At 43.5% G+C, this 72,089-nt stretch overlaps 1 long non-coding RNA gene and 1 pseudogene across 1 annotated transcript; one reads left to right on the top strand and one right to left on the bottom strand.

Annotated features, from left to right (window-relative positions):
• Positions 1 to 21,075: 21,075 nt before the first annotated feature.
• On the bottom strand, positions 21,076 to 21,959 carry LOC150059215 (CD81 protein pseudogene; annotated as a pseudogene).
• Positions 21,960 to 24,766: 2,807 nt separating this feature from the next.
• Positions 24,767 to 51,014, top strand: LOC150059214 (uncharacterized). Its single transcript, XR_016536610.1, has 3 exons — positions 24,767 to 24,855; positions 29,768 to 29,840; positions 50,850 to 51,014. It is a non-coding gene; the product is annotated as an uncharacterized LOC150059214 (long non-coding RNA).
• Positions 51,015 to 72,089: the final 21,075 nt, after the last annotated feature.

The raw sequence follows: 72,089 nt of genomic DNA, 5'->3' as shown, positions 1-72,089 counted from the left end.
CTGATCCCAAGTACAAGGCGGTTTCTCCTACTGTTTCTCCTTATCTTCCTTTCTTCCTTTCCCTCTTCTTCCCCATTTGTCTCCTTCACTTTTTCTTTGATTTCTTCAACTTCCTGTTTTGCCTTCTCTTCTTTTAGAACTCTGGGATGGTATTGGATAGCAGGCCATTGAAGAGAGGCCTGGGTAACTTAGAGAGTTTTCATTTACAGAGTGGGCTTTCTAGTATTCTGTGCCAGGCTTTTATTATTTGTACTTCTCTGTATAGAAAATGAAAGACTTTTGGAGAATAATGTTCAAGATGCTTAAAATAAAGCTTTCTTGGTTTATCAAGTCCTTTCTATTCCTGAGCAGTTAGGTTTTGAGATGAAAAATATGCTGCAGTGCAAATTCCTGTCTTTAAAAATTACAGCCAGTGTTTAGCCTACTGCTGCTAACACAGTACCCTTTTCATGTCATCTGATATTTGGCATGTTTTATAAACAGGCTGAGAGCTCTAAGCTGGATGCTGGCTACACTCAGGCTTTATAATTATATCTTCTTGTGATATTCTACCCACTCAAGAGCTAATAAGTAGTCTGATAAAGACTATTTCTCTTTGTCTCTGACATATGTATTCAGAATGAGTATTTTCTGATTCTCTCCGGTGTGTTTAGTGTCCAGCAGTGAGCAAGATCCTGAGGGATGTGAGTCAGCGGAAGCTCGAGATCCAGTCTCTTCCCTCACGGATCATGTTATGAGGTACATTTTGTAGTTTTCAGGGAATGGCCCACCTAGTTCACATAGTTCACAATGCATTCCTGGAGTTAGTCGTGCATTATACTTTTTTTCCCCTCTAGTCTGGGGCTTAAACTCAGGACTTGGGCACTGCCCTTGGACACTTTTTGCTCAAGGCTAGCGCTCTGCCACTTGAGCCACAGTGCCACTTCCATCATTTTCTGTGTATGTGGTACAGAGGAACCAAACCCTGGTCTTAATGCACTCTACCACTAGGCTACTTCTCCAGGCCCCTGCCTTATACTTTTTAACATTATCACATAAATTAACAGATTGGGGAATGATGTCCATTTGACAATATTTGTAGTTCTCAAGTATTACTTTGCAGTAAGACTTCATATAAATTAGACTCTTAAATAGCAATACCTAATCATTCTAGTTAAGGGTCAGTAGAGAGGGAAGTCTTAGAGAGCAAACATGAGTTCAGTTCTCTGCAATGCCATGGCTTGGTGTGGATACTACTTTATACATTTGTTTCCATTGGTTGTGTCATGCCCCACACTGTGTCCTACAATGCAGAGGTGGCCTACTTAATTTCTTGTGTCCTTGGTATTTGTTATTCTACTGTATTATGGGTGATAACATATTGTACGTTATCTCTTTTTCTTTGAGCCATCTTGTTCCTTGTATGTAAAAGGGTGCTCACATGAATCAGCCTTTCCACAGAGAAACCAGTCCTTTAATCATTTTGGTAGAAAATGTTTTGTTCCTGCAGGGAGAGGTTCATGGTGTTTTCAATCCTGGGGCTTGAACTCAGGGCCTGAGCACTGTCCTTGGGCTTTCCTCAAGGCTAGAGCTCTACCACTTGAGCCACAGCACCACGTCCTGCTTTTTTCTATGTATGTGGTACCAAGGAATCAGACCCACGTCTTTATATGTGCTAGGCAAGCACTCTACCACCAGGCAAAACTCTTAGCCCTGTTTCTTGTTTTGTTGGTTTTGGGGCTCGAACTCAGTGCCTGGACACTGTTTTTGAGCTTTATTGCTCAAGTTGCTCCATTTCTGGCTTCCACCATCAAGTCACTTAGGGAATGGTTCCTAGTAGTAATAACCCTGACACTCAGTTACATAGAAAGCTGAAGTCTTTAGCATTTCTGAGGCTATTTTAATATTTGTCATTTGGTGTCAAACAGTTCAATCATTTCCTAGTTCCAGCTTTCACATGACAGTTAACGTCTCTGAACTCTTGGAATTCCCCTGCTTGTAAAATGGCAATACCACTTCCTCTCTTGACAAGGAGATCCCGGGAGGGGCGTCCCTGAAGAGGTAAGTGGTACTCAGAGGTGTCCCTATTTGTAGATGCAGTTTAAAAAAAATTATTGGAAAGGTGATGTACAGAGGAGTTACAGTGACGTAAGTCAGGAAATGAGTACATATTTTTGAACAGTGTCACCCCTCCCTCATTTTCTCCCATTTTCCTCTCTCCCCAAGTTGTAGAGTTCATTTCCAACGGAGTGTCTAGTGAGTATCACTGCTAATTGGTTCACCCTTTGTCCCGCCATTTCTGTGCTTCCCCTCTCCTCTCCCAAGTCCAATAAACACAGACAAGACAAAGGGGAGAGAAAAAGAAAACCGTGAAAAACAGGAGTAAACCAAAGGTGGGGGGGAAATAACTGCAAGCAGTACAATTAAAAAAAGAAAACTCATTTCCATTTCTTGAGTTCATTTTGGTGGGCATCATTTTATTATTATATAGCTAATGAGCCTTTCCTAAGAATACCCTCTTCTCACTCTGAATGCTTAGAGTGCTGTTTAATTTATAATGTCTGAGTATATATTTTGCCTTTTAATATCCATTAGGTTTACTTATAGATTGATAAGCACATTCCCTCTAAATGAGGAAAAACATGTAGTCTATAATTCTTGGGGTCTGGCTTATTTCGCCTAATATAATTTTTTTCCAAGTCTTACCATTTCCTTATGAATGGGACAATTCATTCTTTCTGATGGCAGCACAGAATTCCATTGCTGTATATATGCCCAGTTTTCTTGATTCATTCTTCCACTGAGGAGCAGTTAGGTTGTTGATTCTATGTCTTAGCTATGGTCAACAATGCTGCAATGGTAATCGTTTTCAGGACTCTTTAATTTGGTGGTAAAATGGGGAAGCATCGAAGCTTGATGAATATTCTTAAGCTGAGGAATATGGATGACACTCTACATTTTCTTTCTTTGGTTATTGATAGTTTGATTTATTTTCTTTTTAAGTATCGAATTATCCCTCTGTCCAGCATATTTTGATGAGAGTGTTAACCAATAGATAGCCCAGATCAGTCATTTAGTTTTGAGATTATTTGTGCTATTGCTTCTCCTAAATTAACTGCCCTGACATTCAGTGACTTGGATTCTCTCAGTACTTTCTCATGTGTTGCAAAAAGCTGATAAAAGTCCTATGAAAATTCCTGTCATTTCATTGGAATACTACTTAAATCTACATCCTAGCTCTACTGTTTGTTAGCTGTTTGATCAAGGAAAGGCATTTTACTTGTCTGAAAAGAATTATTGTCTCTGATTTGTTTTAGTTGGATAAGAAATTACCAAAAATTAAGTTATAGTGTCACTAGACTAGGTAGATGAGTGTGGTAAGTGCTTGTTCTCTAACAGTATAGAAATAAAGTCAGGAACAGTAGGGACAGTTATGGTATGGTAACAGAGTTTGTGTCTGTGTCTGTTGGATTGTAATTGGTTTATCTGAAACAGGCACTGCCCTCCTCTGGGCAGTAGCCATAGTCTGACAGGCTCATGATTGGTTTGTTTGCAACAGGCAGGACCTTCCCCTGGGAAATGGCTTATGGAAGGACTGGCAAGACCAAAGGCCCATCCTTGGGTGGTAGCTGCAGGTTGGCTGGCTGGCCTGGTTATCTCAGACCTTTTTTTCAGTAGGGTAAAAATTGGGACATTTCATTTATGGAGAACTTCAGACATGAAACATTCTCCTGTGAAAGTAGGCAGTCTACCACTGGATTCCTTAGAATTGATTATGATGAGATACATAATACAGTGTGTTTGAGGATCATCCATTGTAACAGTTTTAGCCTCTCTCAATCCAATCTTGATTCAGCAGTTCCGCTGGCAGCCACATGAATGTGCAACCACTGGCAATACTACCAGAAGAATTGTTTGACTTCAGAATTGTGAGAGAAAAACATGTAACTCTCATTTTTCAAGTTGCTAAATTTAGGTGATGGTGTGTTAACCAGCAAATAGCTAACCAAAACAGAAGATGGGAGCTCGTCTGGACCCCTTCCTTGACAAAGATAAGAACCAGGAGAGGGCCTTAGTTTTTTGGCAAGGTAAAGGAGGTTCGAAGCTGGGGGTGGCACACAGGGACTCTGAAAGTTGGAAGGGCAATGGGTAATTGGCATTGGAGTCTGGAGAAAAATCAACCTGTGGTGGCTAGTGGTTGAAAGTTTGGCAACATGTGGACTGTGGAAGACAGGAAATATTCTACAGAACTTGGGATCTTCAGGAGAAACTATTTTCAGACAGAATGTTGGAAGTGCCAGCTGGCTTCTTCTAGCTGTGTATGATAAGATACAAATAGAGAAAAGGCTAAAAAAAAGTATCAGTGCAGAAAAACTTTTCAACTCAAGTTTTATTTAAGTTGAAAAACAAAACTTTTTCATCTCCAGCTTTACCAATGTGCAAAGAGATCTTAAATTTGACTTGGGGTAGGAGCCAAGAAATCAAATCTAGAATATTGTCAGTCTGTCTGGATAAAGATCGAGTTATTGTTGTCTCTATAAGACCCTTGGTTAAGATCCCAGAAAGATCAAAGACAGAGCCTTGGAGGCAAAGGTGATAAGAATGCAGGGGGATCTCCCCTTAGTGTGCTGAGAGCCCAGTACAGAAATGCCAGTCACAAGAGATACCTGAGGCTCTTGTCTGAGGAAATGGGGTGATTTCTAAGAATCCCCCATAGTCCTGAAAAACAGACACCAGGGTTTACCTGAGGAAGAAAAAACCAAAAATGGAAAGAAACCTCAAGACTGTGATGGCACAAACAGGACCCGAAAACTATTTGGGGACAGATACTTAGCAGGTGAAGCCAAGAATGGCAGAGAACCACTGTCAAAGAGCACAACTGTGGTTGGAGCAGAGAGAACTCCTGCTCCACTGCTGGCCAGATTTCAGAATGGCCATCGACTGACAATGACGACCTGAGTTCTGTTCCCTCCCTGGTGATTTGAGTGCCCTCGAGTCCATCACACTTCTCACTGAGACGTGGGAGGACTCACCTGTCTCTTCAGTCCTAGGGTTTCGGATCTAGAGGTAATATACCTGATTTAGATGACAGTTTTGTGGACTTGAGCCTTAGATAGCTACGGTGCTTCAGACTCTCATAGTTTGGAGAAAAAGAGAAAATTTGCATGTGATGAGTGCAAGCCATTAGAGGAGAGGGAATAAACCATGTAGTAATTTGTTTTATGGGTGGCTCTAACAAACAGCACCTCCTAGTATCCTATCTTTGTGTAGTCCCTGAATTGAGCTAGGCTGGTGACTTGCTTTCCCTGATAGAGGGCAATGGAAGTAGCACAGTGCCAGTTTTGGGTCATAAGACGTTTTGGTGGCTTCTGATTTCATGGCTCACATTTATAAGCCCAGTTTCCAGGAAAAGGGAGATCGGGGAGGACTGTGGCTCAAAGTTAGCCCAGGTAACAAGTTAGCCATGCTCTCATCTCAACAAATAAGCCATGCATGGTGGTTTGTGCCTGTCTTCCTGTCTTCCCAGCCATGTGGAAGGCATAGTAGGAAGATTGTTGGTCTGAGGCCCATCCTGGGCAGAAATTTGAGACCTTACCTGAAAAATAACCAAAGCAAAAAAGGGACTGGGGTGTGGTTCGAGTAGTAGAGCTCTTGTCTAGCAAGTGTGGGGCCCTGGTTTCAAATCTCAATACTGGAAAAACAGTAACAACAAAAATATTGTACGAATAAGAATGGAACATTTTGATTTTTTAAAAAGCCTGCTTTCATCACTGAAGTGATGAAATTAACTCAGTCACAATCTGAACATAAGTCATAGTCACAGAGACCATTGGCAGAGCAAATGGAGCCATCTCATTGACCTAACAAGAATTAGCAACGATTTGGGATTTGGTGTTTGGAGGAGCATTTTAAAATCAAGAAGTAAAAATAAAAATCAAGTCAGAATAGAGCCTGGAGACTTGTTTGTGTATTTTAGTGTCAAAAGCTTGAAACTACTTTCCTTCTTTAAGGTAGGAAAATAGAACATGTAATTGTAATTTGTAAATGTTACCATCTCTCCAAGGTCATTCCCCACCAGCACCTAAAGGAAGCAGGATCACGCTGCTCTGTTTCGTCCTTGCTGTTCTGTCTTCCTGTGTTGTGTCCCTTCTCCCCACTCTTCATCAGCCCCTAAGCTCCTCCCACTCTGCAATGTGCAGGTACAGCAGAGCTGTCCTGTGCCTCCAGGCAGGCTGACAGCAGCCCTGGACTTTCCTACTTGGTGTCCACCTCTGTTCCTTGGGTGGCTGTTTACTTGTTGCTCTTCCTGGACCATGCGTTTGTACTAGAGATGGAGTAGTAATTACGGGTAGTAATACGTAGCATCTGTTGTTTCATTATGACATGGCCTAACAGCAGTGCTTTCTGAAGTTTTGGATTTTATCGAGGTGCTCTTTTAAAAATGTGCTCTGGCAAACTCTGTCCCCAGTTAATTTCATTTGCAGTTGGAGATCCGCCCTTAAGAAACATCTAGATCGCCCTGATTCCATTGGTCAGACAACACGTGTTGTACAAAATTCTCGCATGGGGTCCATTATGTCTCCTTTTGTCTCTTGCTATTCAACTCTGGGCCAATTCTCATTAACCAGTAGCTCATGGTTGTAATCCTAGCTACTCAGAGGCTGAGATCTAAGGACTGTGGTTCAAATCCAGCCCAGGCAGGAATGTCCTTGAGACATATTCCTCTAGTTAACCACCAAAAAGCCAGGAATAGAGCTGTTGCTCAAATGGTAGCGTTCCAAGCTTAAGCAAAAAATCTCAGGGACAGTGCCCAGTGTTTGAGTTAAATGCCAAGTACAAGAATAAATAAATAAATAAATAAATAAAGGACTAGGAGTGGTCATGAGGTGAAACTCAAAGGAAGAGAAAACACTTGTATTTTTTTTCAAAGGCCAATCTTGGAAGTCAGAGACGTAGACTAAAATAATAATTCACTGATATTGACTTATGCTGATTGACTCTCAAAGCATCCTCTGAATAGCTCTTTGAAGCTAGGGGAACTCATGCCATTGGAAATGGAATGTGATGAGCTTAATTCACGAGGTTGATGAGCTTATCTGTCTGCTCCCCTTTCCTCATCTGTTTTATTTTGGGCAATACATTCAGAATCATTTAGAACAAGAGCTGTTTGTTATAAATGTTCATATAGCCTGGGCAAGAGGCCCAGACACTCTGAATTAACAGAGAGGTGAACAGTTATTTATTTACTTCTGCCTTCTGATTAAGCCTCTGCTCAGAGCTTTTCCTCTATTTTGTCCTGTAGTTCTCATCAACACCATTGAGAGGGGCTTTTCATGTGAGGAGTAGGGCAGAGCCATGAATAAAACATAGGTATATTTCATTCTAGGGCCTAGATTCTACCAGCTCCTTTGGGCACCCTAGTATTTTGCAGGAGCAGAAGATGCCAGGAACATAGCCTACATAGTTTGCCATTACTGGAACGAATACTCTAGATAACTTACAAAGTACAAAGATTTACTTCGCCTCACAGTGGGGGGTAGCCTACTGTTTTTAGGCTTCTGGCAGAGGTGCATGGAGGAGGAGGCGGCCAATCTGTGTGTCTCTTTGCTGCTAGCCTGGAATTGAACTGGTTCCTGAAAGTTGAAGAAAAGGAAGACAGTGGTTCCAGCCTCGCCAGTGCCAGGAAGAGCAAGCTCTAGGGCCCATCTCTTAGAGACTCCACACCCCACCCTCCCCTCCAATAGGCCTTGTTGGGGACCCAGCTTTGACATGTGTGCCTTTGAGGGCATTTAAGATCCTGCTTACAGGCTGGGCACTGGTGGATCACACCTGTAAGAGGTTTAAGAGGCTGATCTCTTGAGATCTTATGGCTCAAGACTAGCCAAAAAAAAAAAAATCAGACATTCCATTTCCTATTAAGCAGCAAAGAGCTGGGCTGGAGGTATGACTCAAGTGGTAGAGTGTCAGTTGTGAGCAAGTACAAGGCCAAACCCCAGTACTTCCATTAAAAAAAAGAAGAAGAAAGAATGAGTGAAAGTAAAAGATCCGAACTACAACTATAACATATAAGATCAGAACTAATGGCTCAGCATGATTTTCCTTCTATGATCTCGCCATGAGGAAAAGAAAAATGAAACAATAATGACTAATTCTGATAAAAGAGGGAGGAAACATCAAAAGAAGGACTCCTGTTTACTTGTTTATATGATTTGGTAATTCTTAATTCTTCCAGTAATCATAGCTTTGAAGAAAAAAAAAAAAACAACTTTCCAAAAGACCTAAAGTTCTCTGTGGCATAGGAACAGACGATCTGGGCCTGCCGGACTTTATCAGCTGCTCTTTCCCCTAAATTTAGGATGCTGCTGCAATAGTTTCAACTTCTTGATTCCCTTAACCCCGGGGTCAACCTCTGGGAGGCATTTTAACATAGCAGAGATGGTGGCTGAGGACAGCTGTGATTATAGGTATGGCTTCCAGCGGGCTCTAGGATAATCAGGTTTTCTGTAGACTTTGCACAATGAATGTCCAAATTAGAGATGGCCAGAAGCATCAGCAGTGGCAGATGCAGGTGTGGCTGCGGGGTCACTCTGTAGGGACCTGACTTTATTCACTTGCATCTGTGACTTACCAGATGGTAGGGCAAGATCTCAACCCAGGCAGACCTCGATTATTTTTCTCTGTACTGGTAGTCCCATTGCTGTTAGAAGTAGAAATAGGGTGAGGCAGTTATAAGAGAATTTACAGGTGGGCTGTTCCCAAGCTGGGATTTATTTACCTAGTTTTTTCTATAGTCCTAGTTTGTGGGGTTTCCAACATTTCTGAGCTGATGTGATGGAATGTCGCTCAGGTGTACATCAGCACAGGGCAGAATCAAGCTATTCTTCGTTTGTGATCTATGGGAACTTCAGGTGAACCTGGCCTTTCCAGAGCTGACCCCGCTCCTCCTGTTGTGCTAGTTGCTATTTCTATTGATGGAAGTGTGGATTGCATTTCATTGGGTGGGTGATTTAGGGTAACAGACACACATGTTCATACATAATTAGGTATTTATTTTACTATGTATATTGTGCCAACAATGCATTTGAAAATGGGAAGTTCGAATATGAACTCAGTAAAAAAATGCATAGATAATTTAAAAAATACCTGTGTTAGAAAGACATGATAAAAGTTATCACGTGCTATTAAATGTCTACAGCTTAGGATGTGTGCCCATAGTGGCTGAAATGAAATTCAAGGGGCCAGATGGTGTTTCAGAATTCGGAATATTCCAGGCACCATTTGACACCCACAGAGGGGACAGAAGGGGTAAGGAGCTGTGTGGGGAGGGGAGAGCAGCCACTCAAACCAAGTATGCCATTATTTCTACAGTTAAACTTATGAATAGTCACCACAAGTGGGATAAAGTCTATAAAGAGATCCACATTAATTCAGGTCAAGATTTACAGGCAAGTGAGTTCCAAAAAAAGAAAATAATAATAATAGTTGTTTGTTGGTTTTAACCTGTAACAAAATAGGCTAAGAAAACAAAAAGCAAATTCCAGAGCCTTAGACCCAAGTCATAGGGTCTAAGTTACAGACCATAGTTATAGGGTACAAAATGCTTTCCCCTCTCATCTTATTTGTGAGGTAGGTGCCTCCGTATGATGATATATCTGAGGATCAGAAGAACTAAGTGACAGAGCCAGCAGTACATGGTCCATAACCAACAGGGATCAAGATTTGAATTCAGATCTTTTTCTCTTCAGATTTTTGAGTCTTTTCACACCACTCACTTCCACCAGATAAGGAAATAGGCCTTTAGAGACATGGTTAAGGTCATATTACTTGTATACATCAGATACTCTTAGATGGTACCCTTGATAAAGTATTGGCAGAGCCCATCACTCCATTCCATCCACGAAAGAGGCCTTTCCTGCTGACAGACTGCTGATGAGCAAGTCCTACCAGGTAGATGTGAACTTTGCATGCTTTATGTCCCAGGTGAGCTTTATGTCACGCTCATTTCACTGCTGTGTTTTGAGGGTGCACTCTAGTCATGGGAGAGTATAATGAGCTGGATGTGTTCAAGGGACCACAGTGGATATATGTGGTGAGAATGTAAAATGGTGAAATCATGAAAAGCCTCTGATTAGGTGTGGTTCTTTAGGCATTGGAGAACCACAGGGTACTCTGAAAAGCAACATGGATCTATTTCCCTGTGCTGTGACTCATGTGGCTTGTAAATCAGAGGCTGCTTCCTATAGGCAGTGTCAATCAAGCATGGATAGGGTGTCACCAGCAGAGATGGTTGTTTACCCAGGACAAAGCAACTCTGATGCAGGCAAAAGCACAGGCACATTCAGGATTCACAATCCATGAATGAAATGAAACTGCTTTCCTGCAGTGAATGCCTACTGACCATGTGTATGTGCACATATGCAAGGAAAGTCCCAACGGAGAGATGATATGGAGGCCCATCCTGGAAAGCAGAGAAGGCTATTCATCCATCCCTGAGTTCAGGCTCCACCGAGGGTTGAAGGGAAGGTCTGTGGGGGCTAATCCCAGGACCCCTTCCTTGGCTTGGCTATTACTCCTTTGTTTTCACACTTTTCTCTTTTTTCCTTCTGAGTTAGAAATCAGAAGTCATGAGATGAAATTTGGGGAGCCAGCTGAGGCCTGCTACTCATGGTAGCACAATGGGTTTGTAAAGCTTGGGAGAATTGCCAGACAGCTGGGCAAGATTCAGTGGATGGGACTAGATCCCACCGAGCCTTTGTGGGGGCTGGGATTGTCCATTAGACAGCTCCCATCAACCCCTGTGTCCTGGAGTCCAGAACTGACTCTAAAATCACATCCCGTGATGCTCCCTTCTCCCCCTCCCCATGGGCCAAGAGCTTTCCCTTCTTGCTGCCTTTAAAGACAAGCAGATGGACTTTTCTTGTTTGAAGATGTGTGTGTGTGTGTGTGTGTGTGTGTGTGTGTGTGTGTGTGTGTGTTGATCACAAGTAGTCACAGTGGGGACATAAAAGCGAAGACAAAAATTACCCACATGGGGAGGCTATCAGGTTTGGGAAGGCTTACACCATCGGTGTTGCACAGGTGCTGAGAGGGTGGCCTGGGGAAAGCACTAGGCCGCCTGTGGCTGAGTCCTTGTTCAGCCACTGATGAGCCAGGGACTTTGGTCCTGTTCACCTTGATCTCAGATGAGTTTACACAGACTCAGTGACTAGGCTACCACTCAGGGTGTCACAAGGCCTCCACAAATGACTCTGTAGTTGCTGAGACTGGATCGGAGAGGCCTTGGCTCTGGGTCTCTATTTGTACTCGTATAGGTGTCAGCCTTTTTTCCACGGCAATTGATTCAGGCTGCAGGTAGGGTGTGTGAAACCGCTGGTGCCAGCGGTGTCTCCAGCCGCCCTGCCTGTCTAGCATGAGTGATCTGCACTCCGTGGATGTGGGATCAAATCCCCAGCTCTCCCCTGGGGGTCCTGGATGCGCATAGGCAAAATGTCCTGTGAGTGAAGCGCTTTGCTTGATTTCATTCTCTCTGCAATCTCTAGGAATGGACATGAGGCTTTAGCACTACTATTTTTCTTTTTAAATTTTTATTATGGGGCTTGAACTCAGGGCCTGGGTGTTAGCCCTGAGCTCTTTTGCTCAATGGTAGCACTCTACTGCTTTGAGCCACAATGCCAACTCCAGTTTTCTGGTGGTTATCTGGAGATAGGAATCTCACAGAGTTTCTTGTCTGAGCTGGCTTTGAACAATGATCCTCAGATCTCAGCCTCCTGAGTAGCTAGGATTCCAGATGTGAGCCACTCACATCTGGAGTCCAACTCCTACTTTTAAAGTCGGGAGGCAAACTTTCCCATCTATGTTCTCCACCTTGAAATGTGCTTTGTACCAGAGCTGAATTTTTGTGGAATCCTCTGCTATCTCTGCCACTCTGACTAAAGAGTTTTCTCCTAAAGCAATCTGAACAGAACTTTGGAATTTTCTGGAAGAGTTAAGACCCTGTCCCCTCCCAAGGGACACAAGTGAGTCAAGCACATGTCAGCACTTGCTGGTGCTTAGTGTCTAGGTCCTTGGTATAGCTACCATTCCCAGGTTCTCATGGATGAAACTTCTTATCATGAATCTCATTTAGGAAGTGTGATGAGGTTACAGTGGGAGTCTCCATAACAGTTCCACGGAGATTCTCCTGTGATGGTGCGACTGTTTATGCAGAGCTGCAGAGACGGTACAGAGCATGCATATTCTTACATTATATCTCAATCACTCTTTAAAAGCAGGAGAGGGACAGACAGAGACAGATCAACAGACAGAGACAAAAAGACAAAAAATAGAAATAGAGGCAAAGACAAAGAGACAGAAACACAAATAGGAAAGTAGAGGCACAGAGAAGGACAAAGATACAGAAAGAAACAAAAGTAGATAAAAGAACAGAGAGAGAGAGAGAAGAGAGAGAAAGACAGTTAGAGAAAGCAGAGACAAAGAGATAAAAAAGTAGAGATAGAGGAACAGAGAGAAAGAGATGAAAGGAGACAAAGAGAAATAGAGAATCAGAGACAGAGACAGAAAAACATGGAAAAGATAGGAACAGAGAGACAGAGCTCGAGACAAAACAGGCAACACACGTATTCCTCTGGGGAAATGTGTTTCCCTTTGAGAGTTAAATCAGGAGAACCCACACAAGAAGACTGGGGGCAAGCCAGGCAGGATCTGGGATGAAAAAGCAAAGGATCTGGAGTCCTCCCCCGCTACAAAACACAAAACTGTAGTAAGTTGGGTATAGTCCCAAGGCGCTGAGAAGAGATCTTTGGGCTCTTAGTCCAAACTCACTCATTTGTACTTTATGGTCTAGTGAAAGATGATGCGAGCATCAGACTAGAGAAAAGAATGGCTGGAGGAGTGGGTCAGGCAGAGCCTTTCAGACACCACCGGCCCCGGGCAGTCTCTGTGGTGCTGAGCGCACCCCTGCCTCTTAGCACACTTCATCTGGGTACAGGAGAGCCACAGAGTCAGGAAACCTGAGTGCTAGGAAGGATGCCTTGAATGCTGATGATGGAATCACAGCCTGTCCTGGAGACTAATGGAATGCCTCCTGACATATCACAGGTCCTGGCTGATCCAAAGCCTCACAGTCCTCAAATGCCAACCCTGATCTGATCCCCCAAGGCTAAGCCCTGCCCTTCCTGACATGAAGGAGGAGTTGATGACTCAGAGAACGGTCTCTGGAAGTTAATGACATGTGATCTAGTTTTTCAGGACTGCCCACCACCATGTCTACCCACAGAACACAATAAAGCTTGAGGTCTTGGTACCCCATGGCTGCTCTCCTTGAGCCTGCTTCTTCTCTCTTCTGTCCTTGCCTTATGCTCTACTTTTAGTCTACTCTACACCAATTACCACCAATTACGTCTGCTCTGTGCCATCCTTGAATTCTTTCTCTGCTGAGGCCAAGAACTTTCTGGACCTGGGATCCGAGACTCCAATCTGATTTCAATCTTGCAAACAACTCCACATCCTGTGGAGTGTACTTTGGATGTCCAGGTACTTGGTGTGCAGAATAAGAGTGCTCAGAAGAGTGTAAATAGGAAGCTAGGCCTAGTGAACAGTTGTATTTCTCACCCTAAACCAATGAACAAGTTTGCTCTCCGACTTCCTTCTCTTCTTAAACCAAGTCAGAAGCAGGCCTTCCAGAAAATTCTGCACGTGGCACATGGACTATGGGCCTCTAAGTTCTCCTCAGAGAACTCCTGCTCACAGTCCTCTGTGCCAGCTCACTGCACTGGCCCCACTAGAGAACTATTAAGAACCAAGGAGATCCTTGCTCTTAAGTCAGGAAATGAATCTTAATGAAAATACAAAGCCTGAGAGAACAAAGTCATTACTAGGTGTAAAAAATGAAAGGGTTAGAGTGGGTTATTGTGGCACATACCTGTAATCCTAACCCATAGAGGGCTTCGAGGCTAGAGGCTCTCAATTTCTAGGCCAGCCTAGCGCATGTGAGTGCGATCTTGTCTCAAAGACAACAGAAAGGGTTAAGATCATCAGAAGTTGATGATCAGACTGAAGGAGAAGCAGCAAAAGCTCAAGTAGCACTTAATCTCTTTTCTTCTCAGAGACTGCTGTGTCCATCCGTCATTTTCATGCTAATATCCAGAGTAGACTCATTTAGATATCTTGGGTGCTGGTTTTTTTTTTTTTTTCTTTTTTTGCTGAATTTTACTTTCCTCTTTGGCAGAAATGACTTCACTTAGAAATGTCAGTGAATCAATAACACACATAAAGGGTGTTTCAGGTGCTCAGCATGGGGCTGGGAGGGAAATTGACTCTGGTTTCTACCAGAGCTGCTGTGTCCAGCTGGGCAGCAAGTGGACTGGTGAGATGTTAGTTCCTGTGATTGCCTCTCCCTGTCACCCCACACAGTGTGGCCTGGGTGTGGGGAGGGAGCACATCCAGAGAGCCAGGCTATGGTGTAGTGTGGTTGTAAAAGCTGTGCATTAGCAAGTTCCCACCATGACCCAGAAGTGAAACGTTTGGCTGAGTTCAGAAGGAGAGGACTAGAAATTCAAATCTGCTTTGTGTATGGTTCCATGTGTGTGTGTTGGGGGGGGGGACTGGCAATACATGTGTAGAATGGAAGGTAAATTAGCAGAAACTGCCCCTACCTCCTTTGGGGAGCATCTAGACCTGCAATTCCCAGTGCTGGGACTTCCCTTCCTCCCTGCCACCATCAGCCATCGCCTTGGATGTGAATGAGTAGAAACAGAACTTACCAAAACTTCATGAACTGAGCATTAATGTCATAGCCCTGGCTGCCATGCCAGAGTGCCCCAGACTCTGTGGCCACCCGTCTCCCTGGTTCTAGAACATAAGTCTGGGATGGATGGCTTGGCAGGGCTGATTTTCCCGGAGGCCTCTCTCTCTCTTCCTGGGCCTTCAGCATCCTTGGTATCTGTGTGTTCCAATCTTCCCTTCTCAAACAGCTGCCAGGCAGCTTGGCTGGGGGCCCCTCAGGGCCCTCGTTATAACCCAGTCACCTCCAGGGAGGTTCTGTGTCTCCTTTCCCAGGAAGTTGGAGTTAGGGCTCTAGGTGATGAATCTGAGGAAAAGCACAATTCAGGCTCCTACCTCGATTTGGGGGGCCCGTGTGCTAAAGGAGTAGCACATGGCTACCTGGAGGTGGACGGACCCTGCCTAACCCACCCCTACACAGAGCTGTGTCTGAGGCCCACCAAGAAAGTTGGCAACCAGTCCTTCAGCTCAGGCCTTAGGTCTAGGGGAGACTTGTGTGCAGATGTGGCAGCACAGGAGTTGGAATGACCTTTGCACAAGTCATATCAAGGCAGAAGGAGATTCTCCCTGAAGACTCAGATCCAGGGGAGCAAATGGAAAGCTTCTGGAAATATCTGCCCCCCCCCAAGGATGCCCTTCTAAGAGGACGCCCACCATCATGGCTGCACTCACGCTGTATCACCTTTGTGGGCTGGAGAGCTAAACTGAGTGATGATCTAAGCTTCGCCATTGACTTGTGTTTCACACTGAGGTTTTTGTTCTCGTTGTTGCTGTTTTGTTCTGTTTTTTTTTTTTTTTTTTTTGCCAGTCCTGGGCTTGAGCTCAGGGCCTGAGCACTGTCCTTGGACTTTCTCAAGGCTAGAGCTCTACCACTTGAGCCTCAGCACCACTTCTGGCTTTTTGCTATGTATGTGGGGTACCGAGGAATCGAACCCGGGTCTTCATGCATGCTAGGCAAGCACTTTAACCACTAGGCCAAACTCCCGGCCCCCTGTTTTGTTCTGTTTTATACCAGTCCTCCGGCTTGAATTCATTGGCCTTAGCATTTTTTGTTCACTAAGCACTAACTTGCTCAATCTGTACCATCTTTGAGAGATGGACTGGTGTTCATTGACGCTCAGAGTCTAGAGGTAAGCAGATGGTAGCGTCAGCTCCAGGACTCGGACCTAGTCCATGACCTGTGCACAATGCTGTGGTCTAGGGCAGAAAGGCCTGGGAGGGAGGGTTGAGTGGCTGGAATTTCAGCAGCCAGATAGGCTTCCCTCACCTCCACATGCTCCCTTCTGTGGGAAAAGGGTCCCAGATGGAGAGGGATTCCAGTAAAGGTGACACCGCTTCATTACCTCATCAGGCCAAGACTGCATTTAAGGTAGTTCACCCAAGTGTCTGTGTACAGACAGTGTTACGGTGGTGGTAGAGGAGGGAGGGATGTTAACAGGTGCTGCTTCTCTGGTTCTACGTTCATTTTCCTCCATCAAAGAAATTGGATTTCTCGAGAGGTTGAGAAAGAGAACACTGGTAATAAAGTTTAAGTAGATGGATTACATTTGATACCCAGCCTTTTCAGCATTAAGCAATTGATTATATTCTGCCTGCTTGACTGTCATGGATGGCTGAAGGACTCGAGAATTTCAGCTCCATTCCCAGTGGACAGATGGACTTGTTTTTTCAACAAACCCAAGAAATTAATTAACCTCTTTCTCCAGGGTCTGTGTCAAGGGGTTCAATTTTGATGTTTTTTTTTGAGTTCCCAAAGTCAACTATTGATGCCAGTCACCTTAGTTGTCAGTGCAGAGAGCTCAGAAACATAGGGCTATGGGTAGACTCCAGTCTCCAGTCTGCAGTGCTCTGTGTAAGCTTAGAAAATGGAGAAAGATCAAGCAAATGTATCTAGTAACTAGACTGACAATGCTTCAGAGGGTCACGGTATTTAGTTACTTTCTGATTCTGTAACTCACACATTTAATAGAAAAAACAAGCATTCATGTTTTAAGACCTTTCCTGTTGTATCTTCTTAATATTTAAAAAATTAGTGGTTATTATAAAAGTAATGGGCAGAAGGGTTGCATTTACAGAAGTCAAGTGTAGAGTACATTTCTTTTTGGACAATGTCACTCCTTTCCTCACTCTCTCCCAGTTTTTCCCTTCCACTCCCATCCAGAAGGTGTATAGTTTACTTTCACACAGTGTCCAGTGAATACCACTCTGCATTTGTTCACCCTTTGTCTTCTAGTATCTTTATTTGATCTAAAGAGTGACACAGCATTTCATATTTTAAGAGTAAACAAATTTTTCAGCTAAGATATGATTTGCACATGCTCATCAAAAAATCAAGACCATCAGATCAAAAAAAAAGAGAAGAAATAAAAAGATGTTTGCCAGGTGCTGGTGACTCAAGCCAGGTGCTGGTGGCTCACACCTGTGATCCTAGCTACTCAGGAGCTGAGATCTGAGGATCTTGGTTTGAAGCTGCCCTGGTGAAGGAAAATCCCTGTGAAACTATTATCTCCAATTAACCACTCAAAAACCAGAAGTTGTGCTGAGGCTCAAAGTGGTAGACAGATAGCCTTGAGTGAAAGGCTTAGGGACAGAGCCCAGGCCCTGAGTTCAAGCCCCACCACCAACAAAAGCAAATTAAATATATATATGTATATGTATAACGTATATGTATGTTACGAAGGGCCTTAAAGGACTAGTCAGTCTGTTTCCCCTTCCAACCAAAAACTGCTCCAGATAGATGTTTACTCTTAAAATATTACAATCTTCACATTCAGTTTAGAAAATATATTATTAACTGTATTGTTACAATGAGATTAGTTCATTAAACACAAAAGCATCAAACCACACCAATACCAGACAGTTGAGAAGGTCAATACAATAGTATTTGAAATAATCTATGTCCTGTTAGTATAAGAGTGCAGATCTGTTCATCTGAAGCCTCAGTTCCCATTTTTCCCTAGAAATCCGTGTTCCCAGCAGCACACAGCACGTGCCTGGCGTGAGTGGATAAAGCAGTGACTAGCCCGTCAGACCTCAGGTAAGTCACTCTTTTATCTGCTTCAGTTTTCTGTTGTCACAATCGGATACAGCGTGGCCTGTGGGCACCTTTGGGGCTGTAAGAAGAGACTCAGATCAGAGTCATGTTGACTCATACATCTCAGTGCTTGCAAGGTGATTGACTCAAAACAAGCGTGGCTTTCTAGAACCCAGAAAAACCTAGGTCTGTGGAGCCCTTTTTGATCCTTATCTTTTCTGTGTCACTGAGCCCATTCAATCAGGTATTCTTATAAGGGTCACCAATGGCCACCTATCTCTGTGTCTGTCACCTGTCGGTGCTTGTCTATTTAGCTTGTTTCTTTACTATAGACACAGGTCTATCTCTTTGTCAGACTAATTGCTGCCACCACAACCCCATATCCTCCCACATCCCACCACAGGGCTAATTCCCTCCCAGCTTTCAGGCTTCACAGTGGGGAGTCTTTCAGAAGGCAGTGGGGATCCCTCCCAGGATCTGCAGTGGACTTAACCTTTATCCCACCTCCTCTGCTCATGGACTTTTATAAATAGTACACATCTCTCTTCCCTTCCCCCCCACCACAATTCATCAGATCTGTATGAAAATAGCCACACGCCTCTGTGTCGTTCATACCCTGTGTTTAACAGGCAAGCAACTGAGAAACCACACCCCCAAAGCCATACAACTAGTTAACTGTATGCCCAGGAGAAGCCCCCTGGCTCTCTTGCCTCCTGGCTCAGTGTTCCAGAAAGCAATGCCTTCCATAAGAAAGACCACTAAAACAATCATGGTCTCTTGACTTAGAAATTTCCGCTCGCATTTTCTACCAATTTAGAATTTAGAGTATAATTGAAAAGTGTCAGGAATTTCATATGTCCTAGAGCTGATGAAAATTTGTAACTTTCTTGATGGTTCTTGCTGTCATTACTCTAAAAGCAATATCTGCTTTCCCCATCATTCTTTCTTCTGAGGAGAAGGTGACTGCAAGAGGGTAAGGTCCAAGGCTGACAAGAGCTGTTAGAATGTTCCAAGCCAAACTCAGGGAAGAACTTGCTACCCTTTATCACTTACATTGTTAGATCTACTTTCAAACGTATCACACTGTATACTGAGCATCTAGTGAGAACCGATGGGATGTTGAGTTCATGGCACATAGTAGTTGGTCAGTAAGTAGCAGTTATTTTTATTATTTTGTATATAAACTAACGAGAATGATAGAAGCATAGTTATACTGTATATTGGACATCTGCTGTGTTCCATTCCCCTTGCTTTATACATGATGATCTATAAAAGCCATAAAACTTTATGTGATAAAGATAACTACTGCTTATTGATCACCTATTATGTGTCATAAACTGAACATTCATCGCTGCCAGCTCTCACAAATCCCCTCCCTTCTTCACAGCCCTGCTCAGGACCCAAACTGACATTGTAGTTCCCTCTCTACTACACCATCATCCAAAACAGGATCACTTGTCTAACTTCATACAAGGTCAAATTGAAGCGTACAGAGTCAGCGATTTGTCTGAGAGCACCCAGCCAGGGAGAGTTAAAATCTACTCCCCCTTTACTTCCAGCCTCACTAACTGCTATGACCTTGGTAGATTCCTCCACTCAGGGAAAACTGTGAGCAAGGGGTAGACATGTCTCTGTAGGAAATCCCAATCGGATTGTCTGCCATGGTGCTCAGCCCTTCTGAGAAGGCCATGGGTCAAGTTTGAGATGTCAGAAACACGGGAGACTTCATGGGAGAATTATTTCTCCAAGTGCAGACACCCTTTTGAAAGTGTCATGAGAGTGTTTATGAAACAGCAGAGTAGGAGAGAGCAATGAATGCAGCCCTGTAACAGAGAAAGGTATATAATTAGTAAGAACTGCAGACAAAACCAGGAACAAAGCTGATTTAAATAATTTTTGTGTGTTTTGTTCTGTTTTCCTGAAAGCTTCTTTTGTATCTGTCTATGCGTTGCTATAAATACAGGCCGATCTCCAATTCTTCTCTCCAGCCCTGGACAGATTTTACTCTCTTGTGTGAAATTGACAGCTGGGGGCAGGGCACTGCATTTGTCTGCTGTAGCCCTCTTACAGAATCTAGTGGAGTACGGGTCACCGTTCTCTCCTGTATCCTCTGGTTTCCTTCTGGATATACCCATTGACCAAAACCAATGAAAAGCCAGAGGATCCTGGATGACATCATGCGTTAGGGGCAGCCTGGAAGGTGTAGAGAGGACGGAGAGAAAATCTGGAGGCTTGGAGCTGGTTGGGTAGATAGAGGTGACCACGTGTCCACACTGGGGGATCTGAAGAAGAACTCAACTTGGTTTGAATTTGGTTCATTGAACCCAGATTTGAAGATGTGCAAGTCGCTCGAATGTCCTCCCGTTGTTCCAAGGCTGGGACCCAGGTCAGTATTGTCCACATGGAGTGTGCTGTGGGCGTGGCCTCCTGGGCCCGTTTCTTCTGTCTGCCTAAGCCTTGCCTTGGGAGCTTCCTTTCCACTGGGTGTGGTGCAGGCCTGGACACTGGTGTTGCATAACCAAATACCCAAAGGTTCCCAGGCTCAGCTGGGATTGAGGAGCGTGGGGCTGGACCCTGGCCTTCCGCTCTGAAATTCCTCTCTCAGGGCTTGCCTTCTCTTCAGTTCTCAAGTTTTCTTTCACTGTGGAAATAGCCACAGGAAGAAAGCAACACTTCAGTGAGCTTCTGATGGCTCTTTTATCGTTTATTGTTCGTGGCCATCTCTAGGTTGTCAGAGTTACAATATCTTATTTTCATAGTTAAAATGACTGAAGCAAATGTTGATATTACTTCAATAATATACATTGCACAGCTACTGTGTATGAGATGCTGTTGCAGAAGCTGGGAAAACAGAGGGACAAAACAGAAGAAAAATCTCTGTGCTCATTGAAATCAGGACCTAGGCTAGTAGATGGATAATTAGAGATATTATAAACTCCTGGATGATTAATACTTGTTCGTTATTTTTATTTTTTTTAATTTTTTTGGCATGCCTGGTTTTTCCTTTATTAAATGACTGTATAAGATGTAATTACAGCTGAGGGTGACATGTTAGAAAGGACACTACACTGAAGGCATAGAAGAGTGCTCACAGATCCAGCTCGTGGGGGGTGAAGGAGAGGGATAGGGTTAAAAAGACAGGAGCTGCCCACAAGATGGGCAGATTGGCTGGGCACAGCCCCCAGCTCAGCCACAGGAGCCTCTGGGCAAGCACCCCTGAGAGGCCTTGCTCAGCGGGCAGAGCCCCCAGGGGCCCCAAGGCCCTGGTTAGCTCTGCCCTCACAGCTGGCTCCAGGTGACATCATCCCCAAGTGAACAGGAGAATTCAGAACCAAACAAAACCTCGGAAGTGAGAAGGCTAAGTGTAGCAGAGGAACACCGGAAACGCTATGTACCCAGGTGGTGAGGGTGCAGCAGCAGCCTCGGGTCACTCGAGTGGCACTGCAGGGGTCCCTGCCCCGGGACCTGCAGGGTCTCAGTACACAGAGCTATTCCAGATGCCACAGCACAGCACCATGCTCAGAATCATCTCAAAGATCACGATGACAGCAAGCACAATGGCTGCAATGCCAATGAGGTACAGCTTTCCCGAGAAGAGCTCATCAATCTTCTGGTGGCAGTCGCTCTCCATGAGGTTGCTGAGGAGGGTGTTGCCTGAGGGGCACAGGTTGTTCTTCAGCACTGAGGTGGTCAGCGTGGTCAGCCTGTTGGAGCCACAGCAGTTGAGCGTCTCATGGAAGGTCTTCACCACAGCCTTGGCGTTGCTGGCATCATCATCCACCACCTCCTGCTGAAGGGCCTGGTCGTAGAACGCTTCACATCCTTGGCAATCTGGTCCTTGTTAACAAAGCCCCAGATACCAGCAGCCACCTCACAGGCAAAGAGGATCACGAGGCAAGTGAAGAATGTCCCCAGCAGGCACTGGGACTCCTGGATGGCGCCATAGCAGCCCAGGAAGCTCCCACAGCAATGAGGATGTAGATGCCCACACAGAAGGTGCTGGGTGCTGGTCGGTCTCCCAGTGCCTGGTAGAGCAGGCTGTGGTCTGCGGGTCACGGCGCAGCCACAGGGCCACGCCCAGGATCACGCCTCCGGCCAACCAGAAGACGAAAGTGAAGACGAAGAGCAGGTATTTGATGCACTTGGTTCAGCCCTCCACCCCCATGGCGGCGATGGCACGCGGAGCGGGGAAGGGCGGGCCGGGGGTCCGGGCCGGGGGCTGCGGGCACGCAAGCGCGCGAGGCCTGGCGTGGAGACGAGGGTCGCTCCGCGGACGCTGCACGCTCGCTCTGCGGCCTTGTTCATTATTTTTAATATGCTCTTTCTTTCACTCTCAAAATCTTGCAGCTTTGATGATAAATTTTATTTTTATTCCGTAGACCATCAAGCAATAAACACTATAGATGATGATAAAGGCGATCAAGAAAAACTACAGTCACCTAAAAATACTATGGCATGCAGACGTAGGCCTCTTCGTGTTTTCTGCAACAAAATTCTGCTTGGATTGGGGAAGGACTACAAAGAAAAGGCTTAGTAGCAGGTGATAGCTGAGTTGAGATGTGAATTGCAAGCGCTTGCCACTGGCTCTGCAGAGACCTGAGCATGTGTTGTTCCAGACAAAAGTGGGAATCTACCTGTGTGCCCAGGCGAGAACAGGCAGTCCTGTGGCCAGTGCTTATTGAGTGCTTGGAAATGGCTGGAGATGAGGTCTCAGAAGAGAGCAGGATGGGTCTGCAGGGATTTGTTGGCCTTTGTTAGGTTTGACTTGGATCCAAACCTGGAAATAAAGCTTCGAAGGGCTTGGGCTGGGGACTGTCATGATCTTATTCAACCACAGGCCATTCTGCTGCTTTTCCTCCTTCTAGGAGACATTTGGCAATGTCTGGAGACATTCTTGATTGTCCCAACTGGGGCAGTGCTATTCTACTCAAGTGAGTAGAAGCTAGAGGTGCCACTAAGTGTTCTACATTGCGTAGCAGCAGTCTCAACTTCTCCTTAAAGGATCACTGCAGTATTGGCTGAATTACATACAAAGAATGGCTAAACAAGAATGGTAGTTTATCAAAACTTCAATAGCAATCTTCCATAAGATCCGGCGAAACCCCTTGTGAGTAGACAGTCAAAATCACTGAACATGAGGGCTCAGATATTTTCATGTTCATCTTCACACAGCGTTATTCACAGCAACCTGAATGTTCATCAACAGATAAATACATTAACTAAATGTCTGTGCACACACGATGACATATTATCCAGTCTTTAAAAGGTAGAGAAGTGTGGCCTAGTGGTAGAGTGCTTGCCTAGCATGCACAAAGCCCTGGGTTCAATTCCCCGGTACCGTGTACTTAGAAAAAAAAACCCTAAGTGATACTGTGGCTTTGGGAAAGTTCAAGGGCAGTGGTTAGGTCCTGAGTGCAAGTCCCTAGACTGGCCCAAAAAAGTAGAAAAGTTGGTTGGTAATGTGGCTTAGTGGTAGAATGCATGCTTAGCATGCATGAAGCTCTGAGTTTGATTCCTTAGTACCATATATACAGAAAAAACTGGAAGTGGCACTGTTGCTCAAGTGGTAGAGTGCTAGCCTTGAGCCAAAAGAAGCTCAGGGACTGTGCCCAGGCTCTGAGTTCAAGTTCCAGGACTGGCAAAAAAAAGTGGTGAAGTTTGGGACATGCTATGAATATGGACACACTTGGGTGAGTCAAGTTGAATGAATTTAAGCTAGTCATGAGAGGACAAATACTCTGCAATTTCACAGGTATCGGTCTGTAAATGGAGCAGACAATAGAACTGTGGTTGTCACGGGCTGGAGAAAGGAGGTGATGGAGAATGTTTAGTGGGCACAGACTTCCAGCTTCAGGAGAAGAAAAGGGGTTCCGGTATTGATTGCAGGATGATGTGAATAGACTTAACACTACTGATCTGTGCACTTAAAATAGATGCCAGACTTTATGGACATGAATAAACTAGAAATAAGAGAAATTTAACTGAAGAAAATGAGTGATCAACGAAAGGAAAAACACCATTCTGGGCCGGGAGTTTGGCCTAGTGGTAGAGTGCTTGCCTAGCATGCACCAAGACCCGGGTTCAATTCCTTGGTTCCACATGCATAGAAAAAAAAGCTGGAAGTGGTGCCGAGGCTCAAGTGGTAGAGCTCTAACCTTGAGAAGGTCCAAGGACAGTGCTCAGGCCCTGAGCTAAAGCCCAAGACTGGCAAAAAAAAAAAAAACAAAAAAAAAACACCGTTCTGACTTGGTGGCAGTGTAGGGACTGTTGGGTGGAAGTAATGGGAGCCAGAATTCTGGTTTGCTGTGGTCCAGACTAGAGATGACAGCAAAGTGGGATGTGGCAGATGGCCAGGGATAAGGGAAATAGACTGGATAGGTGTCTTTTGATTGGGAGGCAGAAGACTTGCTGATAGTTTGGATGTGGGAATTAGATGATGGGCTCAGCTGATTCCATCCTAGCATGCATGGCTGACATCACAGCTCTCACTCCCACTCGCTTTCCAAGCATCACACCATGGAAGAGAAACCTCACTGGGGATATAGCATTTGTTCTCACTTCCGTCCATTTCCTGCTGACAACCACTTCATAATATTGACTTTCAAAATGCCATTTATTTCTCAAAGCCTTCGACTTCAAAACACTGATTTTAGTTCACAGCATTGCACACAGAGCTGGTATTTCTGCTAGCAGCTCACAGTTACACATCATTTGCATCTGTGTGTGTATGCTCGCCGGACTTACATTGTGTCATTTGCTTGGGTTGTTGTGTACAGCCAGTGGGCCAGGATTACTGGCATTTGTTTGTGTAGCAGCTGCAGAAAGCCCTTGCAACACCTGGAGGGAGGCAGCCAGCAGGAGATGACCTTCAGGAACCTTTGTTTTACCTCTGTTGCTTCCTGTTTAGGTTGCTAGGACACCACAGAAACAGCAGAAAAGTGCCTTCTATAATCATCTGAGGCCCTGCTCAGTGGGAATAGCCACGAATGGCATTCACACTTCTAGAGACAGGGCCTCCCGAAGATGTCAGAAGGGGACCAGAGGCATGGCAACATGGTGTGGTAGGGTTTTTGATTTCCATAACTGGTCCACGGGATTAACCAGATTAACTGTTTCTGTGATGCTGGTGAATTCTTCATCCTCTGTCTTAAACCTCTTGGGGGTGAGGGTTGATCTTTACAATGCAGAAGACTTGTGTTATCTCTGAAATGCACATCTACTCAGCATATAAAGGTGCCAAAAACCTCTGTGTGTGTGTGTGTGTGTGTGTGTGTGTGTGTATGTGTGTGTGTGTGTGTGTGTGTGTGTGTGTGTGTCTGTCTGTCTGTCTGTCTGTCTGTCTGTCTATGTTGGAGGAGGTGAGGAATGGAGAAACCTAATAATCTCTTCACATGTTATTTATAAGGACTTTCCTCTTCCCTTTTCTTTGGGCTAAGTTACATGAAATTGATGTTGTTCCTATAAAGCAGGTGTTTTCAGACTCTTTTCCTTGGGCTAATAGTAACACTAGCATCACTGGGGAACTTGATAGGACTGCAATGACCCAGAAATGCAGACTCAACTTTGGAAGAAAGGGCCCAGCAACTCAAGATTAAAACAGCCTCGAGGGATTCTGCTGGACAATCACGTTTGAAGCCCAGGGGAAGGCCCTGGATCCAATCTGCCAACCCAGTGACTTTTGGCAGTTTACTTCTCTTCTGAGCAGTTGCCTTAGGTGGAAACACAAGCTTGGCATATGTCACAGATGCTGAGTTGATCTTCCAGCAAAAACTCACATTTTTCTGACCTCTGATCTATTAGTAAGTAGTTGGAGCTGAGAAGAAATTTTAAGTTTCCATTGAACTGTTAAGACGATTGTTTTAGTGTGTTTTTTTTTTAATCTCCACATAAAATCTGAATCACAGTGCTTTCGATTCAGAATCTTACTTCTCAGAAAAAAGGACTCTGACATGCATCTTTCCTGTTGCTTGAGGAGCCTGACTGACTTTCTGCTTGTTGGGAGACTTTGCAAATATAAAAGGTAGGAAGACAGAAGGGGCCCCTAAGTCCCCATAAGGTCCAGAAACAGGCAGGGGCCAAGCATCTCAGCACCAGCAGGCAAGTGTCCCATCACCATCAGAGATGCCCCCCAGTGCTACTGGGACAGTCTTTGTGGAAGGATGAGGCCCTTTAGTAAAGTGCACAGAGGAGCAGGCCTCAGCTCAGCCTCCTTGCCTCTCACTCACTTTCTCAAGCTAGAGAGAAGGAGGTTGTTCACAGGTAAACTTGTGGAATACTCGTGGGTCTGTTCTCAGTTGAGATTTGGCATGCCCAAGTCGTGTGCCTTCACTAAAGGGCTAACAATGACTAGAGACAGAGCACAGGCTCCAGGCAGGTCTGTAGCTGTCTCAGTATCAGAAAGTTCTTGGAAAGAATGGCAGTTGTGATGTTCTTTGTTTTTTTTTCTTCGAGTTACAGGCTATGACTCAGATCAGGGCTGTGCCAGAATGTAGGCCTGTCATAGTTCTGTGTTCAGGAAACGGAGTTGACCTAATGTGGGTCAGTTTTAAGGGGAAGGGAGAAGGGTGGCCACAGGAGCTGAATAGGAAAAGAAGGAGACCCAGAAGGACACAGAAAAGAGGGTGTGTGGTGTGTGTGGTATGTGGTGTGTGTGTGTGTGTGTGTGTGTGTGTGTGTGTGTGTGTGTGTGTGTGTGTGTTCAGGACTTCTGCTGCTGTTGCTAGGAAAATGTATTCCAATACACACAAAGCCAAAACCCAGCCAGACTTGTAAGCTCTTTGGAACTCTGCATCAGGATAGTAACTTTTAGTGTTGGCTTATTTGACACCCTTCCCTCTTGCCTCACTCTACAAAAGTGGGCTTTCCCTGAGCTCGTAGAGGGAGGAGGAACAGGGTCTGGGTCCCTCTGATCTTCTGAGAACTCACAATCTTTGTACTGTTTCTTAGTGCTAGCAAAAATTTATGAACCAAGGAATCAGAAGACCCGATTCTGAATCCCTCCTCTGCTCTCCAGCTGTATATCTAAATGTGGAGAAGACCCATAGCCATCTTTGCTTTAGTGTCCTTTCTCTCGAGCAGACCTTGTATTCCCTGTCCACTTCCCATTGTGAAAATCCGGGACAGACAATGGATGTCTGAAAGCCAGATGACTCATTCAGCCTCCTGGTGTCCATTCTATGAATGGGCAGAGTAGAAGCTCGGCCTTTTCTCACTTCAGGGACAGTGCCAGATTTGAAATCAGCTCCAGAGTTTGAAGATGGGATGTCGGCATTCGAGTCTGGATTGGGCTTTCTACTATGACCTGGGATATAGTTGGACAGAGACAATCTTGATCTCCACCATACCTGTCCCTATGTAGAGTGGCTGACATTTTTTTAAAGCTGTCAGATCAGTTACTTGGTAATTCCAGTTGTTTCTTGCTCCCTGCTAGCTTGTCTGCTGAATAATTCTGAGATGTTCACTCACTCTTGCGGTGGAAGAAGTCTTGAGCTAAGTGTTGTGATTTGGACTGTGATTCATATAACAAATCCCCGAAGTGACACATAGTTTCCCTTCCCCTTTTCTCAAAATGACTCAAGTGAACAAGAAGAACAAAAAAAATCGGTCTGAGAGTTGAAAGCCCTTTTACTCAGTTTGCTCTAGAAAAGAAAAGGCGGGAAGAAAGGGGGCTGCCACACACCTGCAGGATTTGCCCACATTTCCACCATCATAGTAGAAGACAGAGTTTACAATTGGTAACAGCCCTAAATGAAGGCTGCTATAGTGAAAGCTGTATAATCTCCTCTGTAAAACGGGGACTTCTGAGATCTTTTTCCTTTGATTTAGTTGTTAAATTCTGTAAGTGAAAACAAAAAATTCAAATTTTACCAAAGTATTTCTGAGATACTAGGTATTCTATCTTATACCCAGGATAAACCTTGAAGAACTTTGTGTTAGTCTGACTTTTTCTTACTTGAACAAATACATGAGAGAAACTGTTCAAAGGTGGACAGATGTATTTTAAGCTCACAGTTGTAGAGGTTTCAATCCACTGTGGTAAAGAGAACATGGGAAGCATGGAAACCAGGGGATAGGAAGAACAAGGGGAAGAGGGAGAGATGGTGGGGGGGGGGCATAACTGTCATTAGCTCATGCTATTTATATTGAAGGCAAGACTTCCTCCTGCTTCTTAATCATCTCTGGAAAAGTCCTCATAAACACACCCAGACATGTATTTTACTAATTTCCTAGACACTTGTCAAAGTGATAAAGTTGACAATTATGAGCAACCATTACAAGCTTTCTGTATTATAGCTCTCTGTACTGATGATCTGATGTACCATTGTCTTTACCAGGCAGACCATAGCCATAGAAACATTTATGGAGGAGGTATGTCACTTGTACGATATGGATATAGTTCTAACTTTTTCCTGTTCATACTGAAGTTGAGGATAGCAAGAAACGCATATACATAAGAAAACCAGAACATGAAAATTTGTTTAAATGCCAAGAAAGAGGTAAAAATTGCATGTCATAGGACTTTTCACCAAGAATAATATATAACTTGTAAGAATGGGGAAGAAGATTGAGAAAATGAGCCTTTGAGGATGGAACGTACCTCTGTTTCATTTAGAGTATACAGGAAGTGATTCCAGATGGTGGGGTCATGTGAGCAAAAGCAGGAGGCCAGAAAAGACACAGCTTATTTTAGGGGAGAAGTAGCCCTATCCCAATGAAGCATAGGCAGAATGAAGAGAAAGGTTGATAGGATATATTAGCAGGAAGGTTCTAGCGAGGGGAAATCACATAATATGTTCAGGAAGAAACATCCTAATTTTTAGCACCCCAATTTAAAGGAAGAAGTGGGGTTCACAGGAACCTTCCGTGCCAATTACCTGTATATGGTGTCAAGTGAGATGGTACCTATAAACTGTAGGCTTTCACTTTCTAATGGCTTTAGCAAATGACAGATGTTGCTGTTATTATTATTAAATGTAGTAATTCCATGGGACTCTGTTATTATCAAATGGTAGCAGTTTCTGTTATTATTAAATGGTAGCAGCTCCATGGGAGACAACCTTGTCAAAAGGCTCAGAATGAGGATGTCAGTGAGTAGATGCAGGTTCAGCATGAGCTCAGCCCCTGTCAAGCTGTGGGTCCTTAGGTGAGTTAGCCTTTAACTTGGCTTCCTTCTCTGTGAAGTAGAGTTCATTGGACTCACCTCAGAAGGTCTTTGTGAGGATTCAGTGAGTGAGTAGATGCAAAGAACTAGGGAAGGTGACATTCCAAGTGTTCCCATGGAACTATTTTTATAGCCTAATGGCAAATCCCCAGACTCCAAAGATAGATCTCTGGCTCTCGTTCTGGACCTTCCAATTATTAGCTTGAGATCTTAAGCTACTTAACCTTTTGGTGTTTTAATGTCCAAGCTATAAAATGAAAGTGATAGTGGTCCCCCACTTCGTAAACTCTTAAGTGTGAGTCTTCTGGCTGTGTCACAAAGGATACTAAGTGTTATTGCTCTTATTTTTCACTGGTCAGCCTCTGATGTTGATCCCTAGAACCAGCCACAGGTCCAGTCCTGACCCTGATAGACCTTTCAAGCCTCTGGCTGCACTTATATATGGACGTGGGACCTCTTCCCATCTCCAGAGATGATCCTGCCAGCACCCCATCACAGTGCTCACTCTGGTGTGGTGGTATTGTTTCCTAGGGGGAGAAATACTCTGCCTCTTCGTAGCTAGAGAGTAGGAAGTGGGAAGGGAAAGCACGAAAGGGCCCTAAAGTTTTCTTCTGTTCCCTGAAAGCTGCTTTAGCAGATTCCCCCTCCATGCAAATGCAGCTCATACATAAACAGATCATACAGTAACTTGTGGAGAGTCAAGGTCATTGTGTATGGGATTAGGGGACCGCTCACTTGCTTTTTAAAGAATTACCTGCGATTTCTTACATTTGTCTTCTCCCTTTCTCATCTGACAAGTTTCCTTTTTACAGTTATTTGGATGTCCTTTGACTTAGACTGGATGCTCTGGCTGGCCTGAACTTGTCTAGAAGTGCCTCAAGCAAGGTAAGTATAATTATCCTTTACAATAAAAGACTTTGAATGTACTATCTTCATAAGGCAATGATACGAACCTAAGGTCACAGATATGATAACTATAACTCTGAGTTGATCACCAACCATGTTTATGTGATTGAAACATAATGCCATTCTTTAAAAATACATAAAATGTTATGTGTCCATCAAAAAAGTTTAATTAATTCTAAAAACAATAGATGTATAAACCAGATTTCCCAGGCCCCTACAAAGAGAATTCTTAATCTCTCAGTTACATTCTACAAGCACAGCATGTATATGAGGTATAATTTCCAAGGCAATCTAGGTTCTACATAGATTGTTTATACAAATGTTTGTTATATACCCTGGTTTGGGGCTTCCAAAAATGATATGAATCACAGATCATATGATTGCTAATCCTATTCCATTAGGACTGCTTGACTCCCTGGAAGAAAACGCTCTGTGTAAGAGGGTAAGAATTTGAAACATGTTGTGTGCTGTTGGGTCAGGTAGCTCTTATGGTGCTTTTTTTGCACCATTATGCAAAAGCAGGTTACCTTTCTCTGAGTAGACTATGTCAGCTTTACCTTTCCTGCTTGTAGACTCTTCGTTTCTTTCTTTGCTCTAGTAATATGCGCATTTGTCTTTTGGTCTTCTCCACAACACATGAATCCTTTGGGGACTTGCTGAGATCATAATTAATTGTATTTGTGTTCATCTTCCTGTCTGTGTGATTTAAAAAAAAATCACATGAATCTCAAACAGTAAAGGTTGATAAAAAGTATCTACTTTAACTGTGTGCCATTAGACACCAGAGCCCACAGCTGAGTAATTCAGATAGATGAATGAATAGATGAAGTTCTAGAAAAGATGTTAAAGGTATTTATAAAATGGATAGATGTGTTAGTATATGAATGGTTGAGTTGATATGTAGATTGGTGGATAGACCGGAAGATGAATGGATGAATAGATAAATATAGGATGGACTGCAGTTAAATTTATGGATAGATGGATGTTTTAGAAAATAGATGTATGATCCATGAGTGGATGAATGTCTGTATGGGTGGGTGGATAGATGAGTGAATGGATTCAAAGATAAGTGGATGGGTAGGTGAAAGTAAGGATGAATGAGAGGATGACTGACTGGATTGATTTGGAGTTGATTCTTTGAAAGACAGATGGAGAGATCTGTGGGAAGATGAATGAGTGGGAAGATGGATTGATGTCTTGGTGAATGGGGAGATGGATCAGATGGAAGTTAGACTGATGAAAGAAAGGGTAATGGATAGATCAGTAGCTGTATGCATTGTGAAGGGAAAACACTGCGTTCATGGTGAGGCTTTTGAGCAATTTTTTTCATATATTTTTATTGTAAATAATAGAAGGGTTACATGATATTTGCCAGATAGAAGGTGCATTAATTCCCATACATTGATACCCTTTCACATGTCTTGGTCCCCATTTCCCTCCCCCACCCCACCCCTCATCTTGTTTCCCCCCCTTCCCTACCCAATTTCAAATAACCAAATACAAATATATCTGATATATCAGGTAACAAAGTGAGATACTGTAACAATATGAGATAACCAAGGGACAGCAAAAGAGATGAGAGATAGCATAGTACATTAAGGACAACAATCATTGATTATATGGCTTTTGTTTACATCATATTTTAAATGACAAGTTTAACAAACAAGTGTTCAAGGAGGGAATCTCTAATTACAATCACTGGGACTTAGTATTTAGAACTTAGTCAAAATTAGGCTAAGAGTTTGTATGTCATAGAAACATATTAATTTATGAAATAAAACATTATGTCCATAGAGTCATAGGTTTTTATGCCTATATAGTTATGTTTGTATTTCCATTACCGTGTCCATAGCTTTGGGTATGCAGTTATTGAGTCCTCTGAGCAATTTTTTAAAATATTTTTTATTGTAATTAATAAAAGGGCTACATGATATTTGTCAGATAGAAGGTGCATTAATTCACATACATTGATACCCTTTCACATGTCACCCTCCCCCCCACCCCCCCTCTTGGTTTTCCCCCCTTCTGAGCAATTTTTTTTAAATCACATCTTCCACTCTGTTATCCCAACTTGAGTTAGTCTCAGGAAGACTGAATGATGAAGAGCATAGTTTCTGAATTTAGACTGCTCGAATGAAGTGACTTTCCCTCTCAGACTCAGTTTCTTTACTGATGAGGCATTATTGTGATCATTGTCATTATAATTCCTTATTCATGAGGAATTCTTGTGATAATTCCAAAAGCCGATGTTGCCATAGAATGCCTATCACCAGATATCAGGCCTTTGAAATTGATTTGTATTCAGGAAAGATTTCAGTCTTTACATGAGGAAATAGATCACAAAGCATTTCCATCTTCCATCATAGGGTCATGGAATGTGATCAGAATTAAGGGAGAATCTCAGCTATTAAAACTAGAGCTCAAAGAAAGGATGGGGTCTGGGAACATAGAATAAGGGAAAGTAGAATGCTAGCAAACTAGAATGTGAAGTGGTAGGAGGGTGAGTCTAGAGCTGTATGAATCCCAACAGGTCCTGGATATTAGAGGCAGAGCCAAGTCTGCAAGTGGAGCGTTGGGAGCAGGTCAGACCAGGGCCTGTTGTTCTAAGCATTTCTCAGGACATATACAAAGCCTAGATGCAGCCTGAAGCCCAAGCCTGGTGCTTCCCAGCATTTTGGCCCCTTGGGTGCATTCCACTAAGGATGGACTGGCATTAGAATTAAGGAACAGTGTTGAATTCCTTATGGTGCAATCTTAGTGAGTCAGTTGGGACATCTACTGTTTGCAATGCTCGAGCTGAATGTGACAACCAGGTCTGACTGGTGGAAAACCCGCCGAGGTAAACAGCATTTCTATCCCGAATTCACAGGCAAGATGTGGTTGTTGCTGCATGTTCACAACTGAGTTGAAAATGAGCAATTTCCCAGGCCTCACTTTTTGTAATTCCACCCTGCCAGTGCATTGTGATATGTGAACCCTTAGTAGCAGAGTTGGTCAGCTAAAGTGACTTCATTCATCTTGAGAGAAAGCTATTCCTTGTCTCTTCTCCTGAAAAGAAATGTCTTAAAAGGGCCAAATAAATTAAAAAAAATGTGCTAGGGGGCAAAAATACTCTGGTCTTAGTTATTCTGTGAACCAGCATGAATTAGTACGAGTGGTAAGAGTCTTATCACTTACCAGTCTCCAGTTATGAGCCAGGCTGCATGGGGAATCTAGGCTGATTGACTGTCTGGCCTGTGGACGACTTCAATGCAGCCACTCCATACCCTACTGTCTGCCTCTTCCCTAGAGGTATAATTGCACTGCTGCTAAATCACTCCTGCTATCTTCCTACTCTTTGAGGTTCTTTTACTGCATGGCCTTAGACTTTGTACCCCAAATTCCAAGGAATACTCATCCACTGGCAATTGTCTTTCCTCCAATGGAGAACATGGTGTGCTTGTGGGAACTGAGAGCATCTTCTTTTACCCATAATAGCTTCTAAGCTTGACCTTTTGAAGGAGCTCATTATTTCAGTGAAAATGATTTTCTCCATTAGCACCCATATTGAGCATTTAGCACAAGCTCTGCCCTGTATAGGATGAGGAGTTTGGGGCCTGGAAGTTGTTGCTGAACTCTTCAGCTCAAGGCTGAGTTACAGCACCACTTCTGGGTTTTCTGGTGATTAATTGGAGATAAGCGTCTCACAGACTTTAGTGCCCAGGCTGGCTTTGAACCTCAATCCTCAGATCTCAACCTACTGAGTAGCTACAGTTACAGGTGTGAGCCACCGCGCCTGGCTAAGGATGGGGAGTTTTAAACATCTGTCTGGCTCAGGGCTGTGACCCCAGAAGCTGGAAAACAGTGGACACAGGATAAGCATCCATTGAGTAACTTTGTGAGTTATCTCCTCTATTTCTCATGAGGACCTGGGAGGTGGGTACTTTTTTTTCCCCTCATAAATGGGAGAACTAAGACTCAGATCTCTGCTACTTTTGAAGCTATTATAACTTGTAGGGCTCTGTCTGAGGCTCAAAGGAAGGGAAATGATACAGGAATACGACATCATTACCTCCAAGTGGAAGCCCCACTGGGGATATTTCTTTAACTCAGTATTGCTTATTAACAAGCAGTTCTCCACTGCTGCTTTGTTTCTCCAAAGGGATTACTGCAGCCTTTATTCAGCACTAGCATTTTTGTGAGGGAGGAATTTATATACAGGGCCCAGAAGCGATGGTGGAAGGAAATGGGTGATGAGTCCGTGCTGGCCAGTGAGATTTTCCTGAGCCTGTTATCTTACTTCCTCTTCAATAACCTCTTTGTCGCTCTGTCTCCCCGGTGGAGAGGGGTCAGGCAAAGTGACAATGCAGGCAATGCGGTAAAGCCTAGTCTGCTCATCTTACCTCCTTCCACCTGTCTTGAAGCCCAGTCACATGATCCATTCCCCTGATCTCCCTCTCCCCTTGTCACTCCCATGACAGCTTTACTTCTCCAGTGTCCAGCAGGGCATCATCTACATAGCACATGCTTCAGAACTGCCAGAATACTTGCTGGACTTTTCCCCCAGAGTAAATTGTGGAGTACCTGAAACCCTCTCGTCTCCTTCTCCTGCCTTTCCCTGGAGACCTCACTGTGCAACGGGAACAGGTGGCATGCAGAATGCAGATGGTTGTGGGCCCTGTTGACAGTCTGGTACAGATGGTGACTAATTTGGCAATTATTTATTTTGATCTTAGCATTTTGAGTTTTCTGTAGCCCATTGATTGATTTGGGTAGCTCCTAGCAGCATATGAGTATATTTCATGCTTCATTGGTGAGTTTCACAAAGGCTCGTTAAATCAATTCAGTTGTGGGTGGGTGGAAGCCAGGAGGGGAGTCCGGTTGAGTTTATGTGTCAGACAGAGCCACCTTGATCATGGGTGGCAGTTTCTGAGTGCTGAGGCGAGACTGGCCAGGACCCTACATGCTTTCTTCCTCCAGGGAAGAATTGCTGCTCAGCAAATGTGCATCTCGATACACCAAACTGACTTGCTGGGATATCCAGGAGCTGAGAAGAGGCTCTATTATTCCAAGAGGCAGACCAGTGATGGTAGTGCTGAGTGCAGTCGAGCTAGTGCAGAGGGAAAGTTTTTCTGGATGAGATGGTATTGGCTCTGGTCTTGAAGGTTGATCTGGACAGATGTGCAGAGAAGGCAGAAGGGAAAAGCAATTCCGAAAGCAGGTGCTTCATCAACAGAGGCAGCGCTGGGGAAGTGTTATGTTAAAGAGCAAGAAGCTTCTGGCTAACGAGCAAGGTGCCTGGAAGGGAAAATTGATGTAAGCAGTGAAACCTTTGACATAGATACTGGAAAGCCCAACTTCCAGCCTATAGGGGACTTGGGTAAGAGCAAAGAGTCCTGGCTTTGGAATCTGACCTTATGGATTTGAACATACACCAAAGTACATTCAGTCCACACTGTCTAACAAAGGACTCGTGTGAACCAGTCACTTAGAAAACGTTCAATGCATCGTGAAGGCTACATTGTTATTTCTCTTATTAGATTGCGAACCTCCCAGAAAGCATAGGGTGACTTGAAATCTATAGACCTGGAAGACAGATGAAAGGAGAAGCAACTTTGGAAATACTTAGGATCCTTTGGCCTTTCTTGTGTGGCTTATTTTATTAATGATGAGCTGTTGATATGAACACACACTTTCTTTTTGGTGTTTACAGGGAAGGATATCATTTATCTAGAGACACAGTCAACCACTGTGTGTGTAGAGACAAGTATCAAATTTGACTTATTAAAAATATTAGCAATTTTATGGAGGAATTCCAACCACATGTAAAAAGATATGGGCTGGCTGGGAGCATGGCCTAGAAGTAGGGTCCTTGCCTAGCATGCACAAAGCCCTGGGTTCGATTCCTTGGTACCACATATACAGAAAAATCTGGAAGTAGTGCTTTGGCTCAAGTGGTAGAGCACTAGCCTTGAGAATACCCAAGGACAGTGCCCAGGTTCTGAGTTCAAGCCCTAGGACTGGCAAAAAATGTGGGCTAGGGATGTAGCGCAGTGGTAAAGAAATTGTCTGATATGTACTAGCTTCTGGATCCAACTGGGCAGTGTGTGTGTGTGTGTGTGTGTGTGTGTGTGTGTGTGTGTGTATGTACATACATGTGTGTGCACACACACATACACCTACATATACACATATACATACATATTTGGTGCCAGTACTAGAGCTTGAACTCAAAGTCTTGTGCTTTCTTTTGTTTTTTATTTTTTGTTTTTTTTTTCACTCATGGCTGGCTTTCATCACTTGAGCCACTCCTCCAATATTGTGTAAGTTAATTGGAAATGGAGTCTAGAAGATTTTTTCTTCCCTGGCTGGCTTTGATCCACAATCCTCAGATCTCAGCTTCCTGAGTAGTTAGGATTACAGGCATGAGCCATTGGTGCCCAACTAGGTTTATATTTTCATATAAACATGTGAACTGGGTTCATATTCATACCAAATAACCATTTTAGGAGCATTAACGGGGTAAATATGATCAAAGTCTCTTATAGGCATGTATGGAAATACAATGAATAACCTTTTCATGGTTAAGTGACTAAATGCAAAACTATGCAATTATGGCCCTGAATGCAACAGAATTATAAACACTACAGAGCAAGATACCTTTTGTGATGTTCTGAGCAACTAGGATTCTAGAAATTCTGGAGGCAGCTGGGAGATCCTGGGGTGGACAGATTGCCAAGTGGTCACTTAAATGCAAGAATTCGCTCAGAAGCAAAGGAGCTTTGCTTGGCCCTCTGGTCATAGTCTTGCTTTCTCCCTCTGAAGACAGTGTACAGTTTCGCTCCTACCATTTGACAGTCAACATAACCCTGTAGAGTGAAAAGCACGATTCCTATTTATAGATAAGACCACAGAACCAGAGAAACCAAGCAACTTACCCAAATAACTTACCCAAGGTGACTCAAGTAACAGGGAAGCAGGAACATCATCCCCTAAAGCCCTTTCTGCCTTTCATGGTCCAGGCTCTCTAACACTGTACTTGTTGACAAGGAATGATTTTTAATCAACCTAATGCAGATGCATGAGGCTGTAAAGTACCAGTCGTGTGACATGAGTCATTGATCATGTCCCTTGCATGGGGAGGGAAGATGGAGGTAGCAGTTGTTTCTCTCCTGCTGTGTGGGGTACAAAGACTTTCTCCAGAAATCTGTCTCCATCCATGTCTGCCTTTCTGTACCCTCCTAGCCCCCACCCAGGGCTATTGCTTCTGGGGCATCCTTCTCCAAGCAGCCCTGAGCTGGGGGGCATTGGCTCCTCCTTTCACAGCCAGTTTCCCAGCTTTCTGTGCGCATGTCTCCTGAAGCCTCAAAATTGATGTACTGTACTCTATTTCGACTTGCTCATTGCCCCTTCTGGATTAGACCATTATTTTGTCTCTTAAAGGTACCATCTTTTCATTTCTAGAGTTTAAATCTTAAGCACTAGCCAGGTACTGGCAGCTATGCCTGTAATCCTTCCAACTCAGAGGCTGAGGTCTGAGGATCCCAGTGGGAAGCCGGCCCAAACAGGAAAGTCCATGAGATTCTTATCTCCAGTTACTATCAAAAACCCCAGAAGTGAAGCTGTGGCTTAAGTGGTAGAGTGCTAGTCTTGAGGAAAAAGAAACTGCTCAGGGACCATGCCAGACCCTGAGTTCAAGCGGCAGCGTGCGTGTGCACGCATGCACACACACATACATCCCCACACCCCTTAATCACCTTTGACTTCATATTTCTCAAAATCCTTCACACTAATTCACCTCCTTCCTTTTTTGCAGCTCCAATCCTGGTAAATCACTTTTTTAAAACCTTTTTTCTTTTTCTTCAAAGTCATATTTTTGAATAGAATTGGAGATTTAATACCTTATATTGTAAACCCTCTATCCTTGAATATCGTTAAATTAGTTGTATCTCTCTTTGATTTCTATGGATAGCCTAGGAGAGGACGATTTGTGTTTATCAACATTTTGAATTCTTCTTGAATGTGTGCTCTCGAATGACAGTGTGTGTGTGTGTGTGTGTGTGTGTGTGTGTGTGTGTGTGTAGCACTCATCATCCCTCCCCTCCTCTCACGTCACACATTGAAAGGTTATAATCCAGTGGTTTGCCACATCTACAAACATTGTGTCTCACCATCCAGGGTCACATCTGGGAAAAATGTAGTCCCAGAATAAAATGGAAACAAGTGAGAGATGATGAGGCAGGAGCCCTCCATGAAGAAAGGGCTGGAGGCCGAGTGTCCGGCATCTTTGCACTCTTGAGCTTGCACCTCTGTGGTCCTTTCGTCTTTTTAGGTCAGAGCCTGTGGCATAGTGTGAGGCAGGCAAGTCGGGATTATACATCTGCTTGACAGAACAGATCTGGCTGAGAGGTGCTAGGACTTGTCTGAAGCCACATAACTGGTTTCTGGTTCCCACCACTCCTTCTGGCCTCCAGCCCCCAGCTCTTCCCAGTGGCCACGCCTTTCAGAGTGAAGATAGGGCATTGAATTCTATCTTTGGTGGTGTAGGCATGTAAATTAGAAAAGGCTTTGGATATATACTAAGCTCTTGTCTTTTAAAGTGTTCTTTTTTTTTTTTTTTTTTTTTTTTTGCCAGTCCTGGGCTTGAGCTCAGGGCCTGAGCGCTGTCCTTGGACTTTCTCAAGGCTAGAGCTCTACCACTTGAGCCTCAGCACCATTTCCGGCTTTTGTCTATGTATGTGGTACCAAGGAATCAAACCCGGGTCTTCGTGCATGCTAGGCAAGCACTTTAACCACTAGGCCAAACTCCTGGCCCTAAAGTGTTCTTGAAGTATTGACTGGACTTACACTTGACCACCTGTTTTCTAGTCCCACTACTTAGCAGTGATGTGGTTTTGAGGATATTGGACATTTCTGAAGTTCAGCTTTGTCATCTGTGCTACATGCTTAGTGCTATGAAAACTGTAAAGTAGTACAGGGATAGAGATATAGAGATCATTATATCCCCCCTTTGGTAGTCCTAGGTTTCTGCCGGTGTGTGTATATGGGGAGGGAGGGGTGTGGGGAGGTCACAAGACTGTTCTTAGACATGGCTGTCTCAAATACTGAAAATATTTATTCACTCACACATTTATTCCTTCAACAGATGTATAATCAAGTACAAATTATATTCAAAAGAGAAAGCAAAAGCGATCGGTAGATAGACAACTTCAGACTTTTGAGAAGTACTATGATTTCAGATTGAGTGACTTATCACACAAGTGACCATACCCTCCCTCCCCACCCTCCCCAATGGTTGCTTAACCCCTGCAGCTTCTCACTTGGAATTATGCCTTCGGAATTCTGCAGAGTGATTCCTTACGGGCTTAGTGACTCACAGCAGACGTAGTTGGAATGGAGATGAAGATCGCTGTGCTGTTCTCCAGCCAGAGCCAGCACACAGCGGCAGGTTATTCTGCCGACTCTGTAGAATTGGGAGGCAGCGGTATAGTGGAGCTTGGGCAGGATGAAGTGGTCTGGTCTATGCCAAACCAATTTCTTTCCGCAGTTGCTCACATCCATGCCTTTTGCATTCCAGCACATGCTTAGGGTCCGACCTCGAGTTCTTACTTTGTCCGTCTAGGTTCTGTGAGTGCTACTTCACAGAACTTCTGAGTTGACTTCTAGGCCAGCCCTTCTGAGCAGGACAGGCCCAGGCACAGGGTATGAAAGGTCTTCTTTAATTCTGAAGTTATTTGCTATGTTAAAAATTTATGTAGAAGCCAGGAGATGCCACTCAGTGGCAGAACATGTGCCAAGCAAGCTTAGGGCCCTGAGTTTCAGCCCTTGCCCAGGATTAAAAAAATAAAGGTGGTGCCAGAATGAAAAGGTAAGACCATTTATGTACTCACTGCTTTGCTGTGCAGGTACAGGCAGCTCTTTTGTAGCCTTCAGTTTTAGCAATGAAACCCTGGGCCATGGCACTCTCAGCACTGTGGGCTCCTCTTCCAGACACCACCAGTCCATGCCTGACAGGTGGGTTGCAGGGGCTCACTTACCATGTCTGCCCCAGTGCTGCTGTGCGACTTCCTGCATGTCTGCACCCTCAGACAAAAGGCTCATTTGTCATTTTATTTCCCTTCAGTCAATATCCACCATGGACCAAATATAAGAGGGAGATAAAAGCTAAAGCTATGGTTCTGCTTCTCACATCCCTGAATATAATTCTCTCTCTGTCTCTCTGTCTCTGTCTCTGTCTCTGTCTCTCTCTCTCTCTCTGTCTCTCTCTCTCTCTCTCCACTCTCTCTCTCTCTCTCCACTCTCTCTCTCTCATACTACAATAGCCTCCTAAATGTACATTTGTTGAAAACAAATATATCTCCTATATGCAGTTGGACACTCAACCATTTTTTTTGAGTTTGTAAAAAGCATTTATTCCTTATTCTTTGAGGACAGGAGACTATAGCCCAGACAAAGTCAAGACATGAAATCCTTCTTAACTAGCCTGCCATGTCAACAGCATCCAAAGGTTCATGTCCCAGTCTTTCCAGCACTAAGGAAGAGGTGTGATCTCAGTCTCTGAACACTCTCCAGAGTTGTTGTTTTAACCCTTCCTGTCCAGCTCTCAGCATTCTGAATGCTGGCCGGGACACTCAACTATTTTACATTAATTCATCTTTACAACAATATCGTGAGATAAGTGCCATTCATTATAAGCTGTTATTTTACACTAGAAAATATGAGGCACAGAGAGGTTAAATAATTTTTCCATGACCACATAGCCCACAAGTGGGTAGAAATAAAATTTAAATCCAGGAAATCTGGTCTCAAGGTACCTGCTCTTAGAGAAAGGAAGGGAAAAGAAGGGAGGAAGGTGGAGAGTTATTGTTGATGGAATCTTGGCTGATTTCTAAATACTTTTCTAGATCATGTCAATTAGGCTTCAAAAAACAATGCTATATCAATTTTTGGATTGCAAAACTGTGAGCCAAAGAGATAAAGTAACTTATCTAAGGATAATGATTATTAAAGAACTGTCTATGTATTCTGTGCCTGCAAGTAGCTAATGAAAGCCCCCCCCCACCAGAATTAGACCCTAGTTACCTTCTAGAAACACCACAGGTGCTACATAAAAAGCCTGAGGGTGCATGTCAGTGCTCATGAGGAAAAGGCAGAATGATTATGAATTTGAGGCCAGCCTGAGCTACATAGTGAAACCTTGACTCAAAAATTAAATAAACAAGCCAACAAAAGAAAGAAGGATAAAAGAATACTAAGTTGCAGTCTCCATATTTTTGTTGTAATAGAAGAGTAGCTTTTCCCCTGGAGAAAATATTCTTTGAATTTCAGGTTAATGATGTGTGTCAACCCAGGCATATGATAGAATCAGCTCTTGGTCATCAAGTAACCGAGTTTCCCAAACCTCACTTTTCTTGTTTGTAAGGTGGGGCCACTCCTACCCACAATTACTACCTTATAGGTAATTTCAAACTTCTGACACTGTGTTCCTGGGAAGGATCTGGAGACTGGAATTCTGTGAAGGAAACATTACAGCATGATGCTTGAAGAGCAAAGCTTGGGGAACCAAGGACAAAAACCTGGCAGAATTTGATGCTTCAGCCTATCAGGGTGATTTCTCTAGGTATGTCCTTAACTTGGGTTTCAAAGTCATGGCAGCTTCCTGTAAACAGCTGATTGAAATGGAGTCCCTCCCTCCATTCAGCCATCTTGAACTCCCTTAAGAACCACTTTATCCATATATCCCAACCACTTTATTCATATATCCCAAACAATGGATCATAGGTCTCTCTCCCTGTCCTGTTTCCTCCCTCCCCCCATCCCTTCTGAATCCTGGGCCTAGGTGCTGTCCCTGAGCTGGTTTTGCTTAAGGCTGGCACTCTACCTCTTGAGCCACAGCACCACTCCAACTTTTTCTGGGTAGCTTATCGGAGATAAGAGTCTCATAAACTTTCTTGCCTGGCTGGCTTTGAACCATGATCCTCAGATCTCAGCCTCCTGAGTAGCTAAGATTACAACTGTGAACCACTAGAGTCTGGCAATAGGACTCTCTTCTAACTCTTAGTGACAGGTGCTACAATTCCTGGATTTGTCTGGAACTTAACTATGCAGAGAGATGGAACATTTATGGTATCTTCAATTTTATTGATCCCTTAGTGTCTGCCACATCTGTGGTTCACCCATTTTAAGCCTGTCTTAGATGAATAAATCCACACATTTAGTATTTCATTTTTAACTTCTGCCAGTGTCCTCTGAATGCTGCATTGTTTCAGTCTCTTTGACAAACCATTCTACAAAGTACTGAAATTCCTATCCAGGAATCTTATTTGTTTTGACAACCTTAAATTTACACAACAAAACAACATATAATTATATTTGGAGATCCTTAGTTTCTTAAATTTAGCATAATATAAGTGAATCTCATGCAAGAGTGACTTTTCAATAAGCTGGGTCTAAAAAAGAAAGAAAATCATTCTGTAAATATCTGGTCATTCATGGTGATGGTAAATTGAGGTCATGGCAAATGGATGGGGTCCTTTTAGTCTAGCTCTGCCAACCATATTTTAAGAGTTATATATATTGTTGTCATTTGGACTTTAATTTTCCCCTGGACTCCTGTTAAAGACTTGGCCCTCAGCCTGGCACTGTTGGGCGACCCATTACTGATGGGACTTTTACAAGGCAAAGCTTAATGGGAGGCCTTTAGGTTGTTGGGGTGGGGATAGGGTCTGTCCTTGTGAGATCCCAGCCTCTTTTTTCTATTTTTTCACTTACTGCTGAATGAATAGTTTTGCTGCATCACACACTTCTGCCGTGGTAGTTGGCCTTTCTTCACAGGTCCAAAAGTAAGAGTCAATCAGTCATGCTTTAGAAACTCTGCAATTATGAACCCAAATGTTTTACATGTTCTACATCACTCATGCAAAGCAGATTTCTTTATATCCCTACCTTATAGTGGAGTTCATGGAGAATAGTTGCCCAAGGCCATATATCCAATAAGAGGAAAGCTGGGTGTCAAACCAGGCAACCAGATTCCAGAGCCATCTACAGCCATGGCTAGCACACCCCTCTCTCTGGTGTTGGGTGTCCTATCTGCATGACAGGACAGCATGACTGAACTTCCAGGTTTCCATGAGTTGAAGATAAAGAATATTACCAAATGTACCTGACACTTAGTTATTAGGTGATATTTTGTAAAAACAAAGCAAAAATGAGGCCAGGAGCTTAACCTAGTAGTAGAGTGCTTGCTTAGCATGCACGAAAATCTGGTTTGATTCCTTGGTACCACATACATAGAAAAAGCCAGACGTTGTGCTGTGGCTCAAGTGATAGAGCTCTAGTCTTGAGAAAAGACCAACGACAGTGTTCAGGCCCTGAGCTCAAGCCCAGGAATGGGGAAAAAAAAAACCAAAACAACAACAACAACAACAACAGCAACAAAATCCTTTATTTCAAGGATTTTTCTCCCAGTATTTCTCACTAAGAGATTTATTAAGATCATTGTCCCTGCCTCATGTGAATCATTTGGATGGGCTCTTTGTCCACGTGATGTGTGTGTGTGTGTGTATGTGTGTGTGTGTGCATTTCTTTGAACCTCAAAGGAGACCACCAAAGCTGTGCACATTTCACTAATGGAAAATGGATCAGGAGATACTCAGGACCTCTGCTGGCCTGCCAGCTGTGGAACTTGCTGTTCTAACCAGGTGTAGCTCTCTGAATAATTCGCTCATTTTCATCTTGGTGATATCTGCAGCTAGCATCTGGCAGCCAAAACTAGATTGAGGAGACAAACATCCAGAGGGAAAAGTGACTTCCCAAGGACACAGGGCTGTGATCAGGTATTGTAATCCACTTCTCAGTTTATTACTCTCTTCAAAAAAACAATGAGATGATCAGAACATATCCCCTGCCCCCCCCCAAAAAAAATCCTGCAATGTAGCCGAATGCGGTGGCTCATGCCTGTAATCCTAGCTACTCAGGAGGCTGAGATTGGAGGATCAAGGTTCAAAGCCCACCCAGGCACAAAAGGACCTGAGATTCTTATTTCCAATTAACCTCTAGAACACAGGAAGTGAGGCTTGGCTCAAGGGTAGAGCCGTAGCCTTCTGATGAAGAGCTCAAGGACACCGCCCAGGCCCAGAGTTCAAGCCCCATGACCCACAAACAAAACAAAACGTGTAAGAAAAGACCATGCTCCCACCACCCAGTTTAACAAATATCAGTAGGACAGATTCATGGCCCTCTTGATGTCACCAAAATCTCCTAGAGGTAACGATTACCTTGATCTTGGTGTTTTCTTTCTTTCCATTGTTTGAGTTAGTGATGCATGCCTGCCCACTTTAATGGGTACACAGAATTATTTTGAATACTTTAAAAGCTCAATAAATTATACCATCTCATATGCACATTTGTATGCCCTCTCTAGCAACATTTTCCCAGCTCAATTAAGTTTATAAGTTCATCCAGGCTGATGTATATGGCTCCCTTCTGTCTATTTCTACTATTGTCTATTTCTACTATCCCATGGAGCTAGATGCAAGTGCAGTCATCCCATTTTCCTACTAATGGAACTTTAGATTGCTTTGGATTCTTTTTGCAATAACTAAGAATGGTATTGTGAACATTCTCACTCCTGTATCCCTGTTCACCTATGCTGACATTTCAAGGAGTAGTGTTTGGAACAAGTCCTTGGATTGAAGGTCACAGACCATCTTCAAGATAGTCATTTCAGCATCACTCTCCCAACCCAAGTGTGTGAGAGCCCTGAACTTCCACACTTTACCCACATTAGCAGGCATGGCACACTGTGTCCCCAATTTCCACTTTTATGATTTCACCAGTGAAATAAATCTTTTCAAATACTGATTACTCATGTTTACATTCTTGTGTAAACATGAAATACATGAGAATACATTTCCCATGAGTATTTGCTTCTTAAAGATTGTCAAAGTTATTAATGTATTCCACATTTTAGATTATTAAATATATATATATATTCCTTCTAAGCATCTTAGCCTATTATTTTTCCATTTAAATTTTTTAGTGGAAATGGTTTTGTTTAAATTCTATCAGATTTATGTATTCTAGCCTGTGGTTTATGCCTTATTTATAAAAATCTTTTCCTCCCCCAAGGTTACACAGATAACTTTTCTTCTGAAGATATAAAGCTTTCTTTATACATTTATATCTTAATTATATATGGAATATATATATTTTAACACATTCTTGTGTTTGTAGCAATTGAATTTGTGATATGAATGAGCTACTGAGCTAGTACCAATAAATTATTAAAGAGTTCTCATAGCTCTGAGATCTGAAATATCATCTGCTTGGTATGAAATTTCTTTAAATTCTTGAGTGCCTTTCTGTACTCTGCTCTGTCAGGCTATTTGGGCCAATAGCCAGCTCTTTTAATTATACCACCTTTTTTTTTATATCATAAGAGTGATGTAGAGAGGGTGACAGTTACATAAGTCAGGTAATGAGTACATTTCTCTTTCATTTTCTCCCAGGTTTTCCCCCCTCTCCCCACTTCTCCCAAGTTGTAGAGTTCATTTCCAACCTGGTGGCTAATGAGGATCTAGTGAATTAGTTCATCCTTTTTCCCACCATTTCTGTGCTTTCCCCTTCCCAAGTAAGATTAAACTTATATACAAGATAAAGCTTCAGAAATAGGAAACAGTGACATAAAGGAATAAACAAAAGAAAAAAGAGGGAGAGCAAAAAAAACCTGCCAACAGTACATTTAAAAAAAAAAAAACAACAAAAGGGCCGGGAGTTTGGCCTAGTAGTAGAGTGCTTACCTAGCATGCATGAAGACCTGGGTTCGATTCCTTAGTACCCCACGTACTTAGCAAAACGCCAGAAGTGAGTGGTAGAGTGCTGGCCTTGAGAAAGACCAAGGACAGTGCTCAAGCCCTGAGCCCAAGCCCAGGACTGGCAAAAACAAAACAAAACAAAACAAAACAAACCCACAAAAGCCTCTCATTCCATATCTTGGAGTTCATTTATTTTTATGTTGGTCGTGGGACTTGAACTCGGCCTGGACATTTTCCCTGAGCTCTTCAGCTCAAGGCTACTGCCCTACCCCTTGAGCCACAGTACCACTTCCTTGGAGTTTATTTTGATAATTGTTATATAGGTCACATGCACATGGATGTTCAGCCCTTCTGATCCTCTCCTAAGAATATTCTTCTTTGTTCTCACGGTGTGACTGTTCAGAGTCCTGCTTAATTAATCATGTCCAAGAGTAATTATTGGGTTTTTACTATCCATTGGGTTTACTTATAGATTTAGAGGCCCATTCTAATGATTACAAATGAGGGAAAACAGTGCATGTCCTTTTGCTTGGTTGATAAGATTGTTTTGTGTTTGCTTCAGCAGCACATGGTTGTAATTGTTTTATTTAAATGTTGAAATAATGGTAGCGGCTTTAGCTCAGTGGCAGAGTGCTTGTTGAGCATGTATGAGGTTCTATGTTCTGCCAGCAGCAGCAAATCAGCAAAATTGAAAATAAGCTTAACTAGATCCTGGAGCATCTTTTTCAGCACTTTGACCGGAATTACACTGAATCTATGGACCAAGAGCATTAAACTTTCTGAATCACAAACAGTATATCTACATTATTTAAGTCACTTTCAATAGTTTTCATTAAGGTTTCATAATTTTTCCATAGACGTTTTATACATCTTTTGAAAAATTCTTTGTTATTTTTATGGTTACCTTTGTACTCATAACCATCATAATCATGATAAATATTTATACATCAAATATACTGTGCTAGGCAGAATCCTAAAAGCTTTACTCACATTAACTTACATAATATCTTATAACTACTATGAAATAGACAGGAGGTATGGTTCAAGCGGTAGAGTGCCAGCTGAGCAAGCAAGCTGAATGAATGCAAGGTCCTGAATTCCAACTACAGTACTGCCAAAAAAAGAACTGTAAATATTATTAATATTATCATCATCACGATTTTTATACTTTAACCAATGAGACAATCTAGGTACAGAGAGGTTAGATAATGCATTTTAGACCCTACAGCAAATAAGAAACAAAGCTGAAATTTTAGTTTTTAAATAAATATATATATTTAAATCTTTAAGTAGTTGTACACTCTGCATGTCAGTTTGAGTATAACGCATCCTGATGAATCAAGGTTGAACTCTGTGCTCAAATATTACATGTTTTTGTTCTTTCAAAAATTACATTCATAATTTTTCTTGGATATGAATTTGATTATTGTGTGATACGGTTATATCTAGAAACCTTACAGAATTCTTTTTTTTTTTTGCCAGTCCTGGGCTTGAGCTCAGGGCCTGACCATTGTCCTTGGACTTTCTCAAGGCTCGAGCTCTACCATTTGAGCCTCAGCACTACTTCCAGCTTTTTTTTTCTATGTATGTGGTACCGAGGAATCGAACCAGGGTCTTTGGGCATGCAAGGCAAGCACTCTACCACTAGGCCAAACTCCTGGCAGAATTCTTTTATTATGATTAATAAATACCTGTAAATTTTCTTTGATTTTACTTTGTTGATAAATTTATTATCTATGAACAGTGACAGCCTTTTCTCCATTTTTAATCCAATTTTTTTCCTAATTTTTCTTTACTTTATTGTGCTTATCAACCCCCTGGAACAACTTCCCAATAGCAGTGGTGAGAATCTTTGTCTTGCTCCTGAAATTTGAAGAAATACAACTAATATTTTATAATAAGGTCATCAACACTTCCCATTCAGTTTAGGGTATTTCTTTAAGATATACTCTTCCACACTTTACAAGATTTTTTCCAATCGTAGGTAAGTATGAAATCTTGCTAAATGCTTTTCAGGATGAAGAAAATATATTTTCTTTGTTTATTCTTACTCTATTGGTATGATGAATTGTATTCTATGTTCGTGTTTCTCCATGTTTCATTACTAGGATAAATTTGGCCATGTTGTAGAAGTCTCTTGATGGACTCCTGAATGTGGTTTACACATTCATTGTATGTAGGGTTTTTCCTATCAGTGTGTGAGATTGGCCTGTGTTTCTTTGTCAGGTTTTGACATCAGATTATAATGTCTTCCTTTGCATTTTGTGGAGCATTTTATACATAGCTAGAATTCCTCAGATTTTTCTAGAACACTGTAAAATTATCAATATTTCATCTAATGTGTCCATTTCTTTCATGATTATAGGTTTGGTTATGTTTCTTTTATATTTTTTTGCCAGTGCCCAGCTCAGTCAAACAGCATAGATGCTAAAATGACAAAAATCTGTTAACTAGGTAAAGAGAGGATGAGATTATTGAATTCTCCATATAATTCTCCACCTATGCAGTGACTTGGTATATCGCTTTCTTTGGGGGAATTGTCCATGTCCTTCATACTCATTTGACTCAATCCTCAAGGTCACAGAGAATGCCCTCCTGTGGGTTGCTATGGCTGTGGGGATGGCACTGACATCATTTACTTGTTTTTCTTGTGGTGAAACGTTTCCAAAATAGTCATCCTATTAAAAAACAAAACAAAACAAAACTCGGAATAAGTCTTTTCCTGACATTTATTTCAGGTTTTCTAGATTTCTCTGAACTATTCCCCTATGCTCTGTTTCTGCATTCCCTGTCCTCATAGGACACATTTGGATGTTTTAATCCCCCCGTGAACCTTGTGTCTTGATTACAAACATCATTCCCTCCCTCCTTCCTCAATGCTGAATCTTATGATTTTAAGAGCCACTAATCAGGGATGAACAGCATGTGATAAAGGCTTCTCAGGGTGCCCAGTGCAAGAGAAAATAATTACTTACCAGGTCACTCTGTCCCCAAATCATACTTTGAAAGTCTGTTTTGTTATGAACTGCCATAATTCGTTGTTTTTTTTTTTAAAAGCAGTCATCTTGAAACGAAAAGAGTAATGAGTCCTTGAAATGTTATGAATAATCCCGGAGTGGCTGCTCTGGACTGCAAATCACTTCTTATGTGTCTAATGGTATAAGCCAGGAGGAATTAATTGGAGAAGGAAATGATCGGCTCACTGCTGTCTGGAGAACCTTAATGAAGGCCGCACCCCTTGGTGAGATTGGAGGCTGGTCTCAGGTGTGGGTGGCCTTTGCATGATCTCTGACCCCACCCCAGTGACATTCACATTCCTTCATTCAGAAGCTCAGTGAGAGGAGGGCGTCACAGATTATGGAGATTGCTCTTACCTCTTGTATGGCACTAGGTTTTAATTCATATAGAAAATCAAGGAAAAAATTGTGTCAGAAACTATGTTTACTCAGACTTGAGCATCTGGCAGATGCCTCTCAGAAATGAGATGAGTCTGTTACACCAATGAAACTTACGGATATTATTTATTATAATGATAAAATGTGCAGTTTCAAAAGAACATTAGAGCTTTGAAACTCTCATCTAGCCCAATAAGCCTGGATTGCTTCCCACAGTTGTGACTGTTTTCTGATGAGATGCATGATAAAGAACAAATGTGATTTTATTTATTTGTTTTGTGATGGGACTGGGGGTTGAACTCACAGTATGGATGCTGTCCATTAGCTTTTTCTACTCAAAGCTGGTACTTGAGAGACACCTCTGCTTCTGACTTTTGGGGGCCAATTAGAGATAAGAATCTCCTAGACTTGTCTGCTCAGGCTAGCTTTGAACCACGATCCTCAGATCTCAATATGCAGTGTAAGTGCCAGACTCTGGTGCCCAGCAAATATGATTGTTTTTGTGTTGTATATTGAACTGGGTTAACATTTGGAGGATCTGTGGAAATCGGTGAACCCATATTTTCTAAATAATGCATGACAACACAAAATCTATAGATAAGTGAATGCTTCTAAAATATAAGATAAATCAATAGACCACAATACAATAGCCTCTAAAATGTCATTGGTATTTCAGAGTCCATATTATCATAAGTCTTTGAGAAACTACTACCTTGTTCAGTTAAATGCAGTATCTAAGTAGAATACCCACAACTATATGGAAAAACTATTAACATTTATGCCCTGTCAAATCAGCTATCCAACGCAGATAGGCTTGTTTGTACATATCACACCAGTGGACCAGAAGGGTATGTGAGAATCTATGCTTTCTATTAAACCTGACATGAAAGGAACTTATAAAGCAATGCTTCACTAAGCTATTTTGTGTTAGTAAAGATGTACTTTTATAAAATATTACAGATGTTAATATTGCCTATTATTGCTTTAAATTAATTAGTAGTATCTAGAATTTTCAGTTTTTACTTCTGACATGAATAAATTTCCATAATATAACACATATTGACTAAAGGATTTTAAGAACTTAGATCATTTTTTTTTGCCAGTTCTGGGGCTTGAACTCAGGGCCTGAGCATTGTTCTTGGGCTTTTTCCTCAAGGCTAGCACTCTGCCACTTGAGCCATGGCACTATTTCTGGCCTTTTCTATGTATGTGGTACCGAGGAATCGAACCCTGATCTTTGTGCACGCTAGGCAAGCACTCTACCGCTAGGCCAAACTCCCAGCCCTGAACCGAGATCATTTTTAAGAATGTAAAATATGTCCCTTTTAATCATGTCCTGTTAGTCATCCTTTGACATATTTTTAAGTATTAGGTAAATTTTAACATTTTTATTTTTATCTAATGTTTATATTGAAGTGGGGTGGAACTCGAGTTTGAACTCGGGGCCTCACCCTTGGTAGGCAGGTGCTCTACTAGAAGCCACACCTTTTTTTGGTGGGTTGGGGGACTTGAACTCTGGGCCTGGACGCTGTCCCTGAGCTCTTCAGCCCAAGGCTACTGCCTTACCCCTGGAGCCACAGCCCTACTTCTCGTTTTCTATGACTAATTGGAGATAAGAGTCTCAGGTCCTCCTGTGCCTGGTCTGGCTTTTAACCTTGATCCTCAGCTCTCCGCCTTCTGAGCAGCTAGGATGTGAGGTGAGAGCCACCTCACCGGCTTCAAGAAAAGGTTGAAAAACTCTTTACATAGGAGCAAGCAGATCCGAGGTCCTAGTGAGCGTCTCTGATTCTCCTTCTTAGGCACAACAGTTCAGAACCCTCGGGGTTGTAGTCATGATGGAGGAGTGAGCAGGTGTGAAGAACGCTGCAGGAGGACCCGTGCAAGGTCCGCCCTTCTTGACCACAGTCTCAGTGGCCATCATCACAAGGATACAGGCCCAGCCCTTCCTGTTGCCTTCCACTGCCAGAATGCCTTACCCAAACTTAATGGGTTAAAACACCAGTGTCTTTTGGGGCCATCCTGGAACTCATGATCCTGAGCGGGGACAGCAGACTGGATCCTGCCAGCATCTCCTGAGAGAATCTTCTTGCCTCTTCCTTTAGCCACACCTTTGCTGCTTCCTGGCCTTCCTTGGCGTGTGCTGCACGCTCTATCACTGTCCCAGTCACCACTGACGTCACTGCTGGACTCCGGTCTGTGCTCAACCTTCCCACTGAACTCAAGGTGGGTCGTGCACTTGCCAGCATAAGCACTCCACCTCTTGGGCTCCACCTCCCAGACCTTTTGCTTTCAGTTATTTTTTTCAGAGGAGCTCTCTCTCTGTCTCTGTCTGTCTCTGTCTCTCTGTCTCTCTGTCTCTCTGTCTCTCTGTCTCTCTGTCTCTCTCTCTCTCTCTCTCTCTCTCTCTCTCTCTCTCTCTCTCTCTCTCTCGGAAGAGATTGGTGTAAGGTGGTTACATAAACCAGGCCAAAGAATGCCAACATCCACCAAAAAGAGGCAAAAATGACTTCTCCACACAGCCTTCGGTTCCAGACTTCCAGACCTTCTGGTCTCTGGAACTGAGAGACAGACAGAGAGACAGAGAGACAGAGACAGAGAGACAGAGACAGAGACAGAGACAGACAGAGACAGACAGAGAGACAGAGAGAGAGACAGAGAGAGACAGAGACAGAGAGAGAGACAGAGAGAGACAGAGACAGAGACACAGAGAGCGACAGAGACACAGAGAGAGAGACAGAGACACACACAGAGAGAGAGAGAGAGAGAGAGAGAGAGAGAGAGAGAGAGAGAGAGAGAGAGAGAGAGAGGGAGAGGGAGAGGGAGAGAGAGAGAAGAGAACACTCACAATGTTCAGCCATCTCAGTTGGTAATAGTTTGTTAGAGCACTCTTAGGAAACAAACGGGCCTTTGACAGACTGAGACGGGCACACTGGCTGCATATTAATAATTGCATGATGACAACAATGACAATCAGTATTTATTGAACATGGCTTCTTTGCCAAGCACAGGCACTAAGCCCTTCAATGAATTATTTGAATCAATGGTACAATAAATTCATTAGGAAGGAATTCTTTGTCATGTACAATTTGTAGGCCAGGGAGTTGAGACTTGGTGCCTGGTCTGTCAACTATTGAGTAGAGGAGCTGAGCTGATCCAGGGTCTCTCTATTTTTTTTTTGTGCATAATCAATAACCTCTAAAATTGTTTCAAATTTAGCCTGTTCCATGGGGAGGAACATTGAGGAAGAGTGAGATCCTATCTTAAACTAGAGTAAAGCAGAGGTCCACCAGTGGCTGACAGAAGGCAGACATTGCTGAGGCCACTGAAGCAGCTGTCTAGGAGAATCCACCAGCCATCTGTTTATTCTCTGTTTTGCCAGGGCAAGGGCTGGATCAGCAAGTGAATGAGGAAGAGATGAGTGCCTGCCTCGGCTCAGAAATACCCCTGGCCACTCTGCTCTCCTGATGGTTCTCAAGTAAGAAGTACTGCTTCAAGTGGCAAGGGAGGCGGGAAGCATGCATTTCCCAGTGGGGTGATGACTTCCCCTGCGGCTGGGCCAGTGGGTCTTCTCCCAGTCTCCTCTGGGAGAGCACTGACTGTCAAGCCATTGCCATTCACACTGTGTCGGGTACTTACAGGCAATTTTCCTTCCCTTCCTAGAGGCCTAGATTCCCTTTCATAGTATCCTGCTCAGCTCTGAACTCAGCTGCACGACCTGACAAGTTCAAAGGCAGGGAAAAGCTGAGCAGAATCTCTGCTGTAGGAAGCTCAATTTAACTTGCTTGGCGGCAACCTGCTATGGAGACACGGCATGAGATTACAGAACTTTCTCTCATGTTATCCATGTAGTCCAAGCATTTGCGTGAGGATTGTTGTGTTAGGTATCGCAAAAACAGGCAGAAGCCAGGATGCTGCAATGATGGTTAAAGCCAGGATGCTTTATTTTTCCCTCTTAGTTATTAAAGGATTATTTAAGGATCCTTGGTCTTTTCCCACAGACCATGAATGAGGGTACTTCTTTTTTTTTTTTTTTTTTGCCAGTCCTGGGCTTGGGCTCAGGGCCTGAGCACTGCTCCTGGATTTTCTCAAGGCTAGGGCTCTACCACTTGAGCCTCAGCACCACTTTTGGCTTTTTGGCTACATATGTGGTACCAAGGAATCGAACCCGGATCTTCGTGCATGCTAGGCAAGCACTCTACCACTAGGCCAAACTCCTGGCCCCAAGATGATGAGGGTACTTCTAAGTAACAAAAAGGAGAGCAAAAGGGATAATATGTATTGGACATCTTCTATAGAGCAGGTATTCTATATGTACTACAAAACAGGAGTGAATAGTAGTGAAGTCACTTTATTTGCCAAGCGGGGCCTATAAAATGGCAGAACAGGAACTCTCACCTTTGTCACCAAGGGTTTGTCAGCCAGGCCTTGAATTCCTAATAAGCTGCTTACGTGGCAAGGGGCTACATGGCCTGAAATCTAGTTTCTTTCAGAGCTGTGAATTGTTCTTTGCCTGAGACTCATGGCTTGGTCTTAAAACTGGGAGACCTCAGATAGGATTCTCCTATTGGCTAATGGTAGTTCTCAGAGTATTTCAACCTGAATTCTAATCACAGAGGCAGTGCTAACACCTGTGGCAGTTGGGCATAAAAAGCTGGAAATGAATACTGCTTGAACTATTCCCTGGGTGATCAAGACTTCTCTTCCTTTTAAATATCATCTAATCTAAGCACAAGCCAATATAACTTTTCCCAGTCGAAAAGTTCACCAAGATTGATTTCTTGATACATAAGTTTTTTGTAGGGGGTTGGGGGAGGGGAGGCAATGCTTCATATCTAGGCCACAACATAAATCTAATACTGGCACAAGCTCCCACATTATATATGGAAAGGAACAGAAAGTGAGAGAAAGAAGCACACCACAGTTAACCATTCTTGATCCATTTGCGGTTTGCCTGATCATCACCTCAGACTTGGTCAGGCAGGGCCTTAACATAATAAGAAATTCCTTGCTGCCTGCCCATGGTGGGGTAGCTTTGATTCTTGTCAAAGGTGTTTATCCACTAGGCCTGTTTGTCCTAGACTCCAAGGTGACTGCAAAGGAGAATAACTCAGAATGAAGAAGACATACAAAATGCAGGTAGGGGTGCCAAGTTGGTAATCCTGCTTTTACTTAACTATTGGACAATGAAAGACCCAAGTGAAAAATTGATGGGTTTTTTTTTTTTTTTGGCAAAAGCATCCTCTAAGTTCTTGCTATAGACAGAAAACGAATGGGAACCAAGGCTGTTTGACTCTTTCATTGTACTTAATTCATATAACCATTAGACACACCAGTTGCTTTTTACTGGGTGACAGCTAGAATCTTTGGTAGGTTGTGTGATACATTTTAGCTCTTACTAATAGACAGCAAAAGCTGACTGACTGCCTTTTCCTACCCATATCTCTAAGAGGCACAGCCACAGCCATGCTTATCTTAAGCTAGTTAAGACACAATTCTGACTTGGAAGGCTGTGCTCTTCTCTTCTCTAATAGCAGCTGGATTCTGGGACCCTCTTCCCAGAGACGGTTCTGTGCCAGGGAGTGGCTGGGAGCCAAGAAGCCTAGAGTCTGATCTTTTGTCTGTTGTCTCTGGTAAACAGGAGCAGTGTAGAACCCTGGTTTTCTTCAGTAAGAGCCCAGAGCCATCACAATGATGAAAGGCTGGAGAAGGGCTGGCCTCGCCATTCCTTTATCTCTGTTAATGACAGCCCCCTCCTGGGATGCTGTCACAATGTGACTGGTGACACAGCAAGTTTGTGGCAAAGCTCCTGGTTCTTACATGAACTAACACAAATGGGGAAAAAAAAGGCCCTGCAAAACAGGGAATCCATGTGACTCGGGTACCCTTTCCTAGACCAGGGAGTTAGGATGGAGAAATAAGAACAGATGCTGGATTAAGTGGCCCAGCTTTTGGCTTGACTATGTCCCTACATACATCAGCTGTGTCCTTGGTATTTCCTTCTAGCCACAAAATGGGGATGGAAATACCTGGCTTATTTTCTCGCACTTTTCCCCCTTTGGTCATGGGGCTTAAACTCAGGGCCTAGGTTCTGTTCCTGAGCTCTTTTTGCTCAAGGATAGCACTCTACCACTTGAGCCACAGTGCTACTTCTGGCTTTCTGGTAGTTAATTGGAGATAAGAGTTTCACAGACTTTTCTGCCTCGGCTGGCTTTAAACTGCAATTCTTAAATCTCAGCCTCTTGAGTTGCTAAGATTACAGCCATTGGCACCCAGCCACACGGCATTATTATTATTATTAATTATTAGTGCAGTAGTAGTAGTCTTAACAATGGTAACCCAGGAGTGCCATTCATTTGGTAAGTACTATGTGTCAAACACTGTATACAGCACTCTGTAACACCCCATGTGAAGCAGAGACCAGTAATCCTTACAGTACTAGGTAAGAAGCTGACTCTCAGAGATGGGGAGATGGAAGACTCAGGCCACACAGCCCATAAAAGCCTGATCTGCCTCTGGCTCTGAATTTCTTGGCTTTGAAGATGGCTGGGTAGTACACTACTGTCTGTCAAGTGGAATTTAACTTCAGGAGAAATTCCCATTCCTGGTCTTACTCTGATGCTTCATCAGCCTCGGCAAAGCCCTTTGAAGTGTGGACGGGATGGAGATGGGGGGATGATGGGGTTAGATTGAAGTTTAGACTCAGAATCCTGAGGTCAGATCCCAGTGCTGATAATGATAAGGAGCTCAACACCTTTCAGCGAGATGTCTAAGGTTGGGTGGGGATGATGAAGACAGACCCATCAAATACTCCTGAGAAGTGATGGGTACAGAGTACTTCCCACAGCTGACTCTAAACAAATGGCAGCCATTTTTAGTGGTAAGCGGCTGGACATGGCAAGCTCCAAGTGGAAGAACAGGAAAGAGGTTAGAAAGGAGGTGTCTCATTTTTTTCTTGTCCTTCAGGCTCACTCATTCCCTAACGAATGAGGGACATCTCAAGACCCAGGCCGGTGACATATCATTAGGTACCATTTCATTAGGCTAGCACAGTCCTAAGCCAAGTCCTTTGGCACCTGCTGAAGGAGACAAGGCCTAACAGCATGGCGCGATCATCCTGGGAGCTTTCCATAACCAAGCAGAGCTGGGCGCAGGGGAGGAAATGGGGAGCCAACCCTTTGTTCTTAGGTGTCAGCTCGTTCCACTGGAGAAGGGATTCTCAAGATCCTGTAGGCATCACACTTACAGGAAAGCTGGCTAGGAGACACTTTCTGGCTCTTCCTATGTCCCCAGCATGTCTGCACCTGCAAGTCCAGGGAAGGACACTTCCCGTGAGTTCCACAGGGGCTGCTCTGCCCTCTAATCTCTGTTGACTCTGGCGAGAGTAGAGGCACACAGAGCCACAGTGGTGGCTTGGCAGGAGGACATCAAAGCTGCTTATCTGAAGATCTTACCTTGGGGACATTTGAGTGAGGGAAATAGGAAGGACAGCTTTGAAATCCTCGGGATCCTTCTGGTGAATTAATTCACATGATTAGAGAAAGTGCTTGTATGTTTCCTCTACATCACCTATCGAATTCTTACGGCCTCTGCTACTAGCCCTTTCTGTTACCTCACCCACTGTGGAGTGGCTTAAGGTGAAAACAGGGTGTGTGACTCCCTTCCCAAGAAAGCAGTTCCATCTGGAGGTGGGGTGGGTGGGGGTCCAGGCTTTGGGGAGGAGGTAGCTCTTTGCCCTTGCTGTCGTGCCACCTGTTTGGTCTGTCATGTGTCATCCTCCTAGGACCAGGTAGGGAGTCTGCAGAGCTGGCCTGAGTCATCCTCTGGGACACAGCAGAGGCCACAGTCCTTGCTGACAATCTAGGGTCACTTGACACTCGACTCCAGTAGACATCTTGAGGAATGGATTCCTCTCTCCCCGCCCATGAGCGTGGTTGGCAGGTTGGAGTCTGTGCTTGCTCCGTGAACAGCCAGGCACTGCTGAGGTCTGGGCAGAGGAAGCCTGGCCATTTGGCAGTGCCCAGCTCCCTCTGGGCAGCACTCTTCTAGCATCTGACAGTCATTTGGCAGCTCAGCATTAATTCAATGCTGTTTGCATTTTTCATTCTTTGTGACCTGGGGTCCTGGGGTCACCACAGGCTTAACACCTGAGTGTAACGTGATGTCTGGATCTCTCCTGTAGAGATAACTCAGAAGGTCATCTGTCCGCCAGCATTATCCCCGTCCCCCACCCCTCAGGTCCGTTAGCCAAGCTGTGTGTGAAGACTGGTGTTTTTCCATACCCCTCTTTGGCTGCCTCATTGTGGTTATTAAACCAACCACTTTAGCCGCTCATCTCCTAAGAGAACTATATAACATTAGGGATGAGAAATGGTTTCCATCCATGTGCTGCAGAGTCAAGGAAGAGAACGTAACAGTTATGTCTCCTTTCTCCCCCTCCCCCGCCAACCACCGTTTGTAGCAGGAGTACTAGGCACAGAACCATGGTTAGGAGAACAGAGAGCTTTGAATAGGGCAGCAATCTATTCTGCAGAATTACAGATAAGCTGCTTCCATTTTTCTTCAGCTCTGTAGATTAATTCCAGAATTCAAGGTCAGTGTTTGCCCAGGCTAGATAGTACAGAAAGAGATCTGAGAGCTCATGGAGCCAGTGGTGGCAAATAAGTTAATTTTGTGTCAATTGCAGTTGATCAGCAGAAGCTTCATGAAGCTGTGTTCAAAGCCAACATGAGTCCTGAAGAAGACTCATCTTGGTTGAGAAGACCTGGTCTCGTCTTATATTCATGTTGGGGAATAGCTTTCTGAGCGTCACATATTATTGCTGTACCAGCTCAGTTCTCTACATTTATACAATGGAAAATTAAGTCCTGGTAAAGTGAAAAAGCCTTCCTCAGTTCACATGGCCTATCTGTAGGTGATTAAGAACAGGAGGCAAGTTATCCAGCATTATTTCAGAGTCTAGAATTCCAAACATTTCCCCTCTAAATAGGAATGGTGGCTAGAAACAAATAAACTGAGTTCACACGCTCAGTCCCTCACTTACCAGCTGTTGACTTTGAACCTGTCAGTGGGCGTCTCTGTGTTTTGGTTTCCTCATTTGTAAAATGGAACAAACACACCCATGTCCTTGTTGGCGAGAGGCGTTCACACGGATCACGGCTTACCTCACTCAGGATACATGTTCAATGCCTTCTAAGTAAGTGTGTGCATTATTAAGATGGAGATCTGGGGGTCAGCCTGCACACCACAGTCATGATTCAGGGTGTCATTTAGTTCTCATTTCTTAGGCTCTTCCAGTTCTAAAATTGTTTTGTTTGTTTGTTTGTTTTCTGGTGGCAGCAAATCAATGCCAAAGTTTTGCACATGTTAAGCTAGTGTTCTACTACTGACTTACATCTCTAGCCTTTTGCTCTAAAATTGCAAATAAATAACTTAAAGGATTTTTCCTGAATAACTTCTATGATCTGGTATTTCAGAAATGAGTTATGGAGACTTTTCTGGAGCTAAACCAAAGTCCTTCCAGGTGCCCAGGCTGTTTTCAGCCTGTGGAGCTCTAGGGCTAAGCACCTCAGGGGCGGAACCCTCACTATGTCACACTTTTGTGGTAATGGATTTCCTTTAGTCTCTCAAGGGCACAACTGGTTGGAGTCACCACAATGACCCAGCACGCTACACAGGACCTTGCTTTTGGAAGATGATGCCATCCCTGGGACTGGAATGGCAGCCAATGCTTGCCCATGGCTAAGAGATGTTGAACTTACAGGATGTTTGACAGGGTTATTGGTCTGTGACCGAGATTCTGGACCAGTTGTCACTTCCTTCGCAGCCTTTTGACTTTTTCATGCATGAGATGGAGAAGCAGCTACGTGACCCTCTGTCCTTGAGGCAGTGGCTAAGTAGACTACTAGGGAAGGCTGCCACCTCTGGTGGACTGCGTAGAATCCTAACGAATGGGTGTGAACAGCTGTGACTCTTCTGAAAGCCATTCCAGGTTAACCAGAGAATTCTACCCCTAGAAGGAAAGGGGTGAGGAGAGGGGCAGGCCCCAAGAACTGGACTCAAGTGCGCTTTATAAATAGGAACATGGAAAGTCATGGAAGAAGCCAAGCAAGGCAAAGGAGAATAGGCATGTCTCCCTGAGACTATTCTAAGAGGCAAACAGCTAGGCAGACAGAAGCCAAATTTCTCAGAGACTCTTCTCAGTGGAAGAGAATATAACCATTTCCCCTGATTAGGATCAAGAATCTGTTTATAGCTCAAAGAGATGTACCAGCAAGCTTTGGTGGTTACTGTGATCCATTTCTTCATTTGGCAACACACTGATGCCTTATGTGCACCTGACTTCTGGGCTACATATAGGGCACAGTCATAATTAAGGCATTGTCTCCATCTCCAAGATAAACTAGAGAGGCGATTGTAAGTGTTGCCGTGTTGTGGTATGCACCTCGTTCTATTTGTCATGTTTCTCATGATGTTCATCAATTGTCTGCCTAGATCTCTGTCTTCCACTCATCTCCCTTCTTTTGGTTGTTCTGTTCTCATCCCAGCCCATCTGGAATAAGAATTGCCTGTCTTCCCTTCCTTGGTCTTTGTGACAGTCCACCACATGACAATTCTCTGGGATTCCTCCACTGGAGCTCAGGCACAGAAGGGGCCATTTCTCCCTGGCAGATGAGACTATGCTAGGAAGACAAGTACTAGAGAGATGAGTTCCCTGTTTCCCAAAGGCAGGGACTTGAGGGGATAAAAGTGACACTTAGGGAGAGTCAGAGATGAGGCATATACAAACTCTCAGCTTCAGAGAGAAAATGAAAAAGAAGAGAGAAGTGCAACATCAAGAGCTCTTTTCCTTGGTTTATAAACACTAGCAAGTGACTTCCCTTTTTGGTTTCAACTAAACTGAAATTCAGTGTCTGTTGCTTACCATCAAGGGCCTTGCTTGACTCCAGTACTTCCCCCCTACAGGTAGAAAGGGAAGGGAGCTGGATTTAAATACTATATATACACATATATCAATGTAATATGCTATATATTCTCCATATACATAATATATATACATTGTATATATGCATAGAAATGCAATATATACACATTGTGTATATACATATATAAATATAATGCATACATGCACACATACACACAATATTATATATCAGTCTAGGCACTTTTCAAAATTACTCGTCTTCATTCTCAAAATACCCTAAGAGGTAGCAATGCTACATAACGTGGTGAAATTCACAGAGCCAATAAATGAAGTATAAGAATACACTGAGATAGACAAATCGAAGAAGGTGCTATGCCAGACTTCTGGTAGGGCATAGACTCAATGTTTACAAGCTATGTAAGTATTTTTGAAAGTAAAGGGGAAGGAAGGAAAGAAGATACAGATTAAAGCTGAAAGCTAAAGAATGAAAAGGAGTTGTCAGGGGAAGCTGGGAGGAATGGATTACAGGCAGAAAGGATGCACTCTGGGGTGAGAGGGCTTTGGGGTTTTGGCTGGGAGCAAGAGGACACATCAGGAGACTTCAACAGCAGTGCAGTGGCTGGCAGGAGAGTCAGGGAATGAAGCAGAGAGTGAGTGGCTTGGGGGAAATGTCAGCAGGACTTGTTCCTGAGTCAGACTTGGTGAGAAAGAGGATATAAGGCTGTCATGCCCACACTGGACTCACACAGTGGGTCACAGAAAAAGACACATGTCAGAGGGACATGTGCTGGAGCTTGCCTCTCAGAGGGAATGGGGAAGAAGAAAAGGGAAGATGCTTGGCATTTGCTTGTTGTTTAAGGGCTGAGCTCCTTTAGTGCAGTGAGAAAGAAGATCAAAACAAATGCAGTAAAGTTTGTCCTCGGATTCCTCAGGGAGTCAGATAATCCTATTCTAGTAGTGATTGCTGTGACACAGCAACATGAGGATTTAGAGTGTGATACTTTGCACACTTCAGAGGCACTGGGTGTCTTTTTTTTTAAGGGGAGAAGAAGAAAATGAAGGAGGTAAGTATTTGAGTCTGAAAGCTAGACCTGAGTCATTCATCCAGCATCCTACACTGAGAAATCCATCAAAGCAGTTGCTTTTCCCTTTTGAGAGCAACTTCTCCAATTTAAACACCCACTTCAGGCACTGTTTTATTGTTTCAGGTACTGAGAGAAAACATTTAACTCATCTCTCCCTCTCTCCAGTCCAAGGCTTCTCTTGCAGGCTCAATTGGTGAATACTATGCATTTTAGTGGTTACGTTGTGAATTGAGCATTGTAAGGTGTGGCATTGTGTCCTTGCAGGCTCCAGGGACCCTGTCGACAGAGGTGCCATGTGCCAGGTGTGGCTGGAGGGGTGTGTGTGTGTATATGCATAACCTATGTGACACACATTGTCTTGCATATGTGGACTCCCAGCTTACTTCTTCAGGACTGCATGAGTCCCTCCTCTCACTGGCTGTTTATATTACTGTCTATAAAAACAGAGGGAGGGCCGGGAGTTTGGCCTAGTGGTAGAGTGCTTGCCTAGCATGCACCAAGACCCGGGTTCGATTCCTGGTACCACATACATAGAAAAGCTGAAAGTGGTGCTGAGGCTCAAGTGGTAGAGCTCTAGCCTTGAGAAAGCCCAAGGACAGTTCAGGATCTGAGCTCAAGCCCAGGACTGGCAAAAAAAACAAAACAAAACAAAACAACAACAAAAAAGAACAGAGGGAAAAAGGAGACTGATGATATTTCCAAAATATGTTTGCAGCAATGCCGAATTTGGTGGGCTATTACAAGGTCTTATGTAAGGAGAAAACTGTGGTTCTCAGGATCAAAAAGCCCTGGGTTAGAAAAAGGCAAGGTAGTTTAATTTCTAGAAGAATCCACACAAGTTGCTTTTAAGTCTTGCCAAGTATATTTAGAGAAATCAGGCCTTGAGCACAGGCTCTTTGGCAAGGAGCACTAGCTAATCAAAATATGATAATACGGCCCCATTTTTCATATTAATAATTTTGAGTTCTTTTTAGTGGCTGCAAGATTTACAATTTACAGGATGAATTTTTTCCCCAATACTAGATTTCTAGTTATGAACTCAATATAAGTGTCACATAAGCCAAATGAACTCACGAAGATGGGATAAAAATGACCAAAGCTGAGGACAGACTGTCACACAAAGGGATCTGACAGAGAGAAGGGAGACTTTGCAAGCTAGGTGTTTTCCCCACTTCTTAAACTGGTTTCTCCCAAATGGTAAGAGGCATCCTGAAACTCGGATTTTTCTTTGCCCATAACAGGGATGATTTGCTCTCTGAGAGTTTCATCTACCAGGAGCCAGGGGAGAAAAGTCCAGAGTGGTGTGGAGACAAAGGAGTGGAGAAAAGGGAGCTGAAGTGACTGGCAGATGAGGGGACAAGTAAGTTACCGTGCCTCCTATGGGAGATTCAGGACCCTGAGCAAGCAGAATCCTCTTCCTGTGTGAATGGGAAGTGAAAGAATGGATTGCAAATGGCATCCCTATGTTTTGTGCTGAGATCATTATGGACAACATTTCACGTTTGTGAGGGCAGCACTGGGGATGGGACAGGGATCTGCCACATCCTCTTGAGCACAGAAATGAACATCGTGAATTTCTCCTGTTGAGTGAAGGTGATATTCTCTGGAGTCTTTGCTGTGGACTGGGGAGATGCATTCTGAGAGAGGCATCACTAAGGCAGAACTCGAGTCTTGCTTAAAGTTCTGTCTCTTGTGACTGCAGGCCCTGGAAAAAGGGTGGCTAGCAAGGCCTGTGGCCTTGTTTTGAATGCATAGGGGCACACACTTCAGTTAGGCTATAAAAAGTAGAGGCCTGGTTTTAAAACTACCTTCATAGACATCAGCTTGCATTTGCACAAAGTATTTAGCACAGTGCCCGAGGCATAAAAGCATTATGTAAAAGGTAATTTTCTTGTTGTTCTTGTTTTATTCTTTTTGTCTTTACCTTGGGAGGTAGAAAAAGTTGTGGTCCGTGTTACAGTCATTCATTTTGTGGAAAAATGAAAGAAACCCAGGGAAATTAACTTAGTTAATTCATACAGAAAACAAATGATAGAGCTTGAAGTTGATGCTAAGTTTTGAGGCTATAAATGTCAGCTTAAGAAAGAAAAGATGATGGACATGTCAGGCGTGATACACACATACCCGATACACACATGCAATTGCATACATATAATCTGGGCCCTGTGAAGGCTAAGCCTGCCCTGCTCTATATGAGACACTGTAATAAAACAAACACATAAAGGAATATTTGCTATTTATATGACTTCATTTGTCTCCAACAAGCTTCCTAGTTACATAGGTATTCAGGAACCAAGCTTTTTTGGGGGGGCAGGGGCTGGTCTAAAGGCTTGAACTCAGGGCCTGTGCACCATCCCTGAGCCCCTTTATGCTCAAGACTAATGCTCTCCCACGTGAGCTGCAGCACCATTTCCAGCCTTTTCTGAGTTGTTTATTGGAGATGCAGCTCACAGACTTTTCTGCCTGGGATGGCTGGGAGATGTAGTTTTTTTTATCCTTATTCTGAGAAGCCATGAGACACAGGGATGGGAATTTCAAAGGGTAAATGGTGCATTTGAAATGTTTGGGCAAACAAAAAGATAAGAGCGTTTGGACTTGGCTATCCATATGCAACTGTCCAGTAAAATCTGGCAGTTGTGAAGTATTATAGTTAGTTCTAAGCTATGATCTGGGTTTTGTTCAATGATTCCACCATCTCTTAGCTCAGTATTTCTCATGCTGACATGGCAACATCTTGTACCAGGGACCTCTAACTCGGTCCTCTTCTTCCCGGTATGCATCTGGTGAAGTAAGTGTTATTTGTTTAAAATTCTCAATAGCTTCTGGTTACATCAGAAGTGACTGTGAATTCATTGTAATGGTTTGTAAAAAAACTTTCAGAAAACTCATAATTCACCGGGATCTGGTGGTTTGGTTCACACCTGTAATCTTAGCTACTAAGGAGGTTGAGATCTGAGGACTGAGGTTCAAAGCCAGTCTGGACACGAAAGTCTGTGAGCCTCTTATCTCTAATTAATCACCAGAAAACTGGAAGTGGTGCTGTGGCTCAGAGTGGTAGAGCTCTAGTCTTGAGCTGAAGAGCTCAGAGACAGCACCCAGGCCCAGAGTTCAAGCCCTATGGCTGACAAAAACAAAGCAAAACAAAACAAATAAAAACCTTCATCATTATGACTGGCAAATATCCTTCAGAATCTTTCTTCCTTCCGTTCCTTCTTTCCCTTCTCCTTCCTTCCTTTCTTTTTTAAATCTTCTCTCCCTTTCTTTCCTCCCTCCCTTCTTCTTATCCTTCCTTCTTTTCTTCCTTCCTTCCTTCCTTTCTTCCTTCCTTCTTTTCTTTCTTTTTCCTTTATTCTTTCCTTCTTTCTCTCTTTTCCATCATCCTTTCCCTAATTGTGTCAATATCTTTTACAGAAAGAGTAAACCCTGGGTCATGTTTCTTTGGGGCTCCTTTTACTTTTGAATCATTTTAGTTCATTCTTTATTATTAATGATATCGACATTTTGAAGGGTATGGGTCATTTAGCATAATATCCTTCTTGTGGCTTGGGTTTGTCTGATATTTCCTCATGATTAGATTCAGGTTGTAGATTTTGGTCAGGAAGACTTTAGAAACATATTAATGTTCTTTTCAATAAACGATCCAAGTACCCCAGTTCTTCTATTATTATGTAAACTCTGGTCGAGGTGGACACTTTTTTCTCCATTACAAAATTGCCTTTCCTTTTTACAATAATAATTCCATTTTGCAGGGGAGAATCCTTGCGGCTTACGCATAAAATAGTTCCCTCACTGGTTTTAACACCCATATCCATAGATGCCTGATTAATTATGAGAATGACCCCAGAGAACATTTATATTTTCATAATTCATTAGTTGATTTTCTAATTTAAGAAAGAGATTTGTTGTCCATCTTCCCATCTTACATATGCACCTCTCATTGGCAAGTATACAAAAAAAGGCCAAGGGCCATTCAGTTGTTAATGCAGCCTTTGTGGGCCAACTTCCTAGAGCACAAAATGGACAGAAGCGAGAGGCACCAGATGACACAGAAATTATTCAGCGCTATCTTCAGCATCAAAAACAGTCTTGTCATTTAAGACTCATTGCCTGCTTAGTTCCTGAGCTTCAATGCTAACTTCTCTTAAAAGGCATCTTTGGGGCTGGGAGTTTGGCCTGGTGGTAGAGTGCTTGCCTAGCATGCAGGAAGACCCGGGTTCGATTCCTCAGTACCACATACATAGAAAAAAGCCAGAAATGGTGCTGAGGCTCAAGTGGTAGAGCTCTAACCTTGAGAAAATCCAAGGACAGTGCTCAGGCCCTGAGCTCAAGCCCACGACTGGCAAAAAAAAAAAAGGCATCTTTGATGTTCTAGTCAGAGCTTCATTTCTTTCTATTAGCATCCCTGTGAGTTATCTGGCACACATCTGTCTCCTCCATGAGTCTGCTTCAAGATCCTTGGGAGTAAGTCTGAGTCCCACATGTGGGCATCTCTGGAATTTAGTAGAGGAGGCCAATCCAGTGTAATGCTCAGAATGTGCTTTCAAAGCAAGTTGATGCGTGGCTGTTTGTTGAACTGAGTGGAACTAAGGTAAGAGCCTTGTTCGGGGATGGTGTGGGTGTCTGGGGTCACTTAGTGCACAGGCATTCACACTTAAAGAAGTTAAAAGGGATTATGGGATTGAAGGGCCGTGGATGTTTGTGGCAAATACAGTCCCGGGACCTTGGGCTGGGAGTCAGCAGATGACTGTCATCACTCTTGTATGCGCATGAGCGAGACGATGCACTCTGGTGGGTAGGGGCTGAGCACTGGACCTAGGCAGTGACATTTACTAGTAGCAACATGGCCTCTGACGGGTACTCAACTCATAGATACGTTAGAGGTGTTAAGGGAATTCAGGATGATTGCCTTTGCCTTGGGCACTATTCCTACTCAACCAACATACTACACACACACACACACACACACACACACACACACACACACACACACACACACACGCACACACACCTGCCTGGAGCTCATGCATTCTGTCCCATCCCCACTGCCATGGCTTTAATCCAGCTTTCTCCTATCTCCACAGCACAGTTGTCCTATAAAGTAAAGGTGCTTATCCTCACCTTTTCCTTATAGGTTATCCTATAAAGTAAAAGAGCTCACCTTTATTTTTTTGAAAACATAAATCAGATCACTCCACCCCACCTTGCTTTCAAGCAGAGCTTCTCTGTAAAGTAAACTTCCATGACTTGATTGATCCTGGTCGGCCAGGCCCTGCTTGCTCAGCAGCTATGTGGATTGTCTCCCTTCCCTTTACACTCTAGGATCTCTATACAAAGCCATGTGCAATTCCTCAAACCTGTTCTTTCTCCCTGGCCTTTTGCATGCTCCTCTGCCTGTGTGCCCTGCCTCTTCCACCTGGATAGCTTGCAGAGCATCCTTTAGGGATTTGCTGGGTGCCACTTCTTCTAGAAAGCCCGTGGGGAAAACTGAGAGACATTCCTTTGTCTACTACAGTCTTTGCACTCTGTTCTCAGCACCTTGTAGTTTCACTGCTCACTGCCTTACAAACCATGGGAAGACAATGGTCCATCTATCAGAGTTCTTTATGAGTCTAAGCTGTGCACAGTGTGGTGCTAAGTATGAGTTTTTATCAGTTGACAAGTTCTTTATATTGTGGAAAGATGGGTAATGGTGGGCAGAATACTGTCTGGCCAATTGTTTGGCCTCAGACACCTTCCTTCTGTTTTCACCTTGGGTCTGAAAGAGCTGACGTGGCAGTCCAGAAATGAATATGTTTGACAGATTCCATCAGTTAGTGCAATTGTAGATGGCTAATGACTCTTCCGTGGAGAAGCTCTTCTTGGCTACTTCCAAGCAGGGGATAGGTGTGCTGCTGGAGACCACGGTACTGAAGAAAGTAGTGAAAGAGAGGATGAAAGAGGCCACAGGAAGGTTTGGTTGGCCTGTCTCCTGTTGCCACCACCAACAATGTAACTACAAATATAACAGAATGTATGGGCTATGTTAGCACAGCATACTCAATGCTGGCTGTGAACTCTCTCATTTAATCTTTCCAAACCATCAGATGTGCCCGTTACCATCAGCCCCATTTTATGGAGAGTGATATTGACGAGAACAGTAGTCACTTGCCTATGAGCTATTGAGTCGCTGTTCCATTTCCCATGAGTTCTCCAGGAGGGAGTATGGGAGGAATAGTGGTTTGGAGTCAGAAAATGGATCTAAAAGTAGAAAGCTTGAGGAAGGTGAAGAAGAAAAAAGGGTGTTGAGAGAGGAAACGAAGGGGAACATTCTAACTAGTTTGTCCTGTGTGTCAGCTACGGGATTCCATGCCTGCCTAGAAATCCCTGGAAATCACATTAGGTTATGGTCTGCAAGGCAGCCAAGACCCCCAGTGACACTGTGGTGGCTGTCAGCCAAGTTTGCTGACCCGTCTTGACCGGGTATGACATGGCAGAGAAGCTGAGCCTTCACTGAACAAGAGGGTGGACGTTCCCCAGGACTGAGATGAGTGTGGAACTCAGGGCACATGAGTTAAGTAGCGTGAGTGCTGTTTAAGTGAGGAAGAGTTTTGACAATCAGCCTGTGTACAAAAAGACCAGCACCATCTCTGGAAAGCCAAGTGGAGGCAGATGCAGTTGCCATGGGAACGATATAGAATTTTGCATCTAAAAAGTCTTTTGTCTGGAACTCTGTAGCTAGGATAGGGGGTTTCACTGTGCATTTTGTTGGTGGTGGTATTGGGGCTTGAACTCAGGGCCCAGGTGCTGTCCCTGAGCTCTTTTGCTCAAGGCTAGTGCTCTACCATTTTGAGCCACAGTGCCACTTCTGGTTTTCTGATGGTTAATTCGAGATAAGAACCTCATGAACTTTTCCTGTCTGGGCTGGCTTTGAACTGCAATCCTCGGGGGCCGGGAGTTTGGTCTACTCGTTAAAGTGCTTGCCTAGCATGCATGAAGACCCGGGTTCGATTCCTCGGAACCACATACATAGAAAAAGCAGAAGTGGTGCTGTGGTACAAGTGGTAGAGCTCTAGCCCTAAGGAAAGCTCACGGACAGTGCTCAGACCCTGGTTCAAGCCCCAAGACTGGCAAAAAAAAAATGAGAAAGTGAACTGCAATCCTCAGCTCTCAGCCTCTTGGGTATTTAGGATCACGGGTGTGAGCCACCAGTTCCTGGAGTCACTTTTTTTTTTTTTAAACAAAATGATTTAGCTTCTCTGGGGAAGAATGAGGTATTTCAGTCTTGCTGGTATTATTTCAGACAGTAATATTTTTGATTGTCTTTCGGCAAGAAAGTAGCAATCACAAGAAGCATTGGTATGGTGTTGTAGATGATCTCAGAATATCCTGTCTTTGTTAGCAACATGTCCTGGTTGCTTCATCACTGGCTTTCTCTCTGCCTTGTCATCTGTCCCATTTAGCTTATCTGGGTCCAGCGTGATGAATGGCCAAGCAGAGTTTTCCTTTCTCTTCCATAGCTCATTTCTATTTTCTCAGAGATGCTCATGAGCATCTTAATTACCTGTGGGTGCTGTAACAAAATACCTCAAACAGTGGGGATTTGTAGTCTCACAGTTCTAGAAAGTCAGAAATCCAAAAGCAAGGATTGTTCCTTTTGATGGCTCTGAGGAAGGATCTAGTTAGTGCTTGCTTCTCTCCCCAGCTTCTGCCACCAGCCCACAATCCTGAGTGCTCCTTGACTTGTAGATGCATCTCTAGTCTCTGCTTCCTCTTCCACTTGACTGTCTTCCCATGTCTTCCTGTCTTTAAATGGTGGTCTGCTAGATTAGGAACCTACTCTTCCAGTGTGACTCTATACTTCTACAAGAACTTTATTTTCAAGTAAAGTCCCTTCTGAGGTACTGGGGGTCAGGACTTTAATATACCATTTGTTTTCCTTGGCAGGGGAGACATCATTTGATTGCTAACAATAAAAAAAAAAACAACAGAACAAATGCACTGTGAAGTCACGGTTAGTAAGAGGTGAGTTGTGAGCATTAACGCCTTGCCACTGCATCAGTGGAGCCACAGACCAACATATTTCTATTGCCTGGAAATATTTCTGGAAATGAAGACTCTGGAGGCTGCTGCAAACTGATGTGCTGGAGTCTGTATCTCAGCAGTGCCCTCACGTGACTCTGCGCAAGCTTATTGCACACTAATAACACTGGCACATTGGCACGCGTAAACCTTCAAATCTGAACCTGATATTCAGAAGAGGAGCTCTCTCCTAGGCAAATGCCCCCCAGCTCACACCACATCTGTAATCCCTGCCATTCAGGAACACAGGGGAATCATGGTCTCAGGCCCAGGAAAAACAGACAAGACCTGAAAAATGAAAGCATTTTCCCAGACAGGCTAAGACCCTGAATACAAACCCTAGTACCACTGCCAAACAAACACACCAATAGAAAAAAAAATGCCAGAAATCAGGGACAGATTTTGGTTGAAAGTTTATTGCAATTTTAAGGGGGATGAGGAAAGAAAAGAAGAGGCCAAGAATTTGGCCTCGTGGTAGAGTGCTTGCCTAGCATGCATGGAGACCCAGGCTTGATTCCTCGGTACCACATGCACAGAAAGAGCCCGACGTGGTGCTGGGGCTCAAGTGTTAGAGTGCTAGCCTTGAGAAAGCCCAAGGGTAGTGCTCAGTTAAAGCCCCAGGACTGGCAAAAAAAAGGAAGAAAGCGAAGAAAGAAAGAAAGAAAGAAAGAAAGAAAGAAAGAAAGAAAGAAAGAAAGAAAGAAAGAGGTGACCTACTGGAGCTTCCAAACAATGAGAGCTTTATCCTGTCGGCCTCACTTCTGTGAAGTGGAGATGTTGTCTCTTGTCTCAAGGACTGGTGTGACATTTTTTTTATTCTCAATGCTAGAGCTCTACCTTGAGAATGAGAGTGCTCTACCCTGTGGCTTGATCTTGAGCCACAGCTTCACTTCTGACCTTTTTTGCTGCTTTGAATTGAAGCTTAGAGTTTCGCAGGCTTTCCTGCTTTGGCTGACTTCAAACTGAAATCCTCAGCCTCGTGAGCAGCTCAGATTGCAGGTGTGAATCACCAGTGCTTAGCCCTTCTCAGCCTTCAGTTGGAGCAAAAGGGCAGAAGAGCCTATAGTTGCCAAATCTGGGTGATTTCAGCCATTTTACCACCACCAGTTCAACAGCAAGGAAGCTTCCATCCTAGAGAGCATTGTCATTTACCAAGTCATGGGTTAGGCACCATGCATAGAGTAGACACTTGGAGATAAACCAATGAGGGTTATATCTAACTCTGATGGCAGCAGGACTCGCTGTGAAGCTAGATCAGGATCACTTGGAGAAGTCACTCACCAACCCAAGCTTCCTCCTTCTTTCTGAAGAGGACAGGGCTGTCTCCTATGTACAATGCCCAGTACATGTGAGGAGCACTGGCATTCTGTAAAATCAAATGGTGCCCATGCCTTTCTCTGGCAGCCTTTTGTTTTGAGATACCCCTGGCGTCACCTTGACAAGCAATCCCAAAGTCTCTCACCCAGGATCTACTGAGGAGAGAAAGAGGCAATGCAACTTCCTCTCCCAGAGTAATGTGAACATTGACATTTCTTAGCATCATTTCTAAGTCATTACGAAGAATTCAACGATCCATGCTAATGAAGACAAATGCACAGCACATCTTCAAACTTAACCTGAATTTGGTCTCTGGGAGCAATTCATTTAAAGACGTTTTCCTCCTTTTTATTTCTAAACTCCCACCTACTCTCCAGTGCAGGGGCTAAGGAAGAATAGGAAAGGATGAAGGAAGCTCAAGCTGTGATTGGAAAAAGAAAAGCAATTTGAACTTGTAACCATTATCCTTCTTAGCTTTCCTGCAGGATTTCTGTCTTTCTGCTAATTGCAGTTTGTTTTCTGTTTCCCCCACCCCCACCACCACACACACTATAATCTAGGCTCTGTGAGAAACAATTTTACTTCTTTCCCTGCTGTCTCTGGCATCAGATATTTGGTTCACAGTGTTTGGCACATGCAAGCACACACTCGATAATATATGTGTGCAGGAATAAATGAGTGGCATCTGGAAGCAACTTTTTCAGCCTTGATGATGATCCAAAGCCTATCTGAAAGGCCTGGGGACTTTTAGAACAATAGCAACAACAATAATAATATAGTCTAAGTACCTGCATTTTTCTATACTGGGAATTTTAATTCAGAAAGTCTGACAAGGGCCCCAGAAAAACTTAAAACATTTACATGTCTCTGAAATAATCTATAAGTAAATTAGTAGCTTTGATTGCATATAGGAAGGGGGATTTGGTAGTTGGTGGCCACAGGTAAGAGGGAAAAATAAAAGAACAATAGAAAGAAAAAAGAAAGGAGAAATAAAAGAAAAGAACTAGCTTCTATGCTAATAATTCAGTGTTAGGTATAAAAGCAAAGACCTTGGACCAAGTATCCCCTTTTATATTTATTTTTCTTTTATTGTGAGTCATATATTATCTAGTCATAAAAGAAGGTACATTTGAAATTCAGAGGATGCTGACAGGCAGTCATGGTTGAAAATCTCTGCAGGAAACAAGTTATTTCTAAGTTGGAATGATCTGCACTATTGATTAGCACACTGAGACCTGAGCAGGTTGCATGATGGTTGTCACTGTGAGGCATGCTGGCAGAATGAGCTCCGCTAGCCACACTGGGACATTTGGTCAAGTGGCAGGATGAGTGGGGGCTGTTGTCTGTCCTGTGATTGAGAAGTCTCAGTTCTTTGAAGTAGCCACAGCAGTCAGCATATCAATATTAATGGGTACTCAGGGCTTCCTCAATATCCAAATGAGTGTGTGTGTGTGTGTGTGTGTGTGTGTGTGTGTGTGTATCAAATGGGCAAAGATGAAAAGAACAACACCTCAAATTGAGGAAGGTTTTAAGTAGAGTTTCATGTACTGCCTGTGGGAGAATATAAAGGTTCAGACTTCTTGGGGAATAATAGCTTTGTCTTTGGTAGGTCTGAATTTATCCTTTGTGGAATTCAGCTACGTGATCAAGTTTAGATA

The sequence above is a fragment of the Megascapheus bottae genome, chromosome 9 (assembly GCF_031878675.1).
Source record: "Megascapheus bottae isolate mThoBot1 chromosome 9, mThoBot2.hap1, whole genome shotgun sequence".
Lineage (NCBI taxonomy): Eukaryota > Metazoa > Chordata > Mammalia > Rodentia > Geomyidae > Megascapheus > Megascapheus bottae.
Note: the sequence above shows the minus strand (reverse complement) of the source record. Positions and strands in the feature narration are given on the sequence as shown.